General features: G+C 38.0%; 1 long non-coding RNA gene across 1 annotated transcript; it reads left to right on the top strand.

The window, feature by feature from the left end:
• Positions 1–3,689: 3,689 nt before the first annotated feature.
• On the top strand, positions 3,690–56,264 carry LOC134479498 (uncharacterized). The gene is made up of 3 exons (XR_010052880.1): positions 3,690–3,863; positions 6,562–6,661; positions 55,874–56,264. It is a non-coding gene; the product is annotated as an uncharacterized LOC134479498 (long non-coding RNA).
• The last annotated feature ends 7,998 nt before the right edge of the window (positions 56,265–64,262 follow it).

The raw sequence follows: 64,262 nt of genomic DNA, 5'->3' as shown, positions 1-64,262 counted from the left end.
AATTAAATAAAAGAATAACTAAATGAAACTAAAACTGAAAGAAAGCAGGAAATAAAAAATATTCAATAATCCTAATAAAATTTCACCAACAGAAATGGGTCACATAAAAGACCAAATCTGGGCTTAAAACTAAGGTAGAAAGATTTTATCATTTACTAAAAAAAGATAAGGTTAAAAACAACTCTATCTGTCATATCTCTCTCTCTCTCTCTCTCTCTCTCTCTCTCTCTCTCTCTCTCTCTCTCTCTCTCTCTCGCTCCTGATTATAAATATAAAGGGAAAAGAATTTCAGGTCAAAGGCATGAAAGAAAATTTCCTAAATATAGAGAAAGAGATTTCTATCCTAGCACAAGAAGCCCACATAGCACCAACCAGACATAACCAGAGAGGAAACTCTTTCCTGCACTGTAGGTCCTGGTTCCCTATGTCCTTCTCTGGGAGACATCATCCTTGGCATTGCTTCTGCTGTCTCGCATACACTCATGATTTTACATTCATATCAAACCTGTTTTCTAGAAGCCAAACTCTTTCTCGTTTCCATCTGTGTACCTCAATATGAAACTGCATCATAAATGTGACTGGATACTTGCCTTGTCTGTTTTGTATCATAAGGCATAGTTCCACGAGCCATTCATTTTTGGAAATCAAACTCTCAGAGAACTCCTGGTACTTATTCCAGCTCCTGCTATACATCTCCTAATCAGATTTTATTCAGTACTCTTCATTGTATTTCTACAGCCACCAGCCTGCTCCACACTGGCTAGCTGGGCCCCTTTAACTCATTTGTTCTGGTCTTCATTGAGTGCATCCTTATGTTTCTCAAAAATGTAAAATTTTTAAAAAGCATTGTTTCTACTTTAAAATTCTCAAATAGTTTTCCTTTGCTCTCAGAAAAGACTGTGATTCTTACTTGGCTAATGGGCCTTCCAGGGTCTTCTGAGTTGCTCTCTATCTGTCCACTATGTTCTATGTTCTGCCCCATAGGACACTTATTTCAGTCCCAGAATTTTCTGAGTTGTCTTTATCTCACTGAAAAATTTTTTTATTCCTTGGACTATGTCCATCCATCAGGAAATTTTATGAAGTTTAAAATTCCATGGCAAGTTTTGTAAATAACTCATTTGCTCTTTCAGTTGGTTCCCTGAAGCCAGGATATCAATGTGTTTCTTCATTTTTATCTTTCCAGTTCTTAAGAGAGAATCGGGTTAAAATGAACCTCCACTAAATATAGTCTGAGTATATTACTGAATGACAGAAAGCACAGTCTCTATTATATTTTTATGGGAATAAAATTAATATGTTTGATGAAACCACTCTAAAAATAAAGAAGTGGTATGTATATTCAGTATTGCCAGAGAAAACTATAGAGATGATTTTCAAGACAAATGAGGGCTTGTTATTATTCACTTATTAATGACAGGTTAACTATGGTCCCAGTGACAAAAGAAGCAACACAGCCATCTCATGTCTTGCCACCATATCTCACGAGTATTCTTCATGTGTGACACTTAATGTAGTGATCAGACATCCCTTCCAGTATGTATAGCCATTGATAAAAAGAAGAGAGAGAAAATAGTTGGTATCTTGATGCAAAATTTTTCCCTCTATAGTTCAGAAGAAATATACGCATTGCTTAAGTCAGAGTACAAAGTCATCTTAAATAAAAACAGTCTTTCAAATTTTACTGGACTTCTGGGAAATGAGATAAACTAATCCTATGCTCAAGCAATTGAGGTAATACATCATTGTAAGTTTCAAACTAGTAACTTTAGATAGTCACACCTCAGACTAATATTACCAGTAAGAAGGAAATAACCCATTCAAATTTGGAATTATATCAAGTTTAAGTTACTCTGATTCCTTTGAATGTATTTAACATATTGATCAACAAATATGCTTTTCTTAATAAATGGTGCACTTCACATTCTAGAACCTAACAATTAAGTTCCCAATGATGATATAAGAATACAAATATTAAATTTTAAAGTGTGTGTGTGTGGGGGGGTGGGTGTTTCTGTCTGTCTCTGTGTAAGTGAATTAGTGAATTGGTGTATGCAGAGACCAAAAGAAGGCATTGATTTCTTAGTACTGGAGTTACAGATGTTTGTAAGCCACTAGAAATGGGTGCTATCAGTCAAACTCTAATTCTCAGCATGTTCTTTTAACAATGAAATCATCTCACTGCCCCCTCATTTAAAAATTTAAAGGTCAAAATAAATGCTTGAAGCATCTATATGATTAGCCAGGGCTTTTATAACGTAACTAAAAGTTTCATTATAGGAAAGATCCAATATCAAAATGTCGAAGTTTAAAACTTAGAATATTTTATGTTAATTTCTCTAAGTAGTTAAATTGGCTTTTTAATGTATTAACTTTTTGAAGACCTTTAATGAATGAATTTTGTGTCTACTAAAGTTATATGCTCCTATTATGTGTACCTATAAAATAGACACCATTTGACCTATAAAACAGACTAGCTCTTATTATATGCACCCTTACAAAAATGTACTAAAAGTACATTAATTACTTAGAAATTGGTCTGGTCACTAATTTTTAATGGTGTCAGAGCCTTTATAGATATCCATGTAATATGAAGATAATTTAAAAAAACTGGCATAGAGACTTCAATGGAAGATCTTTTTATTCATTCTTTCAATTTCCAATTTTTAAACTCATAATTTGATTCCACAGCAATGTTCTAGAAAATGTGTAATTCTTTTTTTCTTTTTGGGATTATAATTTATTTTTCTTTTGAAAAAGAAGAGTTGTATGATTGAATGGTTGTCTAGACATTTGTTGTGCTGCAAGACTACCTTTAAAATGTGGACAGCATATATTTTTCAATGTGTAGGGGTGAAAAGTAACATTTTCCATCTCATGTACCACAAGGATCATGACTATAACAGGTCACTGAGAAAAATAGCAAACAAGAAAAGTTTGTGTCTAAAACAGAATCCTTCTAAACCATGGACCCAAGCTCAGGGAACATCGGTTGGAAGCCGTGAAGAATACCCAGTCATGCAGAAGTGTAAATAGACACAATGGAAACATGATCTCATGGTAATCACCCAGGGGAACTTTGTAGTTCCTGTCTGCTCAGATTCTTTCTGGCCATTCTGTGTAGCTTTCTCTTCCCAGCTGGGCCTAGTACGGGACTCTTCAGGAATGAGGCTGTGCTTTCAAGGCAGGGTAGGGAAGCGAATTCTCTAATGACCATGCCTCATACTTAAAGGCAGAGAAAATCAGAACATGAGCTGTATAGCATTTATAGATTGTACTTCGGAAAGGAATCTCAGTTTTTTGTGATTCATTTAAAGGGACTGAACTTCTAGTTTCTCTGGTCTGCTTGAAAGAGAACTGAAAGAAAGAAAGCAGGGCTGAGAGAAGGCCAAAGAGAGCTGCCTTCTACTACATCCTGGAAATCAACAAATCAGCAAGACAAGGGTCCATGCTTTGAGGTGTGTTATTCTGAGATATGAAACAATCAATGTGCAATGATGTTCTGATACTACTCAAAGGACCAATACATCTTTTCAGTAGATGCAATGAACTAGAGACATGTTATCATGGTCCTAATTTTGTCAACTTTACTACCTTCTTCCTGGAATTCCTAGTGTTTCAACACTCCAGGAGTTATTCTGTATATTTTAAAATAAATATTTTGTATTAGTGGCTTAAAGGCGCCACTTAGTGAGGGGAATGATTACAAAAAGTATTTACAATATTTTAGGGAAAAACTTCAGGATTCCAAAGAAGAAATTACACTGAGAAAAGTCCCTTTCATTTTTCTAGTGAGCTGATAAAAGAGTTCTGAAATGTGAGAGAGCCCTGGGATTCATTTGCATGTGTTGTTTTGCCTAAAGGTAAGCCATACAGTATAAAAAATTTCTCCACAAATTTAAGGTTCTTACAAAGACAGTTGTGGTATCACCACATAATTTCATTTCATATTTATGCTGTTGATATTGATTTGCCCTTTGGTCATTTTCCTGGCAGACTTTCCCAACATCATTGTATTTGTCAAGGCTGCAATGAACTATTAGATTTAAAAGGTAGAAAAGTGAATTCTAAGGGAAATCATTCTTTAAAGTGTTTAGGATTTAGATTCAGACTGGTACCTCAATAACCTAACATTAGATTATACAGGCACTATTCTCACATAAAAGTCAGGAAGTTGTATACTTATATTGCTGTGGAATTATTGTAGGAGAATGAAAACATCAAAGCTTTGTAGACTAATGAATGACCCACTGAGTAACAGGGTGGTCCTCTCTATATTTACCTCCATCCTTCTTCTTCCAACTGAACACAACTCTGCTTTGATTGAGATAGCCCCAGAAAGAAAAAAAAATCTCCTTACATAAGTCCACAAAACCGAGCAGTCATTAGAATCTACTGCTTTGTATGAGCATTGAATTTCTATGTCCCGAGAGCTGAGATTTTGTTGGTTATTCTATGAATCTAATCTCTAGTTCAACTACTCTTTCTTTGAGAAGCAACATTTGACTTTGAAAAGAACTGACCAACATACACAGATGATACAGATCATTAAAAGAATATGTAACTTGGTCATAGAGTAATAGGGTAATCTTTAAATAGTTTAACTTTCTTTTTATTATTAAATTATTTTATTTATTTACATTCCAAATGTTGCCCCCTTCTCCCTCCCTGCTCCCAGAGTTCTTCACCTCATCCCCCCTCTCCTTCGCCTCTGAGAGGGTGCTCCCTCCCAACCTATCCCCCTCACCCACCCACTCCACCTCAGCCTCCTCCCCCAGCATCCCCCTTTACTGGAGCATCCAATCTCTACAGAATTAGGCAATCCTCTCCCACTGAGGCCAGACAAGGCAGTAAGTTTAAATAGTTTGGGGGAATTAGTCAATACTTCCAACCATTCTTCAGGTGCTTGAGAATGTTTTCAATACTGCATAGTCGGAAAAACAAGTGAACCAAGAATTTGAACAACTGATTCTTACTCTAGCTTTTCCAGCTGTTAAGCTATGTCTCTATAAAGAATGAACAAGAAATCCTTTTGGAATAATAGTAGGAAAATGATCCTATTTTTGACTATTCTGAAAAACACACAGAGCTGTGGGTTGTAAGAGGTTTGACTGTTAAGTCTTAGCAGGCATCAAATAAATTGATATGCAGCCTTTTCTCACAAAACTCAATTGAGTTTGTAAATTAATTATCCTAGTGAGCCAAGGAAGAAATTTAATAGGCAACTTTGGCCCTTGAGGCACTACAACCATTTATCATACAACAACTTAGGAAGTGCTAACACTCCAACACTGAAAACAGTTCTTAGATTATGTTCTGGCTTCATTGTCTTGAGGCCTTGCTTGACTTTAGGCTGTTAACTTTGCTTTTCAGAAGTAAGCATTCACTAACCTCTTCCCTTAGAAGCCATGTATAAGAGAACCTGGGAATTGGCTGTGCAACTTCTATGGTAACCACAAGTGCCCTTTAATCGAGACCCAATTCATCTTAGGAACAATAGATATCTGTTTTCAAAAATATGAGAATTATTGTGATGGCCTTTATGGCTATAGAAAAAATGTTGAGTTAGAAAGATGATGAAGATCAAAATTATGTGATGGGAGCTGAGTCCAAGCCACTTTCTCTTTGTACTCTAGTCCACTGCAAGGTTTACATTTACTCTGTGTTGACTATAATAGTCAATAGCTTCATTATTATCAAATGTGACTCATAGTGAAGCCCCAGATCCCTCATATTTTCCTAGGCAGTGCAATCTCAGGGGCACAGCTTGCTCAGTACCACCAAGTGACTCTCCTGCACTGGCGAGACCCCTTTATCCATTTTACATATATATTTTCATTTAGTCCTCATAATATCCTACAGAAAAAGTACTTCTTATACCTTTAATTCATATGTGAACAAAGTAAAATTGTCCAAGGTTGTACATTTAGCCAAGGAGTCAAAATTCTACTTCTGGTATCTTAATTTCCAGAACTTCCCAAAATATACATAAATACTCATGTACAACTCTTTGTAAGAAGAAAACAAACTCTAAAGTTGGCAGTGAGCATAGCTTGCATCTTTATTTATTAAAACATAATATAGCAGCTTCCTGTACAATATTCATTGTGGTTGGAATTATAAGAGGACAGGCCTATTATTGGACGAGAAGGAAGGGTAGACCAGAACAAAGTTTTAGAAAGGGGAGGAGAAGAGAAGCTAGGAGAAGGGGGTAGGAAGCAACATGAAGAAGACATAGATGGTCCTCTCTGTGCATCTCTGCATAGATACAGGTTGTTATGGATATTTATTAAGGAATGAACTTATACAGGATGATTTGATTTGTCTAGGTGGGCAAATTATATTACATCATTTGACTCTGAGTTTATGGTGTGGACGCTTTGTGGGGTGTAAAATTTGCTAAGTAAATCTGAGATAAAGCCATTGTTAAATTACAAGTTTCTGGAGTTTTGAATTTGTCGGGCTTGTTGGAATATGGGCAGAGTTCACGGCTAGCAGAGGCGCAGCCAGGAGAGATACTAATCAGAGATAAATTAATGTTAGTTCTATATGGCCTTACAGTGCTGGAACTAATGCCAGGGAGCAACCGCCTGAGTCAGAGAGTACCAGGGGACCACCATGGAACAGGGACACACTGGAACCAGCCTCTGCTGAGATGAAGGTATGCCGCAGATGCCATGTGGCCCTCTGGTGCCAACATTAGCTTGGGATAAAAATTCTATTTTTAATAATTACAGCAACAACCTATGGCAACACAGACCTGGACAGGTACCCTTAAATCCATTGCTGCGCAGACACACCCTGACATTTCCAGTCATAGCCCATTTCAAAATTCAAAACCTTTGGAATGTCTTAGTTTGAAGTCACAGTTGGTTCTAGTTTTTTTCTGAGGAATAGAGCTTACAGTCAGTTCATAGGGTTTTCTTCTATAAGAATTATTAGCATGATAAGGTAATCTCTGGTTCCCCTCTCTTCAAGGCAAGGCTGCTATGGAATGTAATACCCAAAATTCACCTGTAAACTCCACTTGCCCAAGGACAGGTAACCTCCTGGAAGTTGTAGTTCTTGGAACAAAAGCCTCATGGGAAAGTACAATGACCTGTGGTTTGTTTTTATAAACCCCTGCAACACTTGTCTTAGGGTCACTCAGCTAGGAAATCCCAGGGAGTAGTCCTGACCAAAGTCTATCTCTTGGTCTTAATATTTAATAAGTCTTGCTTCAAATCTGTCCCAAAATGGTGGAAGAGGCCTCTCTCCTCCAAATCTTAGGATTAACAGGAGCCCAGTATGGACTTCTGTCTTTCTTGGAATCACATAACAAAATTTTATCTATGACGCTTGCTTAGTTGCTTTTCTACAAATCTTTATACTTAGATAAAGCTTTGGAATATATAAAAAAAGGCAAAAGTATTTCTAAACTTAGAGTAATGTTTTCTTATGAGTGGTAACTTACTGAAGTAGCAATGAAAGTTCCTAGATGGCCCAAGTTACTGAATGACCGTAGGAAAGTAAGGCCTATTGCCTGGGGAAATAAAGTTGTCACAAAGTGCTTATTGCTAAAGCTACACACCATATATCCTTGTAGCTTATTCATGTTGCAGAAGATGGATACATGATAAAATTCAGGTTCTGGTTTTAGCCAGTAGCTGAGAGAAAATTCTCCAAGCCTCATGAGACTCATATGCAAAATGAAATAATAAGTCAACCTGCCTTGAAAGACTCCTACTAAAGTTAAATAACTAACATTAGCAAAGTGTTTAACATGTCTGACTCACAGCTATTTGAAAATTACTCTATAATTAAATACTAGGGTTTACTTGAAAATGTACACAGTCTTTGATCCTCTTTTCTTCCTCTCTCGGTGTTGTGTAAGGTTCGCACAAAGCCAATAAACAAGGAACTGGAAACAACTAACTAACCCTGAGTGAACCCTTTGGAGAAAGGCACTAAGTTATTCCTGAAAATAAATATTTTTTGAATCATTAATGGAGAAATGGCTGGAGTTCTAGTGTTCTCTGGAGTGGGAAGATAAAAGTATTATTCTTTCATAAATACAAAACAGTGGATGAGGAAAAGAGAGAAAACAGCTCATTGAGAAAGAAATAGAGGAGAAAATAAAAAGAACAGAGTCATGAAGGGGATTAAATGGAGAGTTTTCCAAGTGTTCCCTTCAGCAATAAAGTAATAGCCTTACTTGCTGATGGTTCCTCAATTGTGGATTCAACTAGGCAAAGATAGGACACATTTCTTTTAATTGTATCTTAACTGAACATGTGCAGATTTCTATTTTTACTATCATTACTTAAATAATGTAACTGCTATTTATGTATATAACACTAAAGCTGTTCAAGATATTATAAATAACCTTGAAATGTTTAAAGTATAAAGAAGAGCATCTTCAGGGTATCCACAAATATTCTGGCATGTTATACAAGAGAAAGGCACACTTAGACTTTAGTATCTATTAGGATCATGGAATCAATCTTCTGAAGACTCCATGGATTGACAGATGAATAACGTGAATGAATCTCTGGAAAAATAAAGTGCTAAACATATTCTTTAAGTAGTCATAATGCCATAATGGTTAAGTATAAACAAAATTTGTAGAAAAAAAGGAAGCACAGAAAAGGAAATAACTTAGCCTGTGTGGGTAGGGCATGGCTAACAGCCATCTTTTCACTGACTTAGAGGTTACATTTCATAATGAAGAATGGTGGGTGAGGCTGCTACTCTTTCACCCTCATCTCTCATTATTGTGATAATGAGAGAGTCTTGCATACTCTACAGATCTGAGCTTAAACTACAATAGTCATAGAAAGTTTCACTGTCAGTAGGGACACCTAAACGTGCACATCCTCTACTTTCCCTATGACCTCGGGAGTTCTTCATCAGTGAGAAGCAGAATAGCTGGAGAAAATGACAGAACATTAAGTCACTTCTGCCTGGATCTAAAGGTCGAAATGAGTGCAAGAAGAACTCCAAAACCCAACAACCTATCATCTTGCAACCCCTCAAAAAATAAAAGATGTTTTTCTCCCCAGAAATCCCAGACCAATATACTTGTTTCTCATTTAATCAAAGTGTTCACAAGCTCATCTCTTTGTGGTTCTTAGTCATCATGGCCAGAAGTAATGTGACGGGCCATTTGATTTATCATGGTCATGTGCTTTTGCCAACAGTCTTGGCTAAGAGGGGAAAGGAGGGAATCCATCAGGTATGGTAGGAGTGAAAGAATGCTGGTAGGTAATGGTGCCTACATGTGTACTCTAGAAGAAATGAAACCCAAATTCTGTGTATATTTCAGGGAAACAAAAAATGAATTGGAATATACTAATCATATAAAAGGCTATCTCTAAAAATGATAAAAATACAATTATAGCACAAATCAAATATGTCATGTGATGACAGCTTTGACAAGGAGGGGAGACCAGACCATGTATGGATGCAGAAGATTCTAATACAAGTTATGCTTCTGGTAAAAAGCATGAATTATAATTTGCCTAGAGATGGGTGCTTACAACTGCATTTCTAACAAGTCCCTGCTGATTTAGGATCTCATCTTGAGAACAAAGACTATGAGGGCATCAAATAAATTGAGGTGGTCAATATGGCAAAAATAGTTGAGGTACAAATAAACAAGACCTGACTAGATGACCTTCCACTTTGGATTCCTGGATCTAGCTGTTTCCTAATACAGATATGCAAGGCAACCCTGGAGAGTGATGGAACGTGTTCTTTGAAGTCAATGAGAAGAATGTTCTGACCAGGGTCTTATTTAGTATAATTATGATCTGAGAACGCTAAGTCTGGAATCCTTCCTTTCTCTTCTGCTAGAGTCATCAAGTATTAACAGTTGTGTCCATTCTTAGAATAAGTTGCACAAAGAGTTGCTGAATAGCTGGAGAATGCTTTGCCAATGAGATCTTAGCAAGAACACAGTTGTGGGTGGGTGGGGGAGGAAGAAACATTAGATTCTTCTAATCACCTTTGATCACCTAGCTGCCAGTCACAGACTTTCAGTCACATGGAAACAGTTCCCTCACAACATAATTTTTAAGCAGTCCTAGAAATAATAACAATGAATGGATTAGAGACTTGAGAACCATACAAATTTGCCAAGTAATAAAGTGTCAGCACCCTAGAATGACAAAGGATTTAAAAAGTACCCTGTTAAAATGAGGAAGTAATTTTTCATTAGTGAAATACTTATTTCTGCATTTTTGACATGATACAAAATCGTATTATTTTTCCCTAGATGTTGACCCCATCAATGACTTTTATGAAGCAATAAATGGGAGCATTGTCATACCACATACTTTCAATAAAGTGTTTTAATTGATGGTTCAGAATAAATCAAATGAAAATGTCCCCAGTATATCAATTTACTGTTGAACACCAGCCTCTTCCTTCCAGTTGCATTTTGTGGCCTAAGATGTTTATCTTGATACATTATTCTATGAAGAGTCAGTAATTCTCTAGAACTAAAATTAATTCTCTACAATCTTAAAAGGCTGGTCAGTTTAAGCAAATATTCTCTCTTACCCTCTTACCTGCAGCTCTTTAATCTCTTTACTGTTTATACCGCTGTACTATAAACAAGAAAGCTTAACATAGGAAAGGCTTTAAGACACTGATTCATTCTTGATTCTGCAAATAAGACTTCTAAAATAAATACTAGATAATAATTCTTCTCTTTTCCTCTTGTTCTCTTATTTCCCAGGTCAGATGTTTAATCTTTTTTTTCTGAATTTCTTCTATAATGCCTATATGTCTATGTTTCACCTTTTCACCTCAACATATATGTCATGAGCTCACCAATGTCCCCTCTCTACATATTTTTATGTCTCTGATCTAGAATGTCTAGACATAACATCTAATGAACATTTGTGTTATAAATCAGCACTATAATATTACATAGAATTTTCAAGCATAGTATGTACTTACTGAAGCAGGAATATAGCTCAGTGGTAGAACATTTGCCTGGTATGTGTAAGGCCTTAGTTTCTACTCTTAGTAAGACAAAATAACAATATATTCTGTAAGCACTTTTAAAACACAAATTGTCTTTAACTTTTATACATACCAATTTGAATATGTTTTGTTCCCTGCAAAAAAAAAAACATTGAAGTTTAACTCTTATTGTAAGGTATCAAGAAGATATGGATGTTTAATCCAAATATGGTGTTCAGAACTTGGGCCTTTGTGAATGCTCATAACTGAGTAAGGCTATCAGTCTGAATCCTCCATAATTGAACAATGACAGCTTTACAAAAAGGAGAAGGGGACTGACTGCAGGACATATGTGCATATACATATGCATGTACACAATTTTCCATTCCTTGCTACATTGTGTCCTGTGCTACTTTAGAGCTTGGTCGGTAAGATAAATGCCAAATGCAGCACTCCATCCTTAGACCTCTAAAACTAAGAGCTAAACAAATTTCTGAAGTGGAAATTTAAGGGTTTTTTGGAAAGTTGTTTGGATGCAAGGACTTAGGAATGTTTGTTCTGGTCCCTCCTGCTGATTTGAGCTGAAGCTGAAGCCTAGCTGTCTCTGCTAGGTATTACCACTACATTACTGCTGATTCCTATTTGCTATTCCTGCCTCTACCAAACTAGACTGCTGGTGTCTAGTTTGCCAGTGAATTGAGCTGCTGCTGACCTGTGACCTGAACTACTTATTCCCAGACAACACAGAGGAGATGCTCCAAAGAACCTTACTAAATAGGTTCACCACCCTCCTATCCTTTCTTTCCCACTACCCTGGTGGGTGATGGGCTAAAAGAGATGTTAAATTATTTTAAACCATCATTAAAAATAGGATTTGAAAAAATTGGAGTTAAAAACTTCTTTACAAATTTACACAGTCTTATCCAATCTGTAGTAAAGCCTACAATAATAGAACTCATTATAGTGGGGTAAATAGACCAATATACCAACTCTCTAACCAGTACTTGACAAAAAGGGCATTCTCAATCAATACTGGTTAAATGAATAAATGGGTAATCAGAGAAGTAACTTCAAATACTAGTAATTTCACTTTTTTGTATGCTCAAATAAGCATTTTCATTAATTTATCTATTTATTCACTTAACATCCCAGTTACAACTCTCCTCCCTCATCTCTTCTCAGTTCCACTCTTAGAAATTTCTCCCCCATTATCCTTTCCCCATCTCTTCCAAGGGGAAGCTCCTCTTGGGTACACCTCACCTTGCGACATCTAAGCCCAGTAGGACTAAGGGTATTCTCTCCCACAGAGGCCCCACCAGGAAGTCCAGGTATGGGAAGGCAAATCAGTAGCAGGCAACAGAGTCAAAGACAGTCACCACTCCAACTATTAGGGGACCAACTGAAGACCAAGCTGCACATCTGCTCCAAATGTGTAGGGGACCTAGGTCCAGCCTCTGCACATTCTTTGGTTCATGGTAAAGTCTCTGTGAATCCCCATGGTCCCAGGTTAGTTGACTCTGTAGGCCTTCTTATGGTGTTCTTGACCCCTCCAGCTTGCTCAATTCTAGGGCCCACTCTTACACAAGACCCAGTTCTGCCTGATATATGGCTATGGGTCACTGAATCCATTTCCATTGGCTGCTGGATGAAACCTTTCAGTAATGAGTTCTGTAGATTCCTATCCAGTTATGCTAGATTGCCAGTCATCGGTTGGCCATAATTTTACTTTTTCTTTTTCTGAAAGTGCCACAATGATCTATTTAATGGTCACATGAGTTCACAATCAGATCAGCAATATATGTGGTTTCTTCTTTTTTATTTTTGCATTTTTCCTTTTTCTATTGGATAGTTTATGTATTTACATTTCAAATGTTATCCCCTTTCCCAATTGCCCCCTCTCTCTTTCTCCCTCCCCTTGCTTCTATGACGATGATCCCCACCCGCCCTCCTACTCCCACCTCAACAGCCTGACATTCCCCTACACTGGGGCATCAAGAATTCACAGAATCAAGGGCTTCTTCTCTTATTGATGCCAGACAATGCTATCCTCTGCTACATATGCAGCTGCAGGCATGAGTTCCCCCATGTGTACTCGTTGGTTGGTGGTTTAGTTCCTGGGAGCTCTGGAGGGGGGTCTGGTTGGTTGATATTGTTGTTCTTCCTATGGGGCTTCACACAAAGAGACAGAAAGTCGTAAGACAGATAAGCACCAAGTACCAAAAAGTCAAAGGCAATAAAGCCCAGGTATCTACTAACCAAAAGTATCTTTTTGAGTCCATGATATTTGAATGGCTTTTCCCCGGTCTTTCCAGGAACACCCTGTAGTTACTTAAGTAAGAGTCCTACTGAAATATTCTGGCAGAGAAAAGTTATTTCATTTTCCTCATAGTTTTGGTTTGTATCAGCCAATACTGTGTGTTCAATAGAGTCTCTGTTGTGGTCTTTACCATCACACTCAGGGAACATAGACAGACATGAAAACTGTGGTTTGCAGCAACTGGACTTTCCTCTAACTAATTAAGGCCAATGACCACACTCATACAGATAGTTCATGACTTGTAGACTAAAATTTACTACTTTCTACTTACTAGTAGAAAAAATATATTTTATTAATTTTGCATAGATGAATGCTTTCAAGACATCTCTTGAAAGCCCACTTCTGACTTCCTTGGTACATTTGTAAACATAAGTAACACATTTAAGATCATTGGAGCTTCTGTTCATAATAAAAATTATAATATTTAGTTCATGGCATTTGCATTAAATAAAATTCAATGAAAATTTGATAATTCATCAAAAAACACTTAGCCAGCTGCCTAAATTATAGTACCTTGCTATTCATTGGCTCTTATCTATTATTATCAATATCATCCTGTTTTCAACTCTAGAGGAAAACCCAGAATTATTTGAAGTAAGCTTGTAATGGAGGTGGGAGGGGTATGATAGTGTGACTTAAAGACATTCAGAAGCTCTAAACAACACATTACTGGTTAGATAAAGTACAAATGTTATAGTGTAAAATTCATGTTTGCAATGCCACATTGTGGGATACACAGAGATAATAAACTGATCTCTATAGTGAGGTAAATTAACATATTTATCATCTCACTACAAGAATTGCTAAAAGCTACCCAAGTAACAAAACCCCAGAGACATCATAATTTCATTAAGTCTGCACATGTAGTTACAACTCCTGAGCCATGCATCCTACAGATATACTGTTTTGTTTCCTCTGAGCAGAAACTCCCATCCATCTCTGCCTGACTTACTATGTGAAGGCAAGCATTATAAGAATTTGTGCTATTTTTAAAAGTTAATTTTATGAACGATAAGAAAATCTTATGTGTATAGTGTATAAATATGTATACACAGTTACAATAGAATGTTATTCATTCTTTAAGACACAGACACGTACACATAAGATCATGCCATTTGTCATAACATGGATGTGCCTGAAAGATACTATAATAAGTGAAATGAAACAGATACGATTACTCTTTCCACAGATAACAAAAAATAGGAATATCAATATTCTTTCTAATACCTCATACAATCTTTATGTGAAAGTTTAACACAGAGGATCCATATAGTTACTATCCAAAATATTTTATCTTATTGCACTGCTTTGAATATCTACTACCATATTATAGACCTATCAGCTTAATTGTTGTCTGACTCCACTATTAGAGTTTAAGTCTTGTGGAAGCAGAGAAGTTGACCCTTTCATTTACAACTATATCTTCAGAACATAGTAGCTTCTTAATAAATATTCATGGAATGAAACAATATCCCTTGATACCTGTAGAAATACTTAGCATCCATTTATATGCACAGCACAGACTCTAGTGAAATCACTGGTCGAATTCAGGATAAGCAACAAAGTCATGAGGTACAAAGCTTAACCTGAAGATGTAAGTTCCAGACTTGGTTTTGCAATGAAGCAAGAAAATTTAGCTGGAAAGAGCATGACTTTCACACAATCAACAACACCGTGATAAGGTTAGGTTTTTCCTGCTAATCTTGATTTTGTAGGCTACAATTAACGGTAGCAGACTTTTTTTGTGGGAAGGACTCTGGGGGACTGGGAATGGCATTAGCAATGGGACTTTTCATAATGGTGACACAATACTTAAGTGAAACATTTTTGCAGAGTTCAAAGGTTTCTTTTAGTCCACGGTTTCTCCGGTCTTAGTCCTCTGTTTTGCTTTGTTGCTAAGGTCTGGTGAGTCAGAGAGTCTGAAGTGGAAGTCATGTGATGGAGAGGCTGCTTAACCCATAATGGCCAAGAAGCAAAGGGATGAGAGATAGTAGGGCATGTCTTTAGTAGTTTATCTCTTCCATTAAGTCCACTCCTCCTACATTCCACCAAATGATGCCATCATATTATGAACCCACTAAGAACTCAAGAGTTCATTGATAAAATCAGAACCCTTCAGATCCAATCCCCTCTCAAAAGCCCTTGAGCCAGAGATATATCCTCTAAACATGAGACATTGGGAAATGTTAATAGTTATAAAGAAACAACAACAAAAATATTTTTTGATCTCTGTTCTTCAAAATAAATCTGGTAATAATAGCTCAGGGCATAATGTGAATAAAATTGTAGGAAATATTAAAGTTGTTTACAATTCGGTTCTTTCAAAACTTTGTTGCCAGTTTCTAATTTGAACTGCTGTGAGTTTAGACTTCTTATTAAATCTTACTGAAACATAAATTTAACCATAGGTGAAGATAGACTCAATTTCTTCCATTCTTTATTGATTTAGATTATAATAAAACTATATTAATAATAATAGGTTTTCTTCGCTCAAAGGATCAGTGAAAATAACAAACTGTGTGTATGTGTACTTATCTTGCCTAAGTACTGAGTGTAGCCATTTCTCTCATTTCTTTCTTTTCACACTAGAAGTGTGTCATTAATGCCACTTTGTAATTAATTGCTAATGGTACATACTCAGTTGTTGTTCAAATATTTGGAGATCCAACATTAATTAATATGATACAGAGAAAAACTGGAAATCTGATGTTAGTTGCACCTTTTAAAACTTTTTATAAAAAAATCTTCATGCTGAAACATCAACTATAACTGCAATATTTTGAAATAGTTATGGTATTATATTCCAGTCTCAATAAGAAATTATCTTGCTTTGTCTTGATTCCTGGTGTGAGTGTTTTCCTCACAAGAATCTTAGTTTCTCATCGTTAGCCACAGGTCTATGCCCTTGCTGGACCAAAATTTGATCACAGTATACTTGATCAACAGAAAATAAAATGACATTTCTGAAATGCTTAATAACCAAAAACATAAATAATAAAGAAAAACCCTAAGGATTAATGTTCACTTGGGAAAAACAAAGTAGAAATAGAGATTGTTTAATGTAGATTTCATGCTTCATTTTTTTTTCACTTTTTCATTTTACTTTTCTTGGATATTTTTTATATTTACATTTTAAATGTTATCCTCTTTTCCTCCTCTCCCAAATCCCTCCCCGCGTCCCTGCTTCTATGAGGATGTTTCCATTTCCACCCATCCACTCCCACCTCAACGCCCTGGCATTCGCCTACATCGGGGAAACAAGCCTTCGCCGGACCAAGGGATTTTCCTCCTATTGATACCGAACAATGCCTTCCTCTGCTACATATGTGGCTGGAACCATAAGTCACTCCATGTGTACTCATTGGTTGGTGGTTTAGTCCCTGGGAGCTCTGATATAATCTAATTGGTTGATACTCTTGTTCTTCCTATGGTGTTGCAAACCCCTTCAAACTCCTTCGTCTGTTTTCTAACTCCTCCATTTGGGTCCATTTGTTCAGTCCAATGGCTAGCTGCAAGCATCCTCATCTGCATCAGTAGAGCTCTGGCAAAGCCTCCCAAGGGATACCCATATCTGGCTCCTGTCAGCAAGCAATTTTTGGCAGCAGCAATAGTGACTGGGTTTGGTGGCTACATATGGGATGGATCCCCAGGTGAGGCCATTTCTGGATGACCTTTTCTTAAGTCTATGTTCCACACTTTGTCCCTGTATTTCATCCCATGTGTATTTTTTTCTCCCTTTTAAGAAGGATTGAAGCATCCATATTTTGGTCTTCCTTCTTCTTGAGTTTCCTATGGTCTGTAAATTGTATCTTGAGTATTCTGAGCTTTTGGGCTAATTATCCATTCATCAGTGAGTGCATACCATGTGAGTACTTTTGTGACTGGGTTACTTCACTCAGGATGTTACTTTCTAGTTCCATCCATTTGCCTAAGAATTTCACGTAGTCATTGTTTTGGATAGGTGAGTAGTACTCTATTGTGTAAATATACCACATTTCTGTACCCATCCCTCTGTTGAAGAACATCTGGGTTCTTTCCAGGTTCTGGCTATTATAAATAAGGCTCCTATGAACATAGTGGAGCATTTTTCCTCGTTATAAGTTGGAGCATCTTTTGAGTGCATTCCCAGGAGTGGTATAGCTGGGTCCTCAGGTAGTACAATGTCCAATTTTCTGAGGAACCTCTAGACTGATTTCAAGAGTGGTTGTACCAGCTTGTAATCCCACCAACAGTAGAGGAGTGTTCCTTTTTCTCCACATCCTTGCCAGCATCTACTGTCACCTGAGTTTTTGATCTTAGCCATTCGGACTGCTGCGAGGTGGAATCTCATGGGTGATTTGATTTGCATTTCCCTGATGACTAAGGATATTGAACATTTTTAAGTGCTTCTCAGCCATTCGATATTCTGCAGATGAGAATTCTTTGTTTAGCTCTGTACCTCATTTCTTAATTGGGGTATTTGTTTCTCTGGAGTCTAATTCATTGAGTTCTTTGTATATATTAGATATTCGTCCTCTATCAGATTTAGGTTTGCTAAGTACCTTCTCCCAATTTGTTGGTTGCTGTTTTGTCCTATTAACAGTGTTCTTTGACTTACAGAAATTTTGCAATTTTATGAGGTCCCATTTATTGATTAATGATCTGAGAGCATAGCCCATTGGTGTTCTGTTCAGGAAGTTTTCCACTGTGCCTATGTGTTACAGGTTCTTCTCCACTTTCTCTTCTACTAGTTTTAGTGTATCTGGCTTTATGTGGAGGTCTTTGATCCACTTGGACTTGAGCTTTGTAAAAGGAAATAAGTATGGGTCAATTTACATTCTTCTACATGATGACCTCCAGTTGAAGCAGCACCATTTGTTGAAAATGCTATCTTTCTTCCATTGGATGGTTTTAGCTCCTTTGTCAAAGATCAAGTGACCATAGGTGTGTGGGTTCATTTCTGGGTCCTTAGTTCTATTGCATTGATCTACCTGCCTGTCTCTGTACCAATACCATGCAGTTTTTATTACAATTACTCTGTAATACAGCTTGAAGTCAGAGATGGTAATTCTTCCTGAAATTCTCTCCAGAGAGAGAGTTTTCGCTCTCCTGGGTTTTTGTTATTCTAAATAAATTTGCAAATTGCTCTTTCTAATTCTATGAAGAATTGAGTTGGAATTTTGATGGGGATTGCATTATAGATTGCTTTCGGCATAATGGCCATTTTTACTATAGTAATCCTGCCAATCCATGAGCATGGGAGATTTTTCCATCTTCTGAGATCTTCTTCAATTTTTTCCTAGAGAGACTTGAAGTTCTTGTCATACAGATCTTTCACTTGCTTGGTTGGAGTCACATCCTGTTATTTATATTATTTGTAGCTATTATGAATGGTGTCATTTCCCTAACTTCTTTCTCAGCCTGTTTACCCTTTTCAAGGAGAGGAAGGCTACTGATTTGTTTCAGTTAATTTTATATCCAGCCACTTTGCTGAAGTTGTTTATCAGCTTTAGAGTTCTCTGGTGGAATTTTTGGGGTCACTTAATTGTACTATCATATCATCTGCAAATAGTGATATTTTGACTTCTTCCTTTCCAATTTGTATCCCTTTGAATTCTTTTTGTTGTCTAATTGCTCTGGCTGGGACTTCAAATACTATATGAAATAGGTCAGGAGAGAGTGAGCAGCCTTGTCTAGTCCCCGATTTTACTGGGATTGCTTCAAGATTCTCTCCATTTAGTCTGATGTTGACTACTATTTTGTTGCATATTGCTTTTACTATGTTTAGGTTTGGGCCTTGAATTCCAGATCTTTCCAAGACTTTTATCATGAAGGGGTGTTGAGTTTTGTCAAATGCTTTCTCCACATCTATTGAAATGATCATGTGTTTTTTCTCCTTGAGTTTGTTTATATAGTGGATTACATTGATGGGTTTCCACATATCGAACCATCCTTGCATCACTGGGATGAAGCCTACTTAATCATGGTGAATGATCATTTTGATGTGTTCTTGGATTCGGTTTGTGAGAGTTTTATTGAGCATTTTTGCATCAATATTCATAAGGGAAATTGGTCTGAAGTTCTCTTTGTAGGGTCTTTGTGTGGTTTATGTATAGGTGTAATTGTGAATTCAAAGAATGAATTGGGTAGTGTTCCTTCTGTTTCTATTTTGTGGAATAGATTGAAGAGTATTCATTGAAGGTCTGAAAGAATTCTGCACTAAACCCATATGGTCCTGGGCTTTTTTTTTTTTGGTTGGGAGACTTTTAATGACTGCTTCTATTTCTTTAGGGATTGTGGGACTGTTTAGATGGTTTATCTCATCTTGATTTAACTTTGGTAAGTGGTATCTGTCTAGAAAATTGTCTTTTTCCTCCAGATTTTTCAGTTCTGTTTAGCATAGGCTTTTGGAGTAGACTATTATAATTTTTTAATTTTCTCAGTTTCTGTTATTATGTCTCCCTTTTCGTTTCTGTTTTTGTTAATTTGGTTACCATCTCTCTGCCCTCTGGTTAGTCTGACTAAGGGTTATCTTTCTTGCTGATTTTCTCAAAATACCAGCTCCTAGTTTCGTTGATTCTTTGTATAGTTCTTTTTCTTTCTACTTCATTGATTTCAGCTCTGAGTTCGATCATTTCCTGCTGTCTACTCCTCTTGGATGAGTTTACTTCTTTTTGTTCTAGAGCTTTCAGGTATACTGTCAAGCTGTTAGTGTATACTCTCTCTAATTTCTTTTTGCAGGCACTCAAAGATAAGAGTTTTCGTCTTAGCACTGCTTTCATTATATCCCATAAGTTTGGGTATGTTGTGCCTTAATTTTCATTAAATTCTAAAAAGTCTTTAAGTTCTTTCTTTATTTCTTCCTTGACCAAGTTGCCATTGAGTACTGAGTTGTTAAGCTTCCATGTGTGTGTGTGTGCTTTCTTTTGTTTTTGTGTTATTGAAGACCAGCCCTAGTCCATGATGATCTGATAGGATGCATGGGATTATTTTCATCTCTTTATATCTATTGAGACCTATTTTGTGACCAATTATATGGTCATCTTTTGAGAAGGCACCATGAGGTGCTAAGAAGAAGGTATACTCTTTTGTTTTAGGATGAACTGTTCTATAGATGTCTAGTAAGTCCATTTGTTTCATAACTTCTATTAGTTTCACTTTGTCTCTGTTTAGTTTCTGTTTCCATGTACTGTCCATTGATGAGAGTGGTGTGTTAAGGTCTTGTACTATTGTTGTATGTGGTATGCTTTAAGCTTTAATAAAGTTTCTGAGATGAACATGAGTGCCCTTTCATTTGGAGCATAGATGTTTAGAATTGAGAGTTCATCTTGGTAGATTTTTCTTTGACGAGTGTGAAGTGTCCTTCCTTATCTTTTTGATAACTTTTTGCTGAAAGTCAATTTTATTGGTTATTAGAATGGCTACCCCAGCTTGTTTATTGGGACCATTTGCTTGGAAAATTTTTTCCTAGTCTTTTACTCTTAGGTAGTGTCTGTCTTATTCACTGAGGTGCATTTCCTGTATGCAGCAAAATTCTGGGTCCTCTTTACATATCCAGTCTGCTAGTCTATGTCTTTTTATTGGGGAATTGTGTCCATTGATGTTAAGAGATATTAAGGAATAATGATTGTTTCCTGTTATTTTTGTTGTTCAAGGTGGAATTATATATGTGTGACTATCTTCTTTTGGGTTTGTTGCAAGAAGATTATTTTTTTTGCTTTTTCTAGGGTGTAGTTTCCCTCCTTTTGTTGGAGTTTTCCATCTATTATCATATGTAAGGCTGGATTTGTTGAAAGATATTGTGTAAATTTGGTTTTGTCATGGAATATCTTGGTTTGTCCATCTATGATAATTGATGTTTTTAGTGGATATAGTAGCCTGCGCTGGCATTTGTATTCTCTTAGGGTCTGTATGACATCTGTCCAGGTTCTTCTAGCTTTCATAGTTTTTATTGAGAAGTTTGGTGTAATTCTGATAGGTCTGCCTTTGTATGTTACTTGACCTTCTTCGTTTACTGCTTTTAATATTCTTTCTTTGTTTTGTGTTTGATGTTTTTACTATTGTGTGATGGGAGGAATTTCTTTTCTGGTCCAATCTGTTTGGAGTTCTGAAGGCTTCTTGTATGTTCATTGGCATTTTCTTCTTTAGGTTAGGGAAGTGTTCTTCTATATTTTTGATGAAGGTGTTTACTGGTCCTTTAAGATGGGACTCTTCATTCTCTTCTATACCTATTATTCTTAGGTTTGATCTTCTCATTCTGTCCTAGATTTCCAGGACGTTTTAAGTTAGGAGCTTTTGCTTTGTGCATTTTCTTTCACTATTATGTCAATGTTTTCTATGGTATCTTCTGCCCCTGAAATTCTCTCTTCAATTTCTTGTATTCCATTGGTGATGCTTGTGTCTATGACTCCTGATCTCTTCCCTAGGTTTTCTAGCTCCAGGGTTGTCTCCCTTTGTGATTTCTTTTTGTTTCTATTTCCATTTTTAGATTCTGGATGATTTTGTTCAATTCCTTCACCTGTTTGGTTGTATTTTCCTGTAAATTTTAAGGGACTTTTGTGTATCCTCTTTAAGGGCTTCTACTTGTTTTCCTGTATTGTCCTGTATTTCTTTAAGGGAGTTATTTATGTCCTTCTTAAAGTCCTCTATCATCCTCATGAGATGTCATTTCAAATCCATATATTGCTTTTCCAGTGTGTTGGAGTATCCAGTATTTGCTGTGGTAGGAGAGCCGGGTTCTGATGATGCCAAGTAGTCTTGGTCTCTGTTGTTTAGGTTCTTGTGCTTGCCTATTGCCATCTGGTTATCTCTGATGTTAGTTGGTCTTGCTGTCTCTGATTGGAACTTTTCCCTCCAGTGGGCCTGTTATCCTATGATCTTAGGAGTGAGAGGGCTCCTGGGAGACCAGCTCTCTCAGGACAAGTTTTGGGTCCAAGGATTTGGGATAGGGCAACTCTGGGTTTAGATGGAGACCAGAAGAGTTCTATTATAGGCTGCCCCGTGCACTCCTGGCATGTTTCTCCTTGGACAGTGAATGGAGAGAAAGTGGGGTCCCACCTGTGGGATGTGGGCTTAGGAGGGAGAGCACTCTTGGCTGACAAGCTCTCTGTGGGCAGGTTTTGTGCCCAAGGCTGTGGGACAGCCCCAGCTCTTGGCGCAGATGGAGACCAGAGGGTCCTGTCCCAGGCTGCCCTGTGGGTCCCAAGCCCTGTGCACTCCTGGTGGTTCTCTCTTTGGATTGTCAATGGAGAGAACGTGAGGCCCTACCTGTGGGCTGTCGTCTGTGTGCTTAGGAGGGAGAGTACTCCTGGCTGATCTGCTCTCTGCCAGCAGGTTTTGGATGGGAGAGCTGTGGGACAGCCCCAACTCTGGGAACAGATGGAGACTGGAAGGGTCCTGTCCTAGACCACCCTGACGCTCCCACGCCCTGTCATGCTTCATTTTAAATAATAAATAAAATACTTGTTATAACACTGGTCAAAATAGCTTTAATTGTAGCCTATGATACCAGTGTTGTTCTATAAATTGTTCTATCAAAATTCATGCATGACAAATTTGCAGTCTTAGGAAAGAACTAGAAATTCATATTTACCAATAAAGGTGAGGCAAATAACAAGTGGGACATCCTGTCTAAGTGTGCATCGTTGAAAAGAAATTTAGACTCTTTCCCTGGATAACATTTTTTCTTTCTGGCTTCCATCACTTATATAAGAGACTCTGTCACATGTTAGGAAGATTCTAGACAAACATTTTAGCCTTGAGTTCTAAGTCAAACTCTGCCAATTTCTTGTCAAGTATCTGGGACAAACTCCTTCACTCCCCTTGAGATCAATTTGTTTTCTGAATAAAACAAAAGTACCAGTGCTTCTTACTTCAACGTTCATTGTGAAGAGTAAAGAAACACATCTGGAACCATTCTGGTACACAAGTGATGTTCAATAAATACTGTGTTTCCTTTTCTTGACTAAAACTATAAAAATGCACAAGAAAAAAAACAAAATTTTCCATGTTTATTGCATAAAATTTTATTCAGGTGAAAAAACAAACAGCTTTTGTTTGGTCGTCCATGTTAGCAAGACATGTTTATTTTATTCAGAAATGATTATTTGAGCTCTTTGAGTTCCCTTTTAATAACTTGTAGTTGCAGAAAGATCCCACAAAAATAGACAAAAATCTTCATTCAGTTACATCTGTTGTCTAAATAAAAGCACAAATTCTCCTTAAAATGACTTTAAGAAAATAAAGAAACCTTTGGACAGTAACTGGGTTGTAACTATAGTTTTGCGTCTTGTGTGTGTGTCTTGTCTGAGACGTCACTGATTTGGACATGATAGTCACAATCAAAACTAAGGCAGAGAAGTCCTCTCTTTCTCAAATTTTGCCAAGATCCTAAGGAAATTTGTTTTTTCTAGGTTGAAGTCTATCAGAGCAAACCTAATACAGGTACATTAAGATTTCTATTTCATGTACTTTGTGCCCCTTAATAATAGGCTCGAAAAAGTATTTGCTGCATTAATAAATGAGTGACTAACATAAAGAAACAAATAAGATTTACAATAAAAAGAATCACTGAAAACATTTAATCAGAACATAGCAACATCAGAACTGCAGTAAGACTGTAGAGCTGTGCAGGAATCGTAGGGCACATTTGTGCCTTGAGAAATTGGATGTTGGATATAATCAATTCAGACCATGCAAAATCACCAAAATCATGCAAAAGTCCCTGCAGAATTTAACCCAAGCATTTTGTATAAATAATGAGAATTTATAAAAAGAAAACTGCATTTGTTTTGTCTACTGGATGAGACTAGACTAACTACCTAATATACAATGCATATAGAGCTAGACACATACACAAAACACAGAGATGTATGAAAAAAAGTACAACAAAGATACAAGCAGGTGATGAAGACAGACAGATTGTAAGTAAAGGACAAACATGTCATGCAAAACAACATAAACATAATGTTTTCTAGTTTTAAGTCAGTTTTAGATTTTTCATTTTCATGTTTGTGGATAAATACATAAAACCTATAATTGATAATGGGCTTGTAAAATCCAAAGTGAAGGTTCATACCTTCAAAATGACCATTCTAAGGTATTCATTCAATGTATAGGCATTCATTGAGATATGTAGACTTTTGGTCTGGACAAGAAATTGAGTGGCTATCTTAATCCAGTGCTGTGGCTTACTTCATATTTGTAAGATCTTTATAATAAAGTAAGTGAGTAAAAGGACTATGGTGTTCAAAATTAGAAGCAACAAATGTTTTCATGGGAATGGAGTTTGGGCATCGAGAAACTTGAGCTATGTTTCTGAGGGATGAGTTAAATTATGTATATACGTGACCAGTCACTATTCAGGCAACTAAAGAAGGGAATTGTAGCAAGATCCACAGTGAGAGAAATCAATTTAGTAAAAGACAGGACTATTGATGTGATAGGGAGCAGATTATAATGGGGAGGGGTTTATTAAGATAGTCTGTAACTTGTTCGGTGACTAGAAGTATTAGATTCCATAACACAAGCCAGTGTTCTTCAGATTACAAAGAGTGGTGATGCTTCAGAGAGTGCTGAGAAATAAAAGCTTCCTATCCTTTATCTATATAGACTTCCATGTAATATTTTGTCTATCTTATTTTATTTTTATTTCTTTCTTTCATTTTTGAAATTAATATACTATTTCTCCCCCCTTTTCCCTTCAAACTCTCCCATATACCCCTTCTTATTCTCTTTCAGATTCATAGCTTCCTTTTTCATTTCATTTTCATTTCATTTATCTAAAAATAGCCCTTTCAGTTTGTATAATGCTAGTTGTGTGCATATTTTCAGTGCTGAACATTTGGTATTAGATAACTCAGTCCCCTCGGATATATCTACAAAACAACTACCCCCAAAAACTCAAGGAACATTGCTGAAGAGGGAGAGGAAAGATTATAAGAGTCAGAGGATTAAGGAGTTTGCTGTGAATTTACTGGGTCTCCTAATAATGTCAAAATGACACCATAAAATTTCACTAACATGAGTGTCCATACAGGAGCTGAATAAGGACAACAAAATAGACATGTTCAAGAGTCCTAGAGGCCTCAAGCCTATATGAAATATATTTTCTTTATGAAAATATGTTCTAAATTTTGATATAGATACAGAGCCATAGATAGAATTAACAAGAGCAAATTGACATTTAGTGAAATTATTGGCTAGCTCTTTAAGAAGGGAGGAAACCTAGATCATGCCCTAACATTACCTTACCTAAGTAAAAGAGCCAAAGGGTCACACCATGATGCAGTAAAGAAAGAGACAGCCATTTGTTTTGGAAACAAAAAGGTGGTGGGCTTTAAAACTCATCTTTGCCTTTTTGTAATAAATCATTAGACTCAAGATTATGGAAGCCAAAATTAGTAGGGAAAGCTTCACTGTTTGGATGTCTGCTCTTATCCATGTCTTCTTTCCTAATGGAGACAAAATGCTTAGCATTGTTGACTTGACAAAATCTAGAATGGGCCTCTGAACAAGGCTGAGAGAGACTGCCTTGATGACATTAACTGATGTGGAAACACCCACACGGAATGTGGTTAGAAACATTCCCTGCACAAGTGATCTTGGGATGCATGACATGGGGAAAGCACACACTAATTTTATTCTGTTGTTCTTATCTGACTGAAGACTCATTTGACCAGCTAGTTGCTCTAAGCTCCTACACCTGATTCTCCTCTATGATGACTTTACCTTGAGTTGTAAACTAGAGTAAACCTCATCTCAGTTTCTTCTTTCTCATGTATGCTAAAAAGGAAAGATCTAGAGTGAAGATAATGCTTTGAGAGCTTGGGACACAGGAACGTGTCTTCAGCTGGAAGTGAGAAGCAGATCATGCCAGGAATTAACTATAGGGTTAACATGCAAAAATTGATTTGTTTTATTTTTAAAAAACAATGCAGGGGAAAGGAATATTATGAAAAAAACTGGGTATGAGGTAGGAAAGAGGTAAAACTATGAGAGAGTTATACAGGATGACAGAATTTTCCAAAAGAGGGTCACATAATACAGGGAGATCAAGCAGGACAAAGACTGAGAAATAATTTGTGGATCCAACAATATGCTGTTCCTCTTTGGAGACCTCAGTCAAAGGTGGTGCCTTAACATAGTGGTAGAACAAAAGATGTAGTTTAAGTCAAATATAACTTATTTATAACTTTATCTATTCAGTTGTCTGGATTTATCTCCTATGTTGGCACCCTCATAGCAACTGAGATCAGATGAATGAGAAATTTCAAGGTCCCAGTGCCACATGCATATTGTAGCCATGATGGGCCAATCTCCTCACTGTCTTGGAAGCAGAAGCCCTGTATCATTTTAAAGCAACAAAATGGACAAAGAACCATAGAAATAGCTGTTTCCCAACTAGAAATAAAATACTATGGCCACTCTAACATTCAAATGTGGTTAACGTTCAAGGGCTAGTACATTTAGTTAATTTGCTGAAGGAAAATAATGATCTACTTTCTATAGCTATGCTCAGATAAAGAACAAGTAAAGCTTTCTTTCCTTTTTAATTTTTTATTTATTTATTTTAGGTGTATGAGTGTACTGTAGGCATACATACCTGTGTAGCTCTTGCATGTGTGTTTTCCCAAGGAAGTCAGAAGAGAGTTTAGGATCCTCTGAGACCAGAGTTGTAAATGGTTGCAAGCCACCATGTGAATGCTGGGAGAGAATGTTGCAGAAAATTGAATCCTCTACAAGAGCAACAAACAATCTTAACTGCTGGGGCAACTCTCCAGTATGTGAAATATTACTTCTCATAGAATCTTTTTTCCTAGGAAGAAAATGTTTACCCACAGAATACATTTATTAAAACTAGAGTTATTTAACTTCGGTGAAAAACATATTCACATACAAACTAACACAGTTCTAACTAGGCACTTAATTTTATTTTTAAAGATTTATTTTTATTTTATGTGTATGTGTGAATTCCTACATGTATGTATATGCACCACATGTATGCTTGGTCCCCATGATCTCCAGAAGACAGCATTGGATATCTTGAAACTATAATGCTAGGCAATTATGAGCTGCCATGTGGGTGTGGGGAATTGAACTCAGGTTCTCTGTAAGAAGAGTGTATTCCATTGACTGCTGAACCATCTCTCCAACCCCAAGCTTCTAATTTTCTTTTCCCAAATGCTTTGTATAAAGATTAGATCCTCCCCTTTTCCAAATTACAGTGCTATCCATGGATCATCAGCAAGAGAAAGTCCGTAAGTCATTTGAAAACAGATACTGTATACAGGGCTTCATAAATTCTTACTGCTTTGAATCAGTTAGCAAATGAATAGCACTGTCCACGTGTTCACTTACTTCAGTCTTGATATAACACTACTCTGAAATAAAACATAACACTCTCCAACACTTTAAACGTTGTACTAAAACTCTCAGTAGCTAATTGATCTTGAAAACTGGCTCTGCTGGGTATCATTCCACCTGCTCATGGCCAACCTGAGACACATGAAATCCTGTCTTCAATAGAAGTCAAAACAAAAACACAATGGACTTTCTTTGCAGGTTTCAGACTTGTAGACAAATTCACCATTATGTATAAAAATTGGGATATTTTAGTCCAGATGTCAAAAGCTCAGAGGGAAAAGGAAGCAGAAACAGAACCTATTAGGAGGAATCTGTGAAGTAGGATTCAACAATCCTTGTGAGTAATCTGGCAAGCAGGCAGGCAGCAGCCCTTCATAGGCAACTCATCAACAGTACTTAATTTTTTAAAAACATATATATGGATTTTTAGTTTAAAACTTTCACTTAAAAATGTTAACTCAATTATTTTATAAATATCATTCGATTGACAGCCTAGAAATGGCAAGGTTTACAGACAGGAAATCCATTACACGGAGTAAGCAATTAGAATGAATGGACTGTGTATGCAGCCTATGCCATCAGAATTACAAACACATGGCACATCATAGAGAGTAAGTCTGTGTCCCTATGAAAATCCACAAGATTGTCAGACCTTCTTCACAGCTGTGAGACCTATTGTCAGATGCTTTGTGTCTCCTCTCAGCTGTATCTCTCTTCCAGGACTGTCACCGAACATCAAAATGATTAAGAAGTTTTAAAAAACATTCTTAGACGCTCTTGAATAATTCATCAATGCAGCTGAGCCTGAAAGGCCCCTTGTTCTGTAGCATAAATACATTACAGACTACATCCCAGAATGAAAACTCAGTTAAAATATACTGAAGTGAAATGATCTAAAACACTCCTCTTTCCACTATCAGAAACAGCACATGACAGCTCACTTCTGCTTACACAGTTGCACAGGATGCCAAGTTTCAGATGCAGTGTATGGGGAGTACATAGATCGGGGCCAGAGAAGGATGTGCACTCATGATTTGATGGTTCCGCATGGCTGGATTTGAAGAACTACAGCAGTCCCATCAAGTGAGAAATGCAGAAAGACCCATTCCTGGGCCAAACCACACTGCAAAAAGTATCTAATGTAGTGCTCTTATGTCACGCTTTGATGAGAGGATTTCACATTATTTTCTTTGCCTTATGGATCTTTCCCTAACAGAGTGTCAATTTGTACCACACAATACACCCAAGGCAAGGTTTTAATAACTACGTTTAGATGTGTGTATGAGGAGTTGTTTCTCAGCATAATAGGATCAAATCTTCAGCAGAGGAGTCAAAGGTTGATCTGCCACCTATTAACGGTAATTCTAGAAAAAATGTCACTAAAACTTTACTGAACAGCATCCGTGTGCTAGGCACTGTGGTAAATACTGTGTAGACGGCAGGAAATTAAGGCCATTGTTCAAAGGAGCTTAAGATACCTTCAGCATAGAATCTGAAGGGCTACAGCACATGTCACTAGACCATGATAAAATGACACATGACTCAGTCTTTAACTGTCAAGAAAAGCTTCCTTAATAATGGGTGGTTAAGCTGAGGTAAAGAGGGGAAAGGGAAGCTAGATAAAAGAAAGGTGAAAACAAGAAGAGTTTGGAAGCAGAAATTAGTGTTTGCAAGCATCAGAAATTGAGAAAACACCTAGGACTTCTGAAGAACTGTTTGAGGCTGCATTATTCTTACCATGAGGCATCTGCTGGGGATCTTCAAAATTAATCCCAGCCAAAAACTTGGAAAGACATCTAAGACTAGCTTTTTGTTACGTGTTTATTCGTCTTTTTATTAAATTATTTTATTTATTTACATTCCAAATGTTGGTCCACTTCCCTGTCCCCCTCCCATAGTTCTTCCTTCACTCCTCTCTCTTCCTCTTTGCTTCTGAGTGGGTGCTCTGCAATACCCTCACAATACCCTCCTCCATCTCATTCCCCTCCCCTAGCATCCCTCTTCCCTGAGGCATCAAGTCTCTACAGGATTAGGCACATCCTCTCCCACTGAGGCCAGATAAGGCAAGCCTCTGCTACATATGTCCCAGGAGCCATGAATCAACCCATATATGCACATTGCTTGTTGGCTTAGTCTCTGGGAGCTCTGAGGGGTTCAAGTTAGTTGAAACTGTTGTTCTTCTCATGGGGTTGTCATCCCTTCACCTCCTTCAATCCTTCTCCTAACTCTTCCAGAGGGGTTCCTGATCTCAGTCCAATGGTTGGCTATAAGTATCTGTACCTACCCCAGTCAACTGCTGGTAGAGCCTCTCAGAGGATAGCCATGCCAGGTTCCTGTCTTCAATCACAACATGGCATCAGTAATAGTGTCAGAGTTTGGTGCCTGCACATGGGATGAATCCCAAGTTAGGCTGGTAACTAGCCGCTACCCATCTTCAAAATTTTGACTCAAAATTGTTCCTGTCTAAAGGAAATGCAAGGACCAAAATGAAGTAAAGATTGAAGAAAAGGCCATCCAGTGACCAGCCCAACTTAGGATCCATCCCATGTGCAGGCACCAAATCCTGACACTATTAGTGCTTATTGAGCTTAATAAACAGTTTTTTCAAGTGAAGGAGGAGGATGGAGTGAGGAACTGTGGGAGGGGAATGGGGGCAAGCAATGGCTGGACTTTAAAAAATTAAAATAGTTATTTCAGTCTACCTTGCTCAAGACACTGGTTGCTTCTTTCACAGAAATTTTACTCATTTCAAATTAAACATGGCAGCACTCATGATGCTATCGTTTGCTGTGGAAATTGTTAACTTATTTCAGCAAATATAATGCTCATTCAACGAATGTCACAGTAACTGTCTACAAAATGTTAGTACTAAGACATTGCATGGGAGTAATCAATCAGTGGACAAGTAACCCCTCAGAAAAGCTATATACTGTTCTTATTGTACACTGGTAATTTATATTCACATGATTAATGTGGTAAGAAGTTCTTATGTAAACCAAGCAATTAGCAGATGCTCTTTTACCCAGGATTAGGTGAAGGTTAGTTGGTATAGTTTTGGCCCAGGGATAGAATTTCGATTCAATGTGTGTGAAATCAGTTCCTAAGAGGTTCTCATTTCCACAGGAAATCCTTGAGAGCCTGATTTATAAGAAACTTAATACCTTCACACCATCATACAGAGACTACTTATTTTATTAAAGAAACCAATGATAATTCTAACCATAACTTCTCTCAGTGATTCTTAAACAGTATAATTATGATGACTCATTCTATAAATAGTATAAATTATTAATTTAAAAAATTCCAATACAACTGTTTTTTGCTTGACAGTCCATATCTCCTTGTTTGCATTTTGAGTTACCTTAAAACAGCCAGGGTGAATCTTGTTTATCAGTATCTGATCTTTATGTAAAGTAGGTAGTGATATGTTATCATAAAGAAGAAGACCTACCTAGGTGAGAGTAGTGAGAGTAGTGAGAGAGATCAAGACAGACCTCCCCTTTGAGGAAGCTTGTTCTAGGGTCTAGAATTATTCATGTCAAAGGAGAAGTTTATGAAGCAGAGACCAGGACCAGGGCCAGGGCCTGGTGTTTGAAGTGTTACTTGGTGCGAAATGACACAGAAGATAATACAAATTCCCATTTCATTGCAAAAAGATTCCCTAAAGATTCAGCTCTTAACCTGACAATGATGAATCTGGAAGTTTTCACTGTCTACTTCATGTTCTGCAAAAAAAAAATTAATTACAAAATGGTCTTTCCTGAAGAGAAGAACCATCCATAACTTTGGAAGAAGCTGTGTATCAGTGACTTTTTTTTTCATCTGTGAAAGAATACTCTGACAAAAAAACAACTTGGGAAGAAAGAATTTTATCCCAGAAGGATAGAGTCTATCATTATATGAAAGGCATCTATACACAAAAAGCAGAGTGGGGAAGGGTGTGTGAGTGGTGCTATAAATCCTCAAAGTCTACCCTTGCAACATACTTCCTCCAGTATGTTAAAGGTTCCATAACTTTCCAAAAGGGTACAACAACTAGGCATCAAGTGTTCAAATCCATGAGCTTATAGGGACATTTCTTATCCAGCCACCAAAACCCTGGAATACCTGTCTAGTTTTTTTATAACTGCTTTGTAGTAAAACATAGCATTATCTCTAAACTCACATGACACTTGTTGACTCCCAACACTCTTACACTTGGCTTGGTATCTAGCAAAGAAGGGGCCACCATGAGGGGAGTAAATCTCTGAACTTAATTGCTTTTGATGAAATTCATAAGGTCTTGTAGAAATCTGGACCTCTTCATGGAAATATATTTCTTTTGTACTGGTTTGTTCAAAGCAGGACATTAAGCCTATATTATTAAGAATGTAATCTTATTTTTTATTTGTGTGACACTAAATAGTACACAGCATAAGTATCTGTGTATTTAGTTAGAGAGGCCTGAATATGGAATCATTATTATGGCACAACAACAATTAAAACCCTTTGTGCGTGCTTGAGGTTCAATATAATTTAAAGATATTTTCTAATCTTATGGACTTTGAGTGCAGTGATACTGAAAAAGTAAAATTTTCATCATCCACCTACTTGTTATTGTTAATATTTTTATGGTGACAAAACTCAGAAATCTAATTCAAGCTGACTTATGCATAAAAATAGGATCTATAGGCTCACATTACTAAAGTCTGAAGAAAATCAGGCACAATTGTTGTCAAGCATTCCTACTGAGAATAAGTATAATTCCATCTTTAGCCTTTCTTGTTCTGTGCTTAATTTATTCAAAAAGAAGCTTATTACATAAGTATTAATATGACCTCAGCACTTTTAAGCTTGGCCTATTCTTCCTTAGCCAAGCCAAAAAGAAAAAAGGAGCTTTTTCTTAACTGTGCCTTAACCAATTGTGGAATTGTGGGGCACTCACCTCTAGAAATTACAAAAGAAAGGTGGCTGTCCATAGGCAAGTGGACACTGGGCCAGACAAAGCACAATACAATATCCGGCTGTGTCCATATTTTATTCTTGTGAAATGAGTCAGAATCATTAATTTAGATGCTTTACAATAAATTCATTAATCTTAGGTTTTAAATATGAATAAATATCATTTTAAGAACTTGAGATTAGATTCGTTCACAAAAATTGGTCATTGAAACAAACCAAAAAACAGAAGCTAAACTTCCCATATTTTTGTGTAATGCTTCATTATACTAACTGAATTTAGTGATGCAATGCCACCTTTTAAAATATTAGCATGACAAAGATCATTCTCTTCTTAGAATCAAATAGAATAGATAGGTATGTGTGGAGGCATAGAATAAATGTTCATACACAAATCATAAGCTTCTGACAAATCTGTACCTAAAGATTTGAGTATAGATTTTCTGCTTTTTAAATGGACAAAATGCGCCATATTATAGCTATACAATCCCACACCAGCAACAATTCTGGATATATAACCTAATTATCAAAATGGGTTTTCTGTAGAAGGAATTATAAAACTTAGGTTTCGCTTCATATATCTTATATAGCACAGTTATAATTCTACTATTCACCTGACAATTCTTATCTAGTTAATGCTCTTTTTTATTAAACATATATGATTTTGCAGACAAGAAGGGGAAAATCATACAAAAACATTTCCTAAATTAAATGCACTAAAACCAAACTCCACAAATAAAGATGTCTCACATGCAGCATGGTTCCTTAACTCAAAGTCATGGCAGGGCCAACACATTTTGGCATCCAACCACAGAACCAGAAACCAGAATGATCACATTTGCAGGTAGGAAGAGTCCTATGTAGAAATGTAGGCTCTCAGCTGATACTGCCTGTGCTATATTGTTTCAGCCACAAATGAATAAGCCATGTGATATATTAGTTTCTGATTACAAAGTTTAAAACATGTATGTCTATAAGCATTGTCATAGGCAAAGTGTTAAAACGTTATGTGCATTTCTTTGAAATATATGGCTTTAGTAATATGTATTATTTTTGTATAGTTTACTTCCTAATTTCTAAGCGATATTTTATTATGTTTTATGTTATTTATTTTACTTCATTATTATTTGTGACTATACATATATCTTTATTGTCTTTGATAACTAATGTAAATTGGAAAATATTCCCAATGAAGGAGTAATTCACAGTAATTCATTGTTTCCATTTTGTACAATGTCATTTTAATTTGCATTTTGATTGCTTTTACAGAGCTTGAGTCACTCAAGCTTCAAGTTTATTTTGACATCTTCTTAACTCAACTGCTTAATAACAAAGTTACAAAGAAAGAGAAACTGTCAAAAAAAGTGATCAGTCTGGTAGGATTCTTCATCACATTGACTTCTGTCTCCCTGTCTTACAGGCTACCATACGAATCTAATAGACATAGTAAAGCTTTTGGTGTAGAATTCTGATGTAATTCCTGGATTATCTACCTGACTAGTTATCTAGGTATCTTTGTGTGTGAAAGCAACTCGATAAAATAAGAAAAGTTTAAGACGTGATCATGGTGTTTCTTGTTTCTGAAGCCAACTTTGTATTTTAAAATATTAGTAAGTAAAACGTGCATGCTGAAATTCTAATGACTTGAGTTGTCATGACTATCTTTTGAACCGAATAATCACTCTGTTGGGGATTATTTCAGCTGCGTTTGTTGACTGTTTTCACCCTTTCACAGAAAGGTAGGAAAGGTCACAGGACCCCAGTGAGAATATTCAGCTGCTTCAAACCACCTGCTGTTTGTAGTTCTGCCTTAATCAGGAAGGTGATAGATTATATAGTCCAGGACAGATGTGGGGATTGGGTTCCTTCTAGATGGTTTTGGGAAAGGCCACATCTTTGCTGTGTATAGGTTTTCAGGTGTAGTCTATTGAAGGAGGAATGTCCATACTCTTTTTTTTTTATTAACTTGGGTGTTTCTTATTTACATTTCGAGTGTTACTCCCTTTCCCGGTTTCCTGGCAAACATCCCCCTAATCCCTCCCACTCCCCTTCTTTATGGGTGTTCCCCTTCCCATCCTCCCCCCATTGCCGCCCTCCCCCCAACAATCACGTTCACTGGGGGTTCAGTCTTAGCAGGACCAAGGGCTTCCCCTTCCACTGGTGATCTTACTAGAATATTCATTGCTACCTATGAGGTCAGAGTCCAGGGTCAGTCCATGTATAGTCCTTAGGAAGTGGCTTAGTCCCTGGAAGCTCTGGTTGCTTGGCATTGTTGTTCATAAGGGGTCTCGAGCTCGTTCAAGCTCTTCGAGTTCTTTCTCTGATTCCTTCAACAGGGGTCCCGTTCTCAGTTCAGTGGTTTGATGCTGGCATTCGCCTCTGTATTTGCTGTATTCTGGCTCTGTCTCTCAGGAGCGATCTACATCCGGCTCCTGTCGGCCTACACTTCTTTGCTTCATCCATCTTGTCTAATTGGATGGCTGTATATGTATGGGCCACATGTGGGGCAGGCTCTGAATGGGTGTTCCTTCTGTGTCTGTTGTAATCTTTGCCTCTCTATTCCCTGCCAAGGGTATTCTTGTTCCCCTTTTAAAGAAGGAGTGAAGCATTCACATTTTGATCATCCGTCTTGAGTTTCATTTGTTCTAGGCATCTAGGGTAATTCAAGCATTTGGGCTAATAGCCACTTATCAATGAGTGCATACCATGTGTGTTTTTCTGTGACTGGGTTACCTCACTCAGGATGATATTTTCCAGTTCCAACCATTTGCCTACGAATTTCATAAAGTCATTGTTTTTGATAGCTGAGTAATATTCCATTGTGTAGATGTACCACATTTTCTGTATCCATTCCTCTGTTGAAGGGCATCTGGGTTCTTTCCAGCTTCTGGCTATTATAAATAAGGCTGCTATGAACATAGTGGAGCACGTGTCTTTTTTATATGTTGGGGCATCTTTTGGGTATATGCCCAAGAGAGGTATAGCTGGATCCTCAGGCAGTTCAATGTCCAATTTTTTGAGGAACCTCCAGACTGATTTCCAGAATGGTTGTACCAGTCTGCAATCCCACCAACAATGGAAGAGTGTTCCTCTTTCTCCACATCCTCTCCAGCATCTGCTGTCACCTGAGTTTTTGATCTTAGCCATTCTCACTGGTGTGAGGTGAAATCTCAGGGTTGTTTTGATTTGCATTTCCCTTATGACTAAAGATGTTGAACATTTCTTTAGGTGTTTCTCAGCCATTCGGCATTCCTCAGCTGTGAATTCTTTGTTTAGCTCTGAACCCCATTTTTTAATAGGGTTATTTGTTTCCCTGCGGTCTAACTTCTTGAGTTCTTTGTATATTTTGGATATAAGGCCTCTTTCTGTTGTAGGATTGGTAAAGATCTTTTCCCAATCTGTTGGTTGCCGTTTTGTCCTAACCACCGTGTCCTTTGCCTTACAGAAGCTTTGCAGTTTTATGAGATCCCATTTGTCGATTCTTGATCTTAGAGCATAAGCCATTGGTGTTTTGTTCAGGAAATTTTTTCCAGTGCCCATGTGTTCCAGATGCTTCCCTATATTTTCTTCTATTAGTTTGAGTGTATCTGGTTTGATGTGGAGGTCCTTTATCCACTTGGACCTAAGCTTTGTACAGGGTGATAAGAATAGATCGATCTGCATTCTTCTACATGTTGACCTCCAGTTGAAACAGCACATTTGCTGAAAATGCTATCTTTTTCCCATTTGATGGTTTTGGCTCCTTTGTCAAAAATCAAGTGACCATAGGTGTGTGGGTTCATTTCTGGGTCTTCAATTCTATTCCATTGGTCTATCTGTCTGTCTCTGTACCAATACCATGCAGTTTTTATAACTATTGCTCTGTAATACTGTTTGAGTTCAGGGATAGTGATTCGCCCTGAAGTCCTTTTATTGTTGAGGATAGTTTTAGCTATCCTGGGTTTTTTGTTATTCCAGATGAATTTGCAAAATGTTCTGTCTAACTCTTTGAAGAATTGGATTGGTATTTTGATGGGGATTGCATTGAATCCGTAGATCGCTTTTGGTAAAATGGCCATTTTTACTATATTAATCCTGCCAATCCATGAGCATGGGAAATCTTTCCATCTTCTGAGGTCTTCTTCAATTTCTTTCTTCAGAGTCTTGAAGTTCTTATTATACAGATCTTTTACTTGCTTGGTTAAAGTCACACCGAAGTACTTTATATTATTTGGATCTATAATGAAGGGTGTCGTTTCCCTAATTTCTTTCTCGGCTTGTTTCTCTTTTGTATAGAGGAAGGCAACTGATTTATTTGAGTTAATTTTATACCCAGCCACTTTGCTGAAGTTGTTTATCAGCTTTAGTAGTTCTCTGGTGGAACTTTTGGGATCACTTAAATATACTATCATATCATCTGCAAATAGTGATATTTTGACCTCTTCTTTTCCGATCTGTATCCATTTGATCTCCTTTTGTTGTCTGATTGCTCTGGCTAGAACTTCAAGAACTATATTTAATAAGTAGGGAGAGAGTGGGCAGCCTTGTCTAGTCCCTGATTTTAGTGGGATTGCTTCAAGTTTCTCTCCATTTAGTTTAATGTTAGCAACTGGTTTGCTGTATATGGCTTTTACTATGTTTAGGTATGGGCCTTGAATTCCTATTCTTTCCAGGACTTTTATCATGAAGGGGTGTTGAATTTTGTCAAATGCTTTCTCAGCATCTAATGAAATGATCATGTGGTTTTGTTCTTTCATTTTGTTTATATAATGGATCACGTTGATGGTTTTCCGTATATTAAACCATCCCTGCATGCCTGGGATGAAGCCTACTTGATCATGGTGGATGATTGTTTTGATGTGCTCTTGGATTTGGTTTGCCAGAATTTTATTGAGTATTTTTGCATCGGTATTCATAAGGGAAATTGATCTGAAGTTCTCTTTCTTTGTTGTGTCTTTGTGTGGTTTAGGTATAAGAGTAATTGTGGCTTCATAGAAGGAATTCGGTAGTGCTCCATCTGTTTCAATTTTGTGGAATAGTTTGGATAATATTGGTATGAGGTCTTCTATGAAGGTCTGATAGAATTCTGCACTAAACCCGTTTGGACCTGGGCTCTTTTTGGTTGGGAGACCTTTAATGACGGCTTCTATTTCCTTAGGAGTTATGGGATTGTTTAACTGGTTTATCTGTTCCTGATTTAACTTCGGTACCTGGTATCTGTCTAGGAAATTGTCCATTTCCTGAAGATTTTCACGTTTTGTTGAATATAGGCTTTTATACTAAGATCTGATGATTTTTTGAATTTCCTCTGAATCTGTAGTTATGTCTCCCTTTTCATTTCTGACTTTGTTAATTTGGACATACTCTCTGTGTCCTCTCGTTAGTCTGGCCAAGGGTTTATCTATCTTGTTGATTTTCTCAAAGAACCAACTTTTGGTTCTGTTGATTCTTTCTATGGTCCTTTTTGTTTCTACTTGGTTGATTTCAGCTCTGAGTTTGATTATTTCCTGCCTTCTACTCCTCCTGGGTGTATTTGCTTCTTTTTCTTCTAGAGCTTTTAGGTGTGTTGTCAAGCAGGTGACATATGCTCTTTCCTGTTTCTTTCTGCAGGCACTCAGCGCTGAGTTTTCCTCTTAGCACAGCTTTCATTGTGTCCCATAAGTTTGGGTATGTTGTACCTTCATTTTCATTAAATTCTAAAAAGTCTTTAATTTCTTTCTTTATTTCTTCCTTGACCAGGTTATCATTGAGTAGAGAATTGTTCAATTTCCACGTATATGTGGACATTCTTCCTTGATTGTTATTGAAGACCAGCTTTAGGCCGTGGTGGTCTGATAGCACGCATGGGATTATTTCTATCTTTCTGTACCTGTTGAGGCCCGTTTTCTGACCAATTATATGGTCAATTTTGGAGAAAGTACCATGAGGAGCTGAGAAGAAGGTGTATCCTTTTGCTTTAGGATAGAATGTTCTATAAATATCTGTTAAGTCCATTTGGCTCATGACTTCTCTTAGTCTGTCTACGTCTCTGTTTAATTTCTGTTTCCATGATCTGTCCATTGATGAATGTGGGGTGTTGAAATCTCCTACTACTATTGTGTGAGTTGCAACGTGTGTTTTGAGCTTTAGTAAGGTTTCTTTTACGTATGTAGGTGCCCTTGTATTTGGGGCATAGATATTTAGGATTGAGAGTTCATCTTAGTGGATTTTTCCTTTGATGAATATGAAGTGTCCTTCCTTATCTTTTTTGATGAATTTCAGTTGAAAATTGATTTTATTCGATATTAGAATGGCTACTCCAGCTTGCTTCTTCCGACCATTTGCTTGGAAAGTTGTTTTCCAGCCTTTCACTCTGAGGTAGTGTCTGTCTTTGTCTCTGAGGTGTGTTTCCTGTAGGCAGCAGAATGCAGGGTCCTCGTTGCGTATCCAGTTTGTTAATCTATGTCTTTTTATTGGGGAGTTGAGGCCATTGATGTTGAGAGATATTAAGGAATAGTGATTATTGCTTCCTGTTATATTCATATTTGGATATGAGGTTATGTTTGTGTGCTTTTCTTCTCTTTGTTTTGTTGCCAAGACGATTAGTTTCTTGCTTCTTCTAGGGTATAGCTTGCCTCCTTATGTTGGGGTTTACCATTTATTATCCTTTGTAGTGCTGGATTTGTAGAAAGATATTGTGTAAATTTGTTTTTGTCATGGAATATCTTGGTTTCTCCATCTATGTTAATTGAGAGTTTTGCAGGATACAGTAACCTGGGCTGGCATTTGTGTTCTCTTAGGGTCTGTATGACATCTGTCCAGGATCTTCTGGCTTTCATAGTTTCTGATGAAAAGTCTGGTGTGATTCTGATAGGTCTCCCTTTATATGTTACTTGACCTTTTTCCCTTACTGCTTTTAATATTCTTTCTTCATTTTGTGCGTTTGGTGTTTTGACTATTATGTGACGGGAGGAGTTTCTTTTCTGGTAAAATCTATTTGGAGTTCTGTAGGCTTCTTGTATGTTTATGGGTATCTCTTTCTTTAGGTTAGGGAAGTTTTCATCTATGATTTTGTTGAAGATATTTACTGGTCCTTTGAGCTGGGAGTCTTCACTCTCTTCTATATCTATTATCCTTAGGTTTGATCTTCTCACTGAGTCCTGGATAACCTGTATGTTTTGGACCAGTAGATTTTTCCGCTTTACATTATCTTTGACAGTTGAGTCAATGATTTCTATGGAATCTTCTGCTCCTGAGATTCTCTCTTCCATCTCTTGTATTCTGTTGGTGAAGCTCGTATCTACAGCTCCTTGTCTCTTCTTTTGGTTTTCTATATCCAGGGTTGTTTCCTGTGTTCTTTCTTGATTGCTTCTATTTCCATTTTTAATTCCTTCAACTGTTTGATTGTGTTTTCCTGGAATTCTTTCAGGGATTTTTGTGACTCCTCTCTATGGGCTTCTACTTGTTTGTTTATGTTTTCCTGGAATTCTTTCAGGGATTTTTGTGATTCCTCTCTGTAGGCTTCTACTTGTTCTCTAAGGGAGTTCTTCAAGTCTTTCTTGAAGTCCTCCAGCATCATGATCAAATATGATTTTGAAACTAGATCTTGCTTTTCTGGTGTGTTTGGATATTCCATGTTTGCTTTGGTTGGAGAATTGGGCTCCGATGATGCCATGTAATCTTGGTTTCTGCTACTTGGGTTCCTGCGCTTGCCTCTCGCCATCAGATTGTCTCTAGTGTTACTTTGTTCTGCTATTTCTGACAGTGGCTAGACTGTCCTATAAGCCTATGTTTCAGGAGTGCTGTAGACCTGTTTTCCTGTTTTCTTTCAGCCAGTTATGGGGACAGAGTGTTCTGCTTTCAGGCATGTAGTTTTTCCTATCTACAGGTCTTCAGCTGTTCCTGTGGGCCTGTGTCTTGAGTTCACCAGGCAGGTCGCTTGCAGCAGAAAATTTGGTCTTACCTGTGGTCCCGAGGCTCAAGTTTGTTTGTGGGGTGTTGCTTATGAGCTCTCCGCGGTGGCAGCCACCAGGAAGATCTGAGCCACCCTTTCCAGGAGCTTCCGTGCACCAGGGTTCCAGATGGCGTTTGGTGTTTTCCTCTGGAATCAGTAATGTGTGCAGAGTGCAGTCTCTTCTGGTTTCCCAGGCGTGTCTGCCTCTCTGAAGTTTTAGCTCTCCCTCCCACGGGATTTGGGTGCAGAGAACTGTTTATCCAGTCGGTCCCTTCAGGTTCTGGCGATGTCTCAGACGCTGCAGACCTGATGCTCCTGGGCCCTCCTCTTTGGGAACCCAGAGGCCGTATACAGTTTCCTCTTGGGCCAGAGATGTGGGCAGGGGTGGGCAGTGTTGGTGGTCTCTTCCGCTCTGCAGCCTCAGGAGTGTCCACTTGTCCAGGCGGTGAGGTCTCTCTCCCACAGGGTCTGGGAGCAGAGTGCTGCTGCGGGCAGGGATCTGCCGGTTTGGGACCCCCCCCCCCCCGCTAAATACCGGAAGTGTCCGGTCCTAGAGGAATTTTGCCTCTGTGTGTCCTGAGTTCACCAGGCAGGTCGCTTGCAGCAGAAAAGTTGGTCTTACCTGTGGTCCTGAGGCTCAAGTTTGCTCGTGGGGTGTTGTTTATGAGCTCTCCACTCATAAGGAAGATGAATGTCCATACTCTTATAAGTGACCCCTCAGCTATGCTCTGTTAGGAAAACTAATAAACTCATTGATTCCCTACACTGAACTTCAGAGGGATTGTGCCTTGTTTTGTTGGAACCTAAGGAGAAGGGGAAGATGTTATATCTCCCTCTGAAAAGCAATTTTAGTGACATCATGTATCTTACATGAGAGTTTCAGTAAAAATTGGACTTCAAACCCACTTTTATGGGGTTCTGACTCATGCCATCAATTGTTCTATATATTGCCTAGTTTAATCCTCAGAACAAATATGTTATTATTATTTTACAAATAGATAAAAGAAAAGTTTAAACAAGCTTAGGTGCTTACCTTAGGCACTAAGTCAGTGAGTATACTGCAGATGTGCAAACCCAGAAGTCTAGGTGAATATCAGCATTCTTTCACTATGCTGTATAAAATGTGATGACTGATAAGAATAATAGGTACTGGATACTAAGTATTCTATACATGCCTTGTACATTTCCTAAATGTCTCAAGACAGTGAGGTAATCTCTATTCTTTATAACTAAATTAGCTGAAAGGGGGCACCCAGGGAGTAAGCTGAAAAATTTTGAATTAAATTCAGGTCAGCCCATCTAAGTTCAGTGGTTAATCTCTTCCTATCATAGCATACTGATTTTCAACTGTGTTCAAAACTTGCAAAAACTAACATTCAATATTATATTAGAATAGTATAGACAATACTTGAGAGTTAAAACAGTATGCCTATAACCCTAAAACTCCAGGGGCAAAAACAGGGAGATCATGAGCTTCAGGGAAGCCTCAGTTGCACAGTGAATTCCAAAACAGACTAGGCTACATAGAAAGACTCTGCCTCAATAAACAAATAACAACGAAATGCTAGAGGTCAAGCTTCAAGGTCAGGTCAAGAATTTATCTCTCTATTTCAAATATCTGACTGTCAGGATCTTTTAGTTAATAGAGAGATAATAAATATTAATCGCTCCTTTAAATTTTCAATTTGCTTATTCATGAACAGTTGTGTTACATAATGCATTTTTCAAAATTCTGTCATGTTGCATAGTTTTTCACATAATCACATTAATAAAAATGATAAAAATAATTCATTCAGGAAAAGACAAGTAAATATACAAACAACAAATCACTTAAAGGAGGAGATGTGTATAATTCAATTTTGTGCAGTAACTTGGGCTGTAGGTAGGTAAACATAATACTTCTTGGATAAATTAATGTGCAGTGCTTGCTCTGAATCATAAATTTGAAATAATACAGAGAAAAATTAGCACAACCTCTTTGCATGTTACACTCTGCTTTAAAATTGTTGTTGGACACACCATATTTTTTTTTTACTCTTTTTTTCCCATCTTTATTAACTTGGGTATTTCTTATTTACATTTGGATTGTTATTCCCTTTCCCGGTTTCCAGACCAACATCCCCCTAGTCCCTCCCCCTCCCCTTTTATATGGGTTTTCCCCTCCCCATCCTCCCCCAATTACTGCCCTCCCCCCAACAATCATGTTCACTGGGGGCTCAGTCTTGGCAGGACCAAGGGCTTCCCCTTCCACTGGTGCTCTTACTAAGAATACCCTTGGGAGGGAATAGGGGGGCAAAGATTAAAACAGAGGCAGAAGGAACACCCAATCAGAGCCTGCCCCACACGTGGCCCATACATATACAGCCACCAAACTAGATAAGACGGATGAAGCAAAGAAGTGCAGGCCGACAGGAACCGGATGTAGATCTCTCCTGAGAGACACAGCCAGAATACAGCAAACACATAGCCGTATTTTGATCATACCCTCCCCACACTCCCTTCCTCTAATCTGCACATCCTCCTCCCAACTTTATATCCTCTCTTTCTTGTGGCTCACTGAGTCCAATCAATGCCGCCCATATATACATGGATGTTTGGTTATCTGCCATGGCCCAGATAGCTATCAACAGCCATCACTTATAGAAAAGAGACTGCCTTTCCCTAAACCTACCAGTTGCCAATAGTGCATCAGCCCCTCTCCCAAGTTCCTACTGTAATTTTTAACTGGCATAACCTTGTGAAGGTCTCATGTAGATATGCGTATCTTCTGTGAGTTTATATACATAACTGTCATGTCATGTTCAGAGAACGGCATTTCACAGCAACCCTCCCGACTCTCCAGCTCTTGCAATCTCTCTGCCTCCTCAATACTCAAGTCTTGGTGGGAGAAGAAGGAGGATGATACAAATGTCAAATGTGTATATTCATTAAGGAATTAATTTTTTTGCAAAGCCAATAGATGCTTAGCACACCAGGAATTTGTGAATTCTAACTGTTGTTTCATATTCTAATTGCATGCAGTATTGCCAGTCTCTCAACATTTTAACCATGTTAAAAACATGCTCCATCACTGTGACTTGTCTTCAGAAACGCTATTCTTTTTATTATTAATTAATTATTTATTTATTTTATATACTTTCATGCAGAGAAAATATCTTATTATTGTATAGATGCATCACCTGTCAATTAAAAAATAACCTATGGCCTATAGGAAAGGGTAGAATAGAAGGTGGGACAGCCAGGAGGAGAAAGAATTCTGGGATAGAGCCAGGTAATGAAGATCTGCCTGGGAAGACATGACAAGATGGACCCTGAGCACAGATAATCAGATAGATTATAGAATGTATTTTAAATGAGATATAATAATATATGTTATTATCTAATTAGAGAAAAGCCTAGCTGTGTGGCCAAGGTTTTTGTAAATATATTTCGAGTCTGAGGCTTATTTCTAGGAACATGGGACAGGGAAGAAGAACCAGACAAATGGCACCTAACTTGGGGCAATTAGAACCCAAGTGTATAGCCTAAAAATGCCAGGTGAAAGGCAGGGGAAAGTCAGGCTAGCCACACAAGAGGCCTGGTCTATTTAAAGACAAAAAACAAAAAACAAAAAAACAAACCAAAAAACCAAACAAACAAACAAACAAAAAACCCACAGACCAAAGTCTAAGGGTATAATAGCTGCAATTTCTACCAACTGCAGCATGGTTAAAAGCAAACTAGAAAGAGCTAGGCCTGAACTTATGCAGCCTAAAGCAGCCCAGAAGTAAAACAAGTCAGAAAGGCCTGGCCAGGGGCAACATAAGGGGAAACTGGGAGCCCTGAGCTATCTGAATGGCTAAGGCTGGGCTAGCAACAACACAAGGTATAACGTAAAAAGCACAAGATACCTGAATTGGTTAAGTGTTAAATTTAAAATTGGCAAAAATTAAGTCCTTAGGGAGAAGTGTTTTGATTAAAAAGGAAAATGGTTTCTATATTTGGAATGGAAGGAAACACAAAGACACTCAGTGTCTGAATTCCACATAATCTCACTTCATTTATCAGCATACAAATGGCTGTTTTTTCAATGATTACAATTTTGTATGTCCTTTCTGGGAGAGATCATAATCTTTGGAGAAAGAAGAGACTGAGAAATTAGATACTGGAGTAGAGACCATAAAACAGAGTTTGAAAAACCCTTTAAATCAAAATAGGAAACCCTCAGAGGAATCCAATCTGGAACTTACAATAACATCAAAAAGTGTAGTTCCAGACAAAAAGGTTCCACAGGGGCTTGAGAAATTAGGATGCAGCCCATAGAGATACAATATATTAAGAATCAACATCCACTTATTGATGCTAACTTAAAACAATGTCACACAATAGATTGTGTGTTTCATTTTATAGAGTTTGGAAAACTGAACTATATGCACATGTTGATACATCACACAGTTGATACATGTTCAGGATTAATTTTATTTCTAATAATCGTAAGAATGGCATACCCTTAAATAAACCATCTCAGGTAACAGAAAAAAGCTTTATGGTAATATTAAAATTGTAAGATGAGTTCAGAGTAAGTAGATCGAAAGCAGTCCTCTGGAAGATATCTGCGCATCCAGCTCTCTCGCAGCTAGTGCTGCTTTGTTTATTTTTTAAACTGGGACTTGATTTGGACCTGTGTGCAGGCAGCACTGTTTTACATAGTCTTGAACCTGGAAGCAGTGGTATTGGGTATTTAAAACAGCATATGATAGGTCAAAAGCATCACACGCCACTCTCCTCCGTGACTTGAACGAAAACTTCTATCCTACCCTGCCATGAAATAGAGGATCCCTTCGTCCCTCCCTCCCTTCCTTCCTCACCCAATCAATTACTATTCTAGCTGCTTCTACTATAGAATGTGAGGAATTCAGCAACACAGCCCATTAGTACTCCTCTCTCCTGAATGACACTACTGTCAGCTTGACTTTCCCTCCCTTTCTCCCAAGGTCTCTCTCTTCCCAGCTGGCTACTCTGGCAAATCACTAACTTTGCTCCTATGTGGGCTATGGGAGCCTCTAAGGAAGCACCAGGACTATGATTTCCTGTTTTCTACACTCTCACAATGAGAAAAGAAAATTATAGCAACCAAACTAGCAGTGTGCTTTCAGAAAAGTCTCTTCCTGAAAAACAGCGGTGGGTTCACACTCTGTAAAGGGTTTGAAGTAGTTGACATCCAGTCATTGGTTTATCTGTTCCCACCATTTAAAAACATTGTTTACAAAACTTACTGTTATAGAATTGAAAAATAACACGTTATTTTTTGTCTGTTAACATTGAATAGCAATTACAAATTCACGTATTGATTTATTTTTATATTCCTTAAATTAAAAGTTTAATTTGAATATTGCAGGTACCATTAGTTTAAATGCCACAGATACCACCAGATCCTGGACAAGATTAGGCTGAATTTGCCAGAGAGATTTCAGCAAGAATAAAATGTAAAAAATAGCTCTAGAAAATAAATAAAATGGGTAACTACTCTTAATGCGTTTTAGGGGAAACAGGTAGAAAATTGTCAATCAATTTGCTGAACCAAAGTAGAGTTCACTGCCTGAGTTTACCCTTTGCTTTGTCCCAAATTTTAGTATATGCTTACTATCCAAAAATACTCATGTAGAGTAGAATCTATTGAAGGCTGTGCTTCCCTAATACTTGGTCATTTCTCTTTGTCATAGCATGGCCCTCTTGATGTACCTCTGTCCAACTACATAGGTAATTTTGTGTTCCAGATCTTCCAAGCCTAATCAGATCATAGGTTCTAGCTCTTTCTATAAACCCAGTCCTGGGGCCAACTGCATATTATGCTAGCAATCACTCTTTATTTCTCCTATCACATAGAAATTTGGACAATAGAACACAAAATGACATCCCTAACCACGGTCACAGGGACAGTTAAGTAAAGAGCCTCATGAGTAAGCAGCATGGAAGTCTCTTCAAGACAGAGCAGAGAGGAGTCTGGGAGATTTCCTGGGTGAAGGATCCCTTAAGGGCTTCCAGAGTGTTACAATGGCACAAGATCAAATCAACAGAAAAGATCTGAACATTAGTATAGTTAAGATTCCATATTTATACACTTGCAGAGAAGCATAATTACATCAAAACTTGACTCAGGGTATGTGTCATTTCTCTCAAGAACAGGTTTTACATTTTTCCCATTGAAAGACAATCCTGTGTGCTTGACATTCTTGGTTTTTCTGGAGGTCTGTAGGCACGAGGACATTGATGCTGTGCTCCCAACATGTACTAAAAAAGTTTATTTTTTTCAAAGAATCTTTATCTTTAAAAGAGTCAGACTTCATGGATCTCTTTCCTTGTGTGACACATATGTATTCAGTGTGTATATATATTAAAGATATCAGCAATGCTAGTATGGTTTCATAGCTAATGTCTGCTTCTGTCTATTCCACAATTACTTCTTTCTGTGAAAGATAGGACATATATATATTTTAATATTACACTACACTTTTCTCATTACTTGAAACTTCTGGTGCTTATCTACAGTATCTATATGCAGAAAGAAACTGTCAAGTCCTCAGACCTGGGAATGGGACACATGTTTCCAGATGATCTACCCCATTATGTTTGCTGTAATAGCCTCTGCCATTGTAGCTTCTATACATATGGGACCACATGAAGAGGGGATGAGTTGAGATTGTCTTGCTTAGTTCCCAGAATTCATTCCTTTACCTCTGATAAGATTTGACGGTTATGTCCCTAAACTTATATCTCATGCATCATTTATCACCTGGCATTCCAGAGGTGTGGGGACTCTTACTGAAACTTGTCATTTTTCTAGTTTCTACCCAGGAAAGAAAGAAACAGGCTCGAGGACTTAGAATTATAAAGTCTTTGATTTATTTATTTTTATTCTGGTGGATCATGCATAGATACTTTTCTCTTTCTGTACTCTATTAATTTATGATGGGCTGGGCTTTCCTCTTCCTGCAGGTTCTGAGAAGACCCTTGCCTTCATTCTGTGTTTTCCCATGGCTCCACTGATGAATTACCTGATCTTCAAGTTCGATGCTTGATTATGGAGCTATGAGGACATATCCAGTTCTCAGTCAAGCCAAACATTTTCTTTGTTTAAAGGGGCTTCTGACTACAGGAGGTGGGGGATCAATTTTTAGATTCAAAGTCAATATTCTAAGTTCCTACCTTTGCTGCGAAGCAATGCATGCTACTGACCAAAGTAGTCCAGAGAATTAGAAACAGGGTGGTTGGAAATAAGATAGATTGGTTGGTTCATTGTCTCCAATCTCTTCATGTCTCCCTGTCTCAGATTTACCACTTTGTGGTGCATGTCTCTTCCCAAAGAAGTACACACACTGGATAGACTCAACATACAAGGAGAGAACAAAAATAAAACGTAACTTGTAACCTCTTGAAGATCCTCCGCATAGCAAGTGAATGGCAGGATTCTGGAGGCCAAAGATGTAGCCTTCATTCCATGTAAAACATGTGACTTTGTCATTTGTAAAACCACAGTTTAATTGGACAATACTACAATGAAATAATAAATAAATATTAATATAAAAACTTGAATAAAAGATGTACTGCTAAATGCAGTACACTAAAAGGAAAGCTCATACTACAAGAATGAGTACAATAAGCGTATGAGATTAGTTTTAACTCTATAAAAAAAGAATACACTAGTCACCAAAGAAATACTACAAATTTCCAGGCAAAACCTGAAAGGATCAGAAGTCTATTTTTCTTTTGTTAAAGAGCTATTTAATTTCAGAGCTGTGACAAGAGTTGTAGCAGAAGTATTTTATCTGATAACCTCTGCGGAATCTAAAAGGAATGTCACTGCATGACCCTATTTTAATCTTCTTTACCCTCTTAGTTTTCACAGCTCTGCAAGGGATGAATCACTAGCTCCATTTTTAAAGGCATGGAGATAAAGACTTCCAGTTGCCAACAGAGCTACAATGGGCCTCATTGCTGACATGAAAAATGCCCTCAATGTGTGACTGAAGCAAGCTCATGGCAGTGCTTCAAAATCCTCATGTGGAGGGTTGAGAAAAATGCCCCCACCTCCCCACACCATTCCAATAAGTGCTGTACTTTCAGTTCTAACCTTATTCTTTACACTCTGTGCTTAGTTGTCATTACTGGGGATTTAGTGGCGTCTGACTCCTACTCAATTTAGCAGTACTTCAATCCTTGACTGGTGAATAGACAAGCTTATAATAGAAAAGCTGCCTCTTCAGAGAAAGTGGCTCAGCAGGATGTGAGAGGCCCAGGGAGAGAAGCTCTTTCCTTTCAGGAGAATGTTCCTCAAGGTGACCCCTTGCTTCAGTCCTCAGACAATCTCTGAAAGGAACTGAAGTTGAAAACAACAGGAGGGTTAGAAAGAAGTGGCCAGAGGGATGACCCTTACTGGTACTGATCTCCTTCTGGCTTTTGCCTTCCAGGTGGGCTTGTGCACCTGCCTTCTGGCCTTCAAGTTCACTTTAAAACACATCAGTCAGTGAAGTAGGCTCAGATTCTATCTGATTTGGTATTTTGGGTGATTTGAAAGGTGAAAGGAGAAAGGCTGCTATGGAGTTTCTTCTCTTCGGAAATCCAACAGAAAAGAAGATACCATTCTCTTTTAGGTTTGCTACTCATTTTATTAAGCCTTATAGTACCCTTGAGAGGATGACAGAGGTCACATTTGGTTATTTTCATTTACAGGCTGGAAGCAGAATCGAGCTCAAGGAGGTGTTGAATGCTACCCAAGACACAATTAGAATATTGACTACATGACATAGGCCTCTGTCACAGCTATAATACACTAAATTGAGTATCTCAAAGAATTATCCAAAGGTTCCAAAATATGATTCTTTTGTCAGAAAGTGAGTTTATTGGACAAATACACGTGTGTCATTATCCACACCCAACATATTTCCTGAGAAAAACGTCCACAATAAATGTTTATAAGGTCCTATAATAAATGACACTATGCTCTGACCAGGGAAGCAGAGTATTGCCTTGCTCAGCCATCATCAGAGAAGCTTTCTCCTGTGAATGATGGGAGCAAATACAAAGATCCACAGCCAGAAATTATGCAGAGAGAGACCTTGGGACACTCACCTCTAAGTGGGATGTCTCCCATCAAATCTTGCCCCTCAGGGCTCAAGGAACCTGGTAGAAGAGGAGGCAGAAAGATTATTAGAGCCAGAGGGCATGGAGAACACCAAGAAAACAAGGTCCTCTATATCAACACGGTGATGAGCACACAAACTCACAAGACTGAGGATGCATACACAGGACCATAGAGGTGGGACCCAAGCGCTGAAAGAAGTGAATACATGCCCCCATGCCTATCCCAGAAGCAACCTCTAATTGATAACTTGCAAATAAAAACTTAGGTTCCACCAAAAGAGTGTCACGGGTAGAGTAAAAATCTGCTCTATTTTTTTTAACCTTCTATTGATTCTTTGAGTTTCACTTCATGCACTCCAGTCCCCCAACTCATCTTTCTATCCCCTCATAGCCGCCCTTTGCCTTTGCAACCTCCCAACAAAACAGCACACACACACACACACACACACACACACACACACACACACACACACACACTCACATAGAAAACATCTCAACATGGAAGCTATAGTATGTCACAGTGAGTCCCACAGTATATTCCTCAGTTCATACTTCTTCATTTGCAAATGTTCATTGCAATGAGTCATTGGTCAGGTTTGAGATCTCTGGCTTCTGTGACATCATTAACAATGGATCCTCAGAGAGACTCCTCTTGGTTATCCTGTTGTTCCCCTTTGTCATGGAGATCCTGCAGCTGTGGATCAGCAGGACTGGCCCTTTCACAAGTCCCAACAGCTTGCAGATGATAAAGATTTTGGAGTAGGCCAACACGGAGCCCTGAATCTGGGCCTCAGTGGTAGCTGAGCTGGTGATTCTAGGAGCCCTCCTTTATCCTCACCACCAGGACTAGCTCTTCTGCATTACTCTGGCTGAGCCACCCACTGCGGCCATAGGCAGGAGGCAGGGTAAGATCTCTTGCTCTCATGCCCTTGGAGAGAGGAAAGACATCCCCCCCATACACACCCACACCACCTATGGCAGATAAGTGACAGGGCCAGCTCTCCCTCACTTCCTTACCTGAACACTGTGCTACTCAGACAAGGTATAGGGCCCACTCTCCAGCTCTCATGACCCCAGTGCTAGCTCTCCAGACCACTAAAGGTATGAGGGGATATCACCCCACATCCATGCCACTTTACAAGACAAATAGTGGGGCCAGCTCTTCCACGTCCTCTCATTCTGAGCTAGCTGATTTGTATCCCCATCACTAGGGCCAGCTTCACTGTGCTGTCTGGGTAGAGCACAGGGGCAGCTTTCCATAGTGTTGCCTCTGGTGAGATGTAGTGTCAGTTCTTCACATACTCTGGACATCCACTTAGTCCCTTGTGGCTGCCCCGACTAGGGACAAATGCCATGTTCTTTAGTGGTAATAGCCACAGACATCGACACCTGCCACAGTGTAGCCATGGACCCAGACATGGTCCTCAACAGCAAACTCAGGCTGGGACCTCACCATGGCTCCAGGTGGCAGGTCTGGCTATTGCACAACAGGCTACTCTTCTCCACACTTGAGTTTTATAATGCTTAAACTGCTCCACTTCTCTTTCTCTCCCATCAGTGGTCACTCTTGGTGCAGGCTAGCCATGAGGCTGGTAGGCCCTTGGGTGACATCTTCTGTCTGAATTATGTGTCGCACAGCAAGTGAGTGTCTGTGCTCCACCTGAGCTGTGAGCCAGAGGGCAGGTCTGTGGGTGGCAGAGTCGTCTACAGGTTTCTGTCTGTCTTCCTCTTCCCATGCTGCTCTGCCTGGATTAGATTTGATTTGGTTTTTATGAATCCTAAGCATCAAACAGCTTTGGCCACCAAGCCAGGCATCAATCTAGAAGGCCATCTGATCTGCTCCTAACTGGTGTAAGAATATTACCACGAACAAGGTGTATCTTTGTCCATTTCCAGGAGGGAAAACATATTACTATTATTACTATTAAGGGTAGGTTACTGGCCCAGCTGTGGATATTCAACAGAAACAAACTCAATGGTATTTTCAGAGGTCCTTATCTCACAAAGTCATGTTGGGACTTTTCCTTAAAAAACAAACAAACAAACAAACTTTATACTTCCATTTTTAGTTTTTCTTCTCTCTTTTTAACCCTAGAGGTCTTTGCATCGATATCATGGCTTCCAGTTTAATGTATGGGATTCCTGAGTGTGTGAACAACTAACTGATTCTCATACCTTCTTTTGAGCTCTTTTCTGTGTGTTTTGTCCAGTTCTTATGTGCTAGTTTTTGTTCTTTATTATTATATTTTATTTTGTTATATTTCATTTTTCTTTATTATTATCTCCCATAAGCCTGTTTGTTTCTTAATGAGAGTCAGAAAGAGGGTGGATCAGGGTGAAAGGAGAGAAGGGCAACTAGGAGGCATAGAGGGAATGGAAACCATAATCAAGATATATTATGAGGGAAAAATCTATTTTCTATAAAAGGAAATAACAAATAAGTTAAATAAATAAATCACATGAATGAAAATGTCATTTGGGGCCTTGTGTTTTCTTACTGTATGCTAACAAAACATGTTCCATAAAATGTTCTATTAAACTATACTATTTTTCTCAATTCATTAATCTTATGTATATGAGTTTTTTCTTACATGTAGGTGTACGCACCATGAGAGTACCTTGTACAAATGTAGGCCAGAAGAGATCCCTTGGAACTAGAATTACAGATAGTAGTGTGCCTCCATATGGGTACTGAGACCTCGACAAGAGCAGCTGGTACTCCTATCTATGGAACCACCTCATCTCTTATGACATGATATAAAATAAAGAAACATTTGCCTCAGATAGACATACATTTAGATTATCACTAAACAAATTTAGGTGTACATGCTGCTTCCTGCCTAATGTTGTGTCTGCCTGGGTTGTTTTCATATACATCACTTCCACCCTAATGGACTACACCTTCCAGCTGCTTTACCCCACTCTCCTTCAACCCATTATTATGTTAGACTTCTTCAACAAACAGCAAGAACAATCATTAAAGTTGGCATGATGCTAAAAGCAAGGAGATGAAGATCAAAGCAGATTTCCTATCCTGTCAGAACTCTCTGTTCATTTAAAAAAACAAAACAAGGAAAAGACAGCAAAAGAACAACAATAAAAAGTTTATGTAAAATATGGAACAAAGGGCCAGCAAGATGGCTCACCAGGTAACAGTGCTTGCTGTTAAGCCTGATGACCTGAGTTTGATCCAGGAAGCATATGGAAGAAAAGGAGCAGTTCCCAAAAGTTGTCCTCTGACTCATGCATACACACATGCACATGTGCATGTGCACGCGCGCGCGCGCGCACACACACACACACACACACAATATGTGTACATGCATAGACACACATACACACACCATATATGTACACAAATACATCAATGCAAGAAAAGGACTCAAGAAGCTGAAGGAGTTTACAACACCATAAGAAGAACAACAATATCAACCAACCAGACCCCAATAGAGCTCCCAGGGACTAAACCAACCAATGAGTACACATGGAGGGACCCATGACTCCAGCCACATATGTAGCAGAGGATGGCATTGTCCAGCATCAATAGGAGGAAAGGTCTTTGGTCCTGTGAAGGCTTGATTCCCCAATGCAGGGGAATGCCAGGACGTTGGGGGAGGAATGGGTGGGAGTGGAAGTACCCTCATAGAAGGAGAGGGAGGAGGAGGGGGTGTGGCATAGGGGGGAAAGGGATAACATTGGAAATGTAAATACATAAAATATCCAACAAAAATTAAATTTAATAAAAGAAAAAAGAATTTTTTTTTAAAAAAATGTGAAGCAAAACAAGGTCAGAGGAAATGCTTTCAATACCACATAGGAAAGAGAAAGATGCTTTACTGTAGAATGTGGGACTCAGGTCCTTCTTGCTTCTTCAGGAGTAAAGAAAGAAAGACAGAGAATTCTCTAGCACATTATAATGTTAAAGTATTTATCAGTACAAATGTGACAAACTAGAAGTGCCTCAGACACCTCTAGAGGTAAATACTAATTGTGAACAGGCACAAGAGCAAATGAATGATCTGACTGGTCAGAATATGAATATTTGCCTAATTTGGACTGCCTTAATGGAACATTCTAACTAAAGGGGCTGGGGAGATAGCTCAGTGGCCAAACCTGTACTACTCTTGCAGATGACCAAAGTTTGATCCCCAGTACTGATATCAGATGGCTCATAAATTTCTCCAAATCCAGCTCCAGGCAATTGGGTATTTCTGGAATCCAAGGGCACCTGCACTCATGTACACGTACCCACACATAGATATGCAAGTGTACACATAATTAAGGATAATAAAATGTTTATTTAAAATTTCAATCTATTAAATACTGTATTGCTTCATATAGTTGATTGATCCTAAATTCTCTTCTGTTTTCATAGAAACCCAGGGCACTATAGGTACCTCAGACTAATGGCTCCTACTTAATTTTGAAACAGTAATGACATTCTAGTAAATAGAGCTTGCTACTATGGATAACTAGACATTAACAACTTGTAATAAAAAAAGAGGTAAAAGATAAAAATTTCTACCAAAATGTGTAAGGGAGAAAAGTAGGATTTAGTTGGAAGATTTGTATGCAAATTCGGTCTTGCTAAAATACTATTATTGCATCTCTATTTGCATTATATGCACATATATAATAAAACCTTTAACTTTAATGATGCTAAATCTCTAAAGTTCTTCTACCTTTTTGCAACAGTTTGTTCTCAAATCTTGAACCCCCTTCTCTTTTGACATTGATACATCTAAAATCTATAATTACAAATGAACGAATTATTTAAATCATTTGTACCATTCCCCTGATTACTTCAATTTAGACTTCTTCTTATAAACTCTTCTAGTCACTGACTAGGTCTTCATAGTCTTTCTTATAAATTTCTCTTTATTTACTGCATGTGCTTTCTACTGAATTCAAGGATCCATACTAGACTGTTGGAACTCTACAGGGAGCAACTCTAACTGGCTCCTAGAAATCCAGCAATCCTGGTGTTTATTCCACTATGTAATCTATTTTCCTTCAGTATTTTCTGTTTCAATGGATACATTTCTAACAACAGGTTACAATACAGTGGCATGTGGTGTTTTAGAAAATGACACTATGGCTTCCCCGTCTGTCTTGCTTGCTTTCCACTTTTCTCCCTCCCTCAGGAAGTCATATGCTATGTTGTACCTTGCCTTATAGAGGTACCCATATGTTCCGATTTGCTTTCTGTTGCTATGATAAAACACTCTAACCAAAAGCAACTGAGAGAAGCAAATTGTTAATCTGTCTTATAATTCCAGGTCACTGTCTATTATTAAAGGTAGTCTGTGCAGGAACTCAAACAAGATACTGAAGCAATAATATCTGATTTCTGGCTTATGTTTAGCTAGCTTTCTTATGTGGCCTAGAACCACCTACCTGGAGATGGCACAGCCCAGAGTGGGATGGTACATTTTACATCAATTAGCAATTAATACAAGCCTTCACACCCCACTCAGAAACCATTTTGATCTAGATAGTTCTTCAGTTGAGATTTTCTTCTCAGATAGCTCTAGACTGTGTCAGACTGAAAATTAAAGCTAACCAGGACACCACACAGCGAGAAATACACTTTTGTTCTGTCAATAGCCACTCGTGGGAGAGTTTGTGAATACACCTACCTCAGCAGAGGCTTGAATTTCCACCCCACGGGTGGATGCTGAAGACAGTCTTGTGGTCAACCTAAGTGAGAGACTCCAACATGGCCACACCTCCATCCCAGAACTTCATAAGTGAAAATTAGAGAAATGTATTATTTTGAAAAACTAACTTTTGAGATTACTCCTCACATAGTACTAGGTAATAAATAAAAGTATTTATAGACAACTACAAAATAAATGTCAAATATACCTTAAAACAACTATATTGCTAAATTAAGGAATATACTGGAAATGATAGATCTAACATTTGTTAGGTGAATAAATCCAAAGACTGCAGAAAGAAGGCTCATAAAAGTTTGTTCTTTGGTATATGTGTGTGTGTGTGTGTGTGTGTGTGTGTGTGTGTGTGTGTGTGTGTGTGTGTATGTGTGTGTGTATGTGTGTGCGTGTATGTATGTGTGTGTATGTGTGTGTGTGTGTATTATTCTCTTGGTTATTTCAACTATTTGCAGATTTTCTGAGTTTATAGACAAAATAACAGTGTGATGATTCATGTCGGATATAGACTTAACTGAACTGAGAAACACAGAGACCTGGAAAAAGTATATTTGGGGCATATTTGTGGAGGTGTAGAAAGGTGGTTAATAGCTGATTGGATATTGATTTATGTACCAGGACTAGAGGAAATAAATACAGAAGCTGAACTGGAGTCTCATCTGAGAACTACTGCATTCTTGTTTTCCGCCTTACTCATCGGAACTCCAGCTTTCTGATCTTGAGACTGCATTGCTCCCCTCCATGAGTGAGTACTTGGCTCTCGGCCTTGAAATACGAGTTACACTATCAGTCTTCTTGGTTGTGAGGGCCTGAGTTGGGATTTTCCATCTTGTGGTCTCTAGCCTACGGGAGACCTGTCATGGGACTTCTCAGTGGCCAATATCCCTAATAAATTTCCTCCTACACATCTATCTGCAGTTTCCATTTGCAATATTGTTCTAGGTAACCCTGAATATTACAAGTAAAATTAAAAGACACAGATGACTAAAGTTTATTGGTCATGGTCAGAGAAACCAAAAGTGGTGGTAGAACTGCTATTAGTATTCAAGTCTTCTAAAGTTTAAAACGAAAGTTGAAAAGAAGTAAGTCAAGAATTGAATAGCTTACAAAAGGGTCAAAGCTTTTTAAATTTGTTGCTTATATTAAGAATTAAATTCTAGCATAGAAAATTCAAGCGAAGGAAGAATACGATGAGTTTCATAAAAAGAAAATTAATTTCAAAATCGAGTCACATTCCAGCAGCTGCATATGAAGCTATGAAGCACTGGTCAAAACAGTTCTACTTTCTCTTCATTTCCTGCTTCTTTTTGTCTACAAAATGTTAACAGAAGGGACAAAGAACTTTGAAACACTTTTCAGTATGAGTTGGTTCTTTGAGTCCAAAGTTACTGAGCCTCAAAAATAGAAGGAAGCAGTGACTAACTAAAGCATTTCAATGAGTCATAACTAATGATACCCCTACCCACAGCAATGCATGAGTTACATGACCTATTAAGATTGACCTCAGATTACTAAGTACTCCATTACTACAAGAAGTAGCTTAGCTAACACAGTTCCTTGGATAATTATTCACTTAGTAAATTTCCAGCTATGTAAACAGTCATTATCTGGAGAGTTTTTAAAAATAAATATTATGCATTTAGATATTGTACTCTACCCATGCAATATGTTGTTCTCACTATAAAAAGTGGCTATAAATATCATACATACATATAATAAATATATAAATATCAAGAAAACTCAAGTGAACCTATAAATATTTCAAAATAAGGAGTTAAAAGAATGGAAAAATAAGTAGATAACAGACATTATAGAACTTCACTCTACCTAAAGGTTGCTCATCAGGGAATTCTCGGTAATTTGATTGTAGAGGTGGGATGAGAGATGTAAAGCGTTAGCTAAGCATTTAAGAGGTCTTAGATTTTATCTTTCATAAAAAGGAAAAGAAGGAAGGAGAGGGGAGAGAGTAAGGGGGCCAGAAAAAAGCAAAATTCAGTAAATATCTATATCTATCAACCTTGAGTTATATATGAAACTTGCTAAAGTCAAAATATGTTTTAAAATATTTTCTTTTTTTATAAATAATTATTCATTATTGAGAAATGTCTGGAAATGGTGGGAACTGGATGGTCACTAAGTACTTTCTCACTCCTTGAAATCCTCCTGTCCCCTGCCAGGAATGACTGAGTACTTTCAACCGTGCTTCTCACTCTCTAAGGTTTTTGTCAGCCTCCATCTTGAATGTGTGAAGCTTCCATAGTCGGCTCCTCCACACATCACTACACAGTCACTGAGCTTCCTTATACCACCTCCATTAATGCTTCACTCATCTATATAGAGGATCACTTTTTGAGACAGAAAAAAGCACACATATTGTTTTCAGAAACTTACCATGAAGCTCGCCTGTGCCGATCTTTGAACCTTAGGACTTTATTATCCAGATCAAAGACTGAGCTTTTACTAAAAGACTGAAAAAAAAACCTCTCTTATAACAGGTGTAGAAATGGCCCAGATAAAAGTAAATTCAAGATTACATGCTCATCCAGTCTATAATAAACTAGAACTTCTAATATTAAAATGCAAATGAATATTGGATAATACCACTATAAATTGTTCCTAACTCAGTAGTCTTGCATGGAAGAAAAACAGGACCGTAGTAGGTTTCTGGCTTCCTGCTCTCTCAGGAATCTGATTCAGTGAAGCTACAATGGTATTCAGTGGTCTACATTTAGATATACTATAAATCTACCACAGGCAAAGAAATCTTAACTTGGGTTTCAATCCACATCATCTAGCTGCTGTCAAAACAGGTGTCTCAAGTTTCCAGTGTGTCACCGGGACTGAAGTAAAGAAACAAGAATAGGAAACTCTGAAATGAGAGAGAAGAAGGTAAATTAGAAAAACATTAATCTATGTAAAACTTTACCTAGGAGTGACTTGATCTCTGGCTGGATTTGGCCTAGCAAAGAAGCTGTGGGAAAATCTCACCTCTGTATAAGATAGCCTCTACTTTTCTTCAGAGAGACGGAATTGGAGAATGAGGTAGGAAGCCATTATAGTCTCATGAATGAATGTGGATAAATGTAGCTAGAACTCAAATAGGATAGTCACTGTGGAAACCAAAACTGGATAACATTTTCTTTTCATGTTCATTTTCTGAAGGAGATGGATAGATTGTGAAGTATTTTCTCTGCCCCACTATTGCTCATGAATTCCCAGAGGTTGCTCATACACCAAAGGGATTTGTTAAGTAGAAAATGATTCAGTAATTTCATTGTAAGGCTTATACAAAAGTCAATTCACTCAATGGGTTCTTTATACTGGGGAAATTTAATTTGTTAAATGTTTTAGAAACAAACATAGTCTGTTCTTAGCTCTCTGCTACTTTAGTTATAATGTAATCAGAAGAGAGAAACTGTAAAATAATATAAACAAGGAAAAATATTATAAAGAAGTAGCAACAGGAGTTGAAATCACAATAAATTGAGTAAAAATGGTGGAAGAGGAGAGAAAAATATAACAGGACTTCTGGGAGAGACTTCTCAAAGGAAGGACGAACCGACAAGAATCTTCAACACGCCTCATTAAAATAGCAGAGTTGATGCCCATGGAATGGTACATGACTTCACTGTGTTGTTTGTGGCCAAGCAGGACTCTGACTTGTCAGTCAAAGGAAAAATTCTTTCTGGAATACTGATGAATTCACTGGAGGCCTACTCACTTTGTTGGTGACTACCCCGAAACCCATCTGGACAGCAGCTGATATCAAAGGAAGCCACCTGGAACGAGTGTCGTAGAAGGAGTTATGGTTGATTTGCTGAGAAATAAACAGTGTACCCTGTACTGACCCTGTTTAACAAGGCCAATCTCTGTTATTACAGAGCAAGGAAAAAGGGTAGGGTTGGAGGATAGTCAGTAAATTAATAGCTGGCATATTTCTCTAGTAGCTAAGTTAAAAGATTTTATTCCATAAAATACAGTTGTCAAATATAAATTATACTGCTGTACACATTCATGCACGTACACACACACACACACACACACACACACACACACACACACGCACACACACCAAATGATGATACCATTTTCCTGAGGACTGAATCACCATTTGCTCGAAAACTTTCTTCTCTCCTATGTATTTGTCAGTGATTTCAATCTGGACAGACATGTGTACTATGAGAAGGAAAAATTCAGAAAGTACATCATAAGTCTGTTTGCTTAAAATGAACTAGGAACAAACTGAAAAAATATTTCAGTACACCTAGTATGTTAAGATTCAGGGGCTCAGAAGGCTCTTGGTACCCATAGATGGCAGCAAAGCGCAGTCATGTGCTGAGCACCTTCAATCCCATCTTTGTCAGATGCATGAGTTCTTCTCATCCCTTCCTTAATGCTCCTCCACCTTCCAGGCATTTCTCTGATGAGTTAGCTACTCTGGGGAAACAATTTTAAAGACATATAGATGAGTGCTAGCAGGGGCAAGTAACAAGAATGCCGATGTTGTTCACAGAAGTAAAGAAATGCTTTTACATGTATAGCAGAGGCCAGCAAATGCTTTCAACAAGGGGTTAAACAGTAAAGACTTTAGACTATGAGGTCGTAGGTGAAACTTCTCAATTGTGCCTGATAGCATAGTTATAGCCACCAGCGATATGTGTAAGTAAGATTTCATTCTGTGCCAGGCATGGTGGGTCATATAATTTTAGCACTCCAGAGGTAGCAGGATCTCTGTAAGTTTGAGGCCAGCCTGGTTTACCCAGGAAGTTCCAAGGCAGCCAGTGCTACAAATTGAGACCCTGTCTTAAAAACCAAACAAGCTCAAACACACAAAAACTCATTCTGCTAATAAGTCAGGATTGTCTGGCTTATATGGCTGGCTTGATAATCCCTTAAGCAGGAAAATAGCAGGAGAGATGGGTAAAGAGAACACTATGTAAGAGAAAAATGTGAAACCCAAAATCTGTGATATCTATGACATAGACACTAAAGCCAATCAGCCTTAATGCTCATCAGTTTTGAAATTTACCCACAGATGAATAGCAAACGAGAGAAAGTTCGGCCAGGCTGGAACTTCTGTTTACATCCTACAGCCGCCGCTTTCCATTTGTGAGGTTAAGAAATACTGTCATAACTATCCAGCTTTTAAAACCGATAAAATAGACAACTAACATTGTCCCAATTTTCAAATGACTTGACTAAACATCAGAGTCTGCATATGTCAGCAATGGCCTCCCTGGCTACTATCACAGCTCATCAAAAAACTTTTCCTAGTGCAAAGAAGTCATACACAAAATTATGTTTTAAAGCATATTGTATTTTTACATTTAAAATCTAATCTATTTGCATATTTTATACTCTTAAAATGTTAATATATACTGTGTTTTCTACAATAAGTTAGTGAAATAATATACTCTGATTTTAATCATTAACAAGTGAGAATCTTTCCAAGGAATACACATTATGGATGTCAATGCCTTATTTGACATTTAGTCCTAATACACTTAATTAGTTTTGATTATATCTGTATTTTTGATACAGCTTTCTCCTCTTGCTTGCTTCAAAATACACATAGCATACCTTTGAAATTTATTCTTTTAAACCTTTGAACCAAGACATCAAGGTTTTAGACATTGTATGCAAGCTGACCTCATTTATAGGTTGCTAATGAACCAGCTACCTAGCTCTGGTATGATTAAGGACTTCCCTAGAAATAGCTCTAATCAATCGTCATCCTGTATTTCTCTTCATTGAGTAAAGAATGCAATTCAACTTTGTTCAAGTCTCATAGAACAAATGTTATATATTCTCACTAAATATCTTATATCCCCAGATGCTGTTGAATTATTAGTAAGATGACCCTCCAAAGAGGTCACTTTCTAATAGAAATTTGAAAGTTGTTTGGATTACAATATTGTTGAAAAAGGACATCCCCTTTTTTGTTGAACGATGATCAATATATTTCTGGCCATGGACAATATAAGAGCTCTTCTTGGTGTCCTCATACCTACTACCACTCTCTTAGCACAATGAGAAAACTGTAAGACAGCCAGAAACTGCTGGTGTTGTCTCACTGGGTCATGTTAGAGAAACTCTAACACTTGACTAGACACGGTGATTCTTGCTGGAGTTATTAGTGCTGAGTTATGCAAGTTTTCAGCTTTTCAGGCTGAAATATTATAGTGGTTTTATGATAATTTGGAAAGAGCCCCAGCAGCGCCTCCTTCCTTGTATAGAGCAACCTGAGCAAGATTTCCTCAGTGATCTTTTTACATTTTAATTTGAAACAAAAGAAGGAAAATCTTCAATCTGCTAAGAAATCAGATCCAAATTTCTTTCTCTAAGTGAAATAATCCAGACACAGAAATACAAACACTGCATGATTTCATTACATGTGGAATCTAACATAGTAAAACTCTTAGAAGCAGAAACTTAGAGTGATGGTTGCCAAAGACTGAGGGGAAGGGTAAACAAAATACATCAAGCTTCAGTAAAAACTTAAAAAGCTAGATATTCTGGAGTCCTGCATCGGCAAATAGTGTCTACAGCTAACTACATTGTATACTACACACTAAAGGACAGCCAAGAGAATTGATCTGATCTTTGGTAAGGTAGTCACATAATAACAAAGGAGGCAAGAAATTATGTTGGGATATGATGGGTATGTTTACAGCCTGGATGACAGCAATAATTTTACAGGTGTATACTTGACCCCATACACATGACATATATGAAAGCAACCAAATATATATCAGGAAGTCTATTATGGCAGGTGCATACAACACGGAATGAGCAATTTTTTCCCTTTTCTCCATCTTTATTAAATTGGTTATTTCTTATTTACATTTCAATTGTTATTACCTTTCCCGGCTTCCAAGCAAATATCCCCCTAATCCCTCCCTCTCCCCTTCTATATGGGTGTTCCCTCCCCATCCTCCTCCCCTTACCGCCCTCCCCCCAACAATCCTGTTCACTGGGGGTTGAGTCTTGGCAGGACCAAGGGATTCCCCTTCCACTGGTGCCCTTACTACTCTATTCTCTGCTACATATGCAGTTGGAGTCCAGGGTCAGTCCATGTATAGTCTTTGGGTAGTGGTTTAGTCCCTGGAAGCTCTGGTTGGTTGGCATTATTGTTCATATGGGTTCTCAAGCCCCTTCAAGCTCTTTCAGTCCTTTCTCTGATTCCTTCAACGGCGGTCTCATTCTCAGTTCAGTGGTTTAATGATGGCATTCACCTATGTATTTGCCATATTCTGGCTGTGTCTCTCAGGAGAGATCTACATTCAATTCCTGTCAGTCTGCACATCTTTGCTATCTAGTTTGGTGGCTGTATATGTATGGGCCACATGTAGGGCAGGCTCTGAATGGGTGTTCCTTCAGCCTCTGTTCTAAACTTTGCCTCCCTATTCCATCCCAAGGGTATTCTTGTTCCCTTTTTAAAGGAGTGAAGCATTTGCATTTTGGTCATCCTTCTTGAGTTTCACGTGTTCTATGCATCTAGGGTAATTCGAGCATTTGGGCTAATATCCATTTATCAATGAGTGCATACCATGTGTGTTTTTCTGTGATTGGGTTACCTCACTCAGGATGGGAATGAGCAATTTTTAATTTATACTTGTCTTTCATGGGCAGGTAGGATCTTCTCTGGGACTTCTTTTGTTAACTTTTTATGATAATGACTGACATTAGGAATGCCATGTCATTATGTGCTTGCAGAACAATTCCAGAAATGGCATTCTAGAGGAAACAACAAATGACTCTGCCCTCCATCTTGGATGGGACGTGCAAGCAAACATGGCAAACATGTTATTTGGGCCTCATCATTTCCTCTCTTTTTACAAACTAAATGTCACATCAATGGGCTGGTTTTCTATTTATTTTACAAGCTAGACTGCCTCTAATGCTGGAATGATCTATGGCAAGGACTTTTATGTAATCAACATAAGGGAATTCTGAATGTTCCATAGCAATCACAACTCAGACCAGTCCTTTGCTTTCTAAAGCATTTGTCCAAAAAAATAAACATCTTTATTTATATGAAATTTCTAACATTGTCACTATCAGAAAGCTTGCTAAACATATTTTGTATGAACATCTAGAAAAGCTATATATCACTTCTGAGTTCATTTGTCTAATTTGGTGTGTCCTCTCCCTTCCTCCTTTCAACCTTTTCAAATGAAAGGATAGACTACAGCACAATCTATAGAACAGTCTATATCTAGCACTCTCTATAACACACAGAATATCATGAGGGCCATTCTAACTTTGGACATATCTATGGTAGGGGATCTTCAGGATGGGGTTGGCTCAGAGAAAGACTAAGAATATTTTAATTCCCTTCTTGGAAGATTGGGAGTAAAGTATGAAGATAAAAGCAAAATATTTCCTTCATTTAAAGTTCTTTCCAAAATTTGACATTTTAGGTACTATCTGAACTTCACTGAGAGAAGAGAAGGAGATAAAGGCTTTGTGGGGTTCAGTGACATCTCATGACTACCAGGTGAAGGTATTGGAGTAGAAGAAGGCTCATGAACCTCCATTTGGCCCCAGGGTGGTAAGAGCTAAATCTAGTTGATGAAAGATAGCTCTATACATGACAACATCAACAATCAGCCTCTTTAAGTGCAGGGACTCACAGTCAGTGCCAGTGAAGAACCATCCTCATGCACCTAAGAGAAGATTCAACAACAGAGAAGAAGAAATTTGAGACAGTACTGGATAAATATGCATGTGCAATTCCTAGGAACAACTCAGAATGAACGACCAAGCTGTAGGGTGGTGACACATCTGCATTATTCACAAGGGAAAAAGAGCCCGTGGGTTTTTCAATAATGAAGATGTCCCATTTCCTTACCAAAGCTGAGGAAATTCCCATTCAAATGACCTTAAATGCCATCCTAAAGTCAAGTCTCTATCCAAGACCACAATTCTGAACTTAGACAATGATCAAAACAGCAATCTGGATATCAAAAGATATGTATCACATATACCATACTTCAATATGACA

The sequence above is a fragment of the Rattus norvegicus genome, chromosome 6, assembly GCF_036323735.1.
Source record: "Rattus norvegicus strain BN/NHsdMcwi chromosome 6, GRCr8, whole genome shotgun sequence".
In the NCBI taxonomy this organism is placed as follows: Eukaryota; Metazoa; Chordata; class Mammalia; order Rodentia; family Muridae; genus Rattus; species Rattus norvegicus.
The sequence above is the reverse complement of the archived record's forward strand: the minus strand, read 5'-3'. Positions and strand labels throughout refer to the sequence as shown.